Here is a 72,089-nt window from a genome sequence, read left to right as displayed (position 1 = left end):
TTAACATTGTGGGCTGAAGGGTCTGTTCATGTGCTGTACTTTTTAAAAGATTAGCTTAATTAGTCACAACTACACCGAAACATTAAAACACACAGCAAAATGTGGTATTTTTTATCAACCACCAACACAGTCCAAGGATGTGCTGGGGGCAGCCCACAAGTGTTGCTATGCTTCACAACGTAGCATGCCCGCAACTCTCTAACCCTAATCAGTGCATCTTTGGAATGTGGGAGGAAACTGGAACACAGTGATTAGAGAGAGCAATTTTAAAACAGAATCAGTTGCATGAGTTTGTGTACAAAAATCAGTGATTTTTGTCACAGATAGACAATTCAGAACAGTTTTGCTCACTGTGATTTCAAGCATTCAGACTTGGAGATGCCAGAAATGGTTGGGAGTGAAAATGAAATAATTTCACTACTTCAGCAAGTCAGCACAAAATTGTGGGCCAAATGGCCTGTTCCTGTGTTGTACTCTTCTATATTCCAATAAAGTGAACCTTAAATTTGGAAGTGAATTACTTTCACCATTGCATCATTCTGAAAGATGGATGTCCAGAGCTCTTGCTTTACTTGATAATGTTAAACATTTTGCGAGTTTGAAGATCAAAGGTTCTGTAGTCAAGTTATCTTTGAATAATCCATGTTGTCATTACATGAAGACCTTAGAATTAGATTTCCACTACTTGTTTTCTCCTCTTGGTAAAGGAGAATAAGAATAAATTGAAGGTATCATCAGCCACCTTGAGTATTGCAATGAAAGTAAAGAATTGGAAGATGCAATCATTGAAAGCATTATTTGAAGGCAGTCCTTTATCCGCACTGCGTGTTTGCACTGACTTTGTTTGCTTGCAGCCAATCAAAGGAATGTGGCAGTGTACATTGAATCAATTCTCTGTCGATAACTATTAGGAACCAAAGTTTTATACTGCTGTAGTAGTATTTGTAGGGTTCTAATTCTTTCTGTATGCCACTTAAATGCATGATTTCTTACTCAGTTAAACTGAAGCTTGTCTTTTTTTTAATACCTTTTCAGTTACTTCCATGAAATTTCAGCTAGTTAGGGCAGCTGCCTAATTGGGCCAAAATGTATTGGTCCCAATGTGTGCCAATTAACCTGAATTCAGAGTACAAACCAAGAAGTCTCTCTCCCATTAATGGCTAAGTAACTGTGAGTAAGATAAACTGCCATTCAGACACCTTTCACCTTCAGATCTGGGCATAAGACTGAGAAGTCTTTTGTGATTGGCAAAGAAAGCTAATTAGCTCGGCTTTTTCATCAGCTCTTTGACGGCATCTGTGGCTGTGCTTTTACTGACCAGCTAAAGTGAGCGGAGCTTCAGGACCTAAACCGGCATTTATTATTATTTCTTTCAACTTAGAGATAGAATACAGCAGCAGTTCCTTCTGGTCCAATGCCCAGTGCCCAGTTACACCCATGCGACCAATTAACCAATTAACCCATATGTTTTTGGAATATGGGAGGAAACCGGAGAACCAGGAGGAAACCCAGGCTGTCACGGGGAGAACATTCAGGCTCCTTACGGATAGTGGGGGGATATGAACCTGTTTTGCTGGCACTGTAATAGCATTACACTAGCCACTATACTGTCCTGGGATGTTCAGAGGCTACTTCAGAAGGGTGCAAGCTTTGCCACATTTCTGAGGAAGGCCATACACGGGTAATCAGCTTCTCTCCCACTCCATAAATTGCTATATGAGGTCATTCTTACCCTCAACCATTAGCCTCTATAATGAGCCAACCCTAAGGCTGGGAAAGTGATGACCCCTTCCTGTTAGACTTTTGAGGTAACTTATTTTTTATTCTTTCTTCCTTCTCTTCTAATATTTGTATATCCGTGCACTTCTAATGCTACTGTGACACTGTAATTTCCTTTGGAATTAATAAAGTATCTATCTAATTTACTAATTGCCCTAAAGTTCCTGGGCATCAGCATATCAGAGGATCTCTCCAGGGTCCAACACACTGATGCAGTCATGAAGAGGGCACGCCAGTGGGTCTACTTCATCAGGAGTTTGAAGAGAGTAGCTATGTCATCAAAGCTCCTTGAGAATATCTACAGATGTATGGTGGAGAGCATTCTGGCTGGCTGCATCACTGCCTAGTATGGAGTCTCCAATGCAAAGCGTTGCAACAGGCTGCCGAGGGCCCTAGACTCAGCCAGCTCCATCATGAGGACATCCCTTCCCAACATCAAGGACATCTTCAAGGGTTGGTGTCTCAAAAAGATAGCTCATTTGTTATGTGCCACGTTGAATGGTATAGCCAATCTTTCCATGACCATGATTGCTCCTGGCAAATCTTTCCACAGATGTTGTTTGCCCTTGCCTTCTTCTGGGAAGTGCTTTTACAAGAGAAAAAACAAAGGATAAAGCAGTGGCTTATTGGCAGGAGGCAAAGCGTAGCGTGGAAAAAATGGGAGACTTTTCTGGTTGGCTGCCAGCGACTAGTGGTGTTCTACAGAGGTCTGTGTTGGGACCAATTCTTTTTATATTATACGTTAATGATTTGGTGATGGAATTGATAGCTTTGTTGCAAAGTTTGTAGACAATATGAAAATAGGTGGAGGGACTGGTAGCTTTTTGAAAGTAGAGAGGCTACAGAAGAACAGACAAATTATGAGAATGGGCAAGGAAATGGCAGATGGAATACAGTGTCAAGAAAGTATACGGTCATGCGCTTCAGTAGAAGAAATGAAACTGTTGACTGTTTTCAAAATGAAGAGAAAATACAAAAAACTGAGGTGTAAAGACTCTTGGGAGTGCTTGTGCAGGATTCCCTAAAGATTAATTTTCAGATTGAGTCTGTGGTGAGGAAGGCAAAAGCAATGTTAACATTCATTTCAAGAGGACTAGAATATAAAAGCAAGGATGTAATGTTGACGCTTTATAAAGCACTGGTGAGGCCTCACTTGGAGTATTCTGAGCAGGTTTGGGCCCCTTATGTTAGAAAGGATGTACTTAAACTGAAGAGGTGTCAAAGGAGGCTCACGAAAATGATTCCAGGATTGAATGGTTTATCATATGAAGATCATTTGATGGCTCTGGGCCTGTATTCCCTAGATTTCAGAAGAATGAAGGATGATTTCATTGAAATCTATCGAATCGTGAAAGAGATTGGTGAAGTGGATGTGGAGAGGATGTTTCCTATGGTGGGAGAGTCTAACCAGAGAGTGCAGTCTCAGAACAGAGGGATGTTTTCTTACAACGAGATGAGGAACATCTTCTTTAGCTAGAAGGTGGTGAACCTGTGGAATTCTTTGTCACAGGCAGCTGTGAAGGCCAAATATTTATGTTTATATTTATTTCAGAGGCTGATAGATTCTTGACTGGTCAGGGCATTGAAGGGATACGGGGAGAAGGCAGGATATTGGGGCTGAGAGGAGATTTGGATCTGCCATGATGAGGTGGGGGAACAGACTCAATGGGCCAAATGGCCTAATACTGCTCCTGTGTCTTACGGTTTTATGATATGAAGAAGGGTGACCCCAGCCATTATCAATAATCTTCAGAGATTATCTGCCTGGCGTCAGTGGTCGCATAACCAGGACTTGTGATATGCACTAGTCGCTCATTTAACCATCCACCACCTGCTCCCATGGCTTCACGTGTCCTGATAGGGTGAGGTGGGGTGCTAAGCAGGTGCTACACCTTGACCAAGGGCGACCTGTAAGCCAGCAGAGGAAAGGAGCTCCTTACACTTCCTTTGGTAGAGACCCATCTCCACCCTGCCACCCTAAGAAGGTGATAGCCATCATCAAAAACACATCAGCTGGGACATGCCCTCTTCACGTTACTACCATAGACAATGAGATACAGGAGCCTGAAGACAGACAATCAATGTTTACAGGAACAGCTTCTTCCACACTGCCATCAGATTTCTGCAAGGTCCATGAGCCATGTTGCCTTCCACTTCTTATTTACTTATTCTTGTAACTTTATTTTATTTATCACATGAGCATCGAAACTTACAGTGAAGTGTGTTGTTTCTAATAGGGTTAGTTAATCGAATGACCACAATTGAAGTGTAAATAAAAGGAACGATTTCTTTATTACCGCCTCCGCAGCAAAAGTCATTACACTTTAATATCATTTATTTTCCTTGAAGCATCTTTAAACAGTAGAATAAGGCATCATCTTGATTCTGGAGAACTCTGATTGTACAGTACTTAAGGTCATTAATATCTCCAGCTTGTCAGTAGCTACACATATTTGAGCTGTGAATTAATGATCGCCATTTTCACCCTGAAAATGTTAATCTTATCACTGTTTACCCAATAAACCAGCTTGACAACGTACTATTTATTGAATGTGTCACTTTCAGTCAATCAAAATGTCATTCAGCTGCACGAACTGTCCATATTAAAAGGGCTTTGACTTCATAAAAGGGAGGAACTTTCAAGCTAGCCCTTTTATTTTTCACAAGTGTGACAACACGAGCTGTAGCAAAAGAATACAGACCTACACTCAGTGGCCACTTCATTGGATACCTCCTGTACATAATAAGGTGACCATTAGTGCATGGTTGTGGTCTTCTGCTGCTGTAACCCATCCACTTCGAGGTTTGACAAGTTGTGCATTCAAAGCTGCTCTTCCACACGCCACTGTTGTAATGCATGGTTACTTGAGTTACTGTCACCTTCTTGTCAGCGACTGGCCATTCTCCTCTGACCCCTCTCATCCACAGAGTTGCCACTTACTGGATTTTTTTCCTTGTTTTTTACACCATTCTTTGCACCGCGTATAGATAGGAAAATGGGCTCTCTGCTCCACCATGTCGATGTCTGCCGCAGTAACGTATTGCTACTAATCTCCAAGAAGATGCCTACTGATGGCAGTGAATCTGTAGAATTCATTGCTACAGACAGCTGTGGTGGACAAGCAGAGGCTGATAGATTCTGGAATAGTAAGACTGTCAAAGGTTATCGGGGAAGGCAGGGAATGGAGTTGAGAGGGAAAATACAGTAAATCAGCTATCATTAAAATGCAGAGCAGACTTAATGGGCTGAAATGCCTAATTCTGATCTTCTTCCTTATGGTGTCATGGCCAAGAAACTTCACCAGCATCTCTACTTCCTCAGAGACTAAAGAAATTTAGAATGACCCCCTTTGACTCTCACCAATTTTAATGTTTTACATCGAGATGCATCCTATCTGGATGCATCATGACTTGGTATAGCAGCTAGATGGTCTGAAGTTGCAAGGAACTACAGAGAGTTGTGGACTCAGCTCAGCACTCTGCTCCACAGACTCACTGCACTGCCCCCAAGACCATCGCTAGGAATGTAAAAAAACAATTCAGTTGGACATTGCAACGCAGGGCCATTTTGATTTGAGGTTCAAAGTCATCATATTCAAACTTGAGATGAATTTTCTTGCAGGCCTACTCAATAAATTCAATAATGATTATAGAATCAAAGACCGCACCAACAGGACGGACAACCAGTGTGCACAAGACAACAAACTGTGCAAATGCAAAATGAAAGGAAAAAAAATACATGATAATAATATATAAATAATAAATATCAAGAACATGAGATCTTTGAAAGTGAGTCCATAGGCTGCAGGAACTGTTCAATGATGGGGCAAGTGAAGTTGAGTGAAGTTATCTCCTCTGGTTCAGTGCCTGATTTTTGGAGTTGTTTACATGGTGGGTGATGGGAGTGCTGATGCTTTCTGCTAAAGTAAGTAGGGGGAGTTGGAGGGGGGAAGGGTTGATGCTGCTTGTGTGTGGGAGGAGCGCAGGAGGCTTTAAGGTTCTTATATTTTTTTCCGTGATTCATTCTTTGGCATTTTACTTCTGTTTTGTAGATGTCCACAGAGAGTAGGAATTTCAGGTTGTATATTGTATCCATTCTCTGGTATTAAATGGAACCATTGAACCATTGATGGATGAGAGATAATAACTGTTCCTGAACCTGGTGGTGTGGATCCTGAGGCTCCTGTACCTCTTTCCTGACGGCAGCAGTGAGAAGAGAGCATGACCTGTTTGGTGAGGGTCCCTGACGATGCATGCTGCTTTCCTGCGAAAACACAACTCAAATGATGCATTTCACTATATGTTTCAATGTACACATAATAATGAAACAAATCCTAATCTGAATCTTGCTGCCTCAGTAAAGCAGCCAGTATAATCAAAGACCCTACTGACTTCTTTTCTCCATTGTGTAGAGGATACAAAAGCCTTAAAGCACACACCACCAGACTGCTTCTCTCCTCTATTGAAACTATTGAACAGTCAGTCTGCTAATATGATAAAATGAGCTCTTGACTTAATAATCTATACCTCCCTATGATGTTGTACTTTATTGTCTACTATGCTGCACTTTCTCTATAAATGTAACACTTTATTCTGCACTCTATCAGACTTTGACACACTGTTGTGATGAAATTATCTATATGGACGTCATGCTGAGTAAAATTTTTTCACTGTTCCTTCATACGTGTGACAACAGTTACAAACCAATTTACTAGTTGTAAACAAGAAGGCATTTTGACAGTGCCTCAATCCCTCAGTGTTGCACCAAAGTGTCTACCAAGATGTTATTACTCCTTAAGTGCCTGGTGTGAGATTTGAACAGGGATCCAGATTGTTGTAGAGCACCACAAACAAGAGAAAATCTGCAGATGCTGGAAATCTGAAAAAACACACACATAATGCTGGAGGAACACAGCAGACCAGGCAGCATCTATGGACAAAAGTACAGTCACACGTTTCTTGCTGAAATGTTCACTGTACTTTTTTTCCACAGAAGCTGCCTAGTCTGCTGAGTTCCTCCAGCATCTTGCTGTGTGTATTGTGGAACACCTATGGGTTCATCGGTGTTCTTCAGGGAAGGAGGGCTTGGCACGAAAACCGAGCAAAATCCTCCGTCCAGATTTGGTCAGTGATCAGTGTACAATTTCCACCGCTGTCTGTCAGACTCAGTAGAAAGCAGCTGATTGGGCAATCAAGGTCAGGTGACCAAGCAGTTTGAAAAGCTCAAACAAATAAATAGAGGGTTACCTCAAGCGGAGCGGCCTGTGGAAAGTGGCCAGTGAGTGAGTGGGCCAGTGAAGGAGTGGAGATTTGAGGCTTTGACTTGAGAGGCTTCGACGAGAAGAGGCGGAGAATGAGCTTCACTCCAAGTGAGGTAAGGCTGGGTAAGTTCCTTTCAAAGGAGAAAGTTTCAAAAGTTCAGGCAAGTATTGGGTAGGTTATGGCAGCTGAGATCGGTCCTATGGTTTGTTCATCCTGCAGCATGTGGGAAATCAGGGATACTTCCAGTGTCCCGGACGACTATGTGTGCAGGAAGTGTGTCCAACTGCAGCTTCTGGCAGATCACATTGAGCGTCTGGAGCTGCGATTGGATTCATACTGGAGCATCCGCGATGCTGAGAAAGTCGTGAATGGCACGTTCAGTGAGTTGGCCACACCGCAGGTAAAGGCTACACAGGCAGAAAGGGAAGGGGTGGCCACTAGACAGCGTAGCAGTAGGCAGGTAGCGCAGGAGTCCCCTGAGGTCATCTCCCTCCTAAAAAGATATATTAAAGGCAGATAAATCCCCAGGGCCAGATGGTCTGCATCCCAGAGTGCTTAAGGAAGTAGCCTAAGAAATAGTGGATGCATTAGTGATAATTTTTCAAAACTCCTTAGATTCTGGATTAGTTCCTGAGGATTGGAGGGTGGCTAATATAACCCCACTTTTTAAAAAAGGAGGGAGAGAGAAACCGGGGAATTATAGGCCGGAGAGTCTGACATCGGTGGTGGGGAAAATGCTAGAGTCGGTTATCAATGATGTGATGACAACACATTTGGAAAGAGATGAAATCATTGGACAAAGTCAGCATGGATTTGTGAAAGGAAAATCATGTCTGACGAATCTTATAGAATTTTTTGAAGATGTAACTAGTAGAGTGGATAGGGGAGAGCCAGTGGATGTGGTATATTTAGATTTTCAAAAGGCTTTTGACAAGGTCCCACACAGGAGATTAGTGTGCGAACTTAAAGCACACGGTATTGGGGGTATGGTATTGATGTGGATAGAGAATTGGTTGGCAGACAGGAAACAAAGAGTGGGAGCAAATGGGACCTTTTCAGAATGGCAGGCAGTGACTAGTGGGGTACCGCAAGGCTCAGTGCTGGGACCCCAGTTGTTTACAATATATATTAATGATTTAAACAAGGGAACTAAATGCAGCATCTCCAAGTTTGTGGATGACACGAAGCTGGGCGGCGGTGTTAGCTGTGAGGAGGATGCTAAGCAGATGCAGGGTGACTTGGATAGGTTAGGTGAGTGGGCAAATTCATGGCAGATGCAAATGTGAGGTTACCCTCTTTGGTTGCAAGAACAGGAAAACAGATTATTATCTGAACGGTGGCTGATTAGGAAAAGGGGAGGTGCAACGAGACCTGGGTGTCATTGTACACCAGTCATTGAAGGTGGGCATGCAGGTACAGCAGGCGGTGAAAAAGGCAAATGGTATGTTGGCATTCATAGCAAAAGGATTTGAGTACAGGAGCAGGGAGGTTCTACTACAGTTGTACAAGGCCTTGGTGAGACCGCACCTAGAATATTGTGTGCAGTTTTGGTCCCCTAATCTGAGGAAAGACATTCTTGCCATAGAGGGAGTACAGAGAAGGTTCACCAGATTGATTCCTGGGATGGTAGGCCTTTCATATGAAGAAAGACTGGATCGACTAGGCTTATACTCACTGGAGTTTAGAAGATTGAGGGGGGATCTTATTGAAACGTATTGTTACGGATTCAGGCAACAATAAATATATGAGTTAGGCAGGGGGTTTTATAGCAAATAACACGTTTATTAAACACTGAAAACAAACCCCCCCTAAAAGTAAACAAATCACCAACGTAACCGGAAATCAGCTGCTGTGCGGCAGCTTAAACAGTTCTTAAAGCGATGTTGCAAAAACAGTTCTTTAAAGTAGTATTGCCAAAAGTTCAAAATGCTCACAGTCCATTTAAGGGAGAGACTTCTTAAGACGATTTAAATTCTCTTTCACGTTGTGTTGTTTCGGTTCCCAAGATCGAACTTTTTCCCAGGAAGAATTTACGAAATGAAACGGCTTAAAGGCACTGACCTTTCCTTTACAGAACTATTCCCAATCCTTTCTGGTATTTCACAGGGATTAACACAAGAACAGTCAACCAATTCCTTCCGAATGAGGATCAAACAAGGTCGAACCTGTTTCACCATCGAAATCGATTCTCCTCGATTTTTAACTCCCCAACTCTGATCTTCACTCTCCACTGATTCTCAACTAGCAGTATTGTAAAGAAACTGCTGGCAATGCCCTTTTAAACTTTAGGCATTAGATAAAAACTTCATCCTTCAACTAAACTGCGTCATCACATTAAATAACGCAGTGGCATGAAGTCAACATGGCAAGTCCAGCCACGAACTGCCCCTCCTCACAGGGAGGGGTGCTCCTTTCATACCCTGTTAAAAAAACCTGTCACATGACCTCTACTGGTGGGAAAATGACGTCACCCCACCATCACAAGACCATCACCTCAAGTCCAGTATAGCTTCAACACCTGTCACGTGTCATGGGTACGTAACAGTATAAAGTTCTAAAGGGATTGGACAGGCTAGATGCAGGAGGATTGTTTCCAATGTTGGGAAAGTCCAGAACAAGGGGTCACAGTTTAAGGATAAAGGGGAAGCCTTTTAGGACTGAGATGAGGAAAAACTACTTCGCACAGAGAGTGGTGAATCTGTGGAATTCTCTGCCACAGGAAACAGTTGAGGCCGGTTCATTGGCTATATTTAAGAGGAAGTTAGATATGGCTCTTGTGGCTAAAGGGATCAGGGGGTATGGAGAGAAAGCAGCTACAGGGTTCTGAGTTGGATGATCAGCCATGATCATACTGAATGGTGGTACAGGCTCGAAGGGCCAAATGGCCTACTCCTGCACCTATTTTCTATGTTTCTATGTTGGTGCAGGAAGCATAGTTCCCTGCACGTTCTCAGACAGCGTTGGCCATTGAGGCAAAATGACGCATTTCATTGCGTGTTTCGATATCTCGACGTTTATGTGAGAAATAAAGCTAATCTTTATAAGATGTAGTGTATTAATATTTGAGTAGTATATCATTTGATTAAGCATTCTTTGCTTGTTCACATAATTCATTGTGGGTTTTATGTAAAAAGGTTGGTTCTTTAAGGCTGTTATAGTCAGGGGTGGTAGTGGGGAGAAGAACCCACTACCTATTAAATGCTCCCAATGGTGTGCACCTAAAAGAGAAGTAAGAAAAAAGAAGTTACCCCAAACAGTGCAACAAGAGGTACTCTCCACTTCCCTGGCTATAGGTTAACCTCATGGCAGAGTGTAAGAACGATCTCTTTGGAGTAGTGGAGTTGTCTTGGTCTATTACTAAAAGTGCTTCTCTGCTCAGTGAAGGTGGCATGGAGAGGGTGAGAAACATTGTCCAGAATTGCCAGGGTTTTCCATGAAGTCTTTTGTTCTACCACAGCCTCCGGTGTGCCTAGTTCAGGCATGGGCAAACTATGGCCCGGGGGCCATATGCGGCCCATTAAGCTTTTTAATCCGGCCTGCAGAACTTGATGAAATTATATTAATAAACCTTGTTAACGTTTTTTCCCTGCAATTCTGGCATTTTCCCAATAGATGATGCATTCTATATACAATGACCTTTGTTGAGGTGCAGCGTATTACTCCACATTTGCGCTTTACTCTTTGTTCGGCTCAACCTATTTGTGTGAACAGGTGTTCAGCGTCATGAACATCAACAAAGCCAGCCACAGATCCAAGTTAACTGACCAACACCTCAGATCCATCCTGAGAATCGCCACAACAAAACTAAATCCAGACTTTGATGCGCTGGCTAAAAAGGGAGACCAACAACACTGTTCCCACTGAAATTAAAAATAAGTTTCTTCGTTGTGTTATGTAAAAAATGCATTTGAAAATATTTTTTTCAATAAGCCTTACATGTTACATGTCATTTCTGTTATGTGATGGACATGAGTAGTGCGCAGGTGCACGTACGTTCTCAAAATAAAAAATGCGCTCCAGATCAAATAACGCGCTCCGCATACTGGCGCGCTGACACTGTTCTGTCATTGTGCGGGTCGTTGTTGAGTTTTGGCACAGGGGACAATTGAATAAGAAGGAGCAGGACAAGTAGACCTGCATCTCCTACCGTATTTGAAATAAAGACAGTCAGGAGGAGAGTGATGATGATAGTATCTTGAAGGATAACAGAATTTTCAGTGCTTTAAAATAATAACTGTTACTATTAAAAAAAGCTGTATTTTATTTATTTAATTTTCAGTGTTTTAAAAGTCATTTCAATAAATAGCTAAATACCATGGGACTTCAAAGACAGATATTTTGTTGTAATGCATTTGTTCATTTTCAATTGAAATTAAAGCACATGTTTTCTACATATCCCATGATATTTTATTTTCTCTTATGAGGTGTCTTACCAAAACACTCCGTCCATCTGCCCCTGGTCCGGCCCCCCTGTCAAATTTTAGAACCCTTTGTGGCCTACAAGTCAAAAAGTTTGCCCACCCCTGGGCTAGTTTGACCCCTATAACAGAGCCAGACTTTCTAATCAGTTTACTGAGCCTGCTGGCATTACCTGTGTTGATGCCGTTGCCCCAGCACACCGCCACATAGAAGATCGTACTGGCGACAACAGATTTGTAGAACATGTGAAGGAAAGGCCTACATACTCCAAAGGACCTCAGACCTCTCAGGAACTAGAGGCAACTCCGGCCCTTCTTGTACACAGCATCTGGTCCCAAAGCTTTGCCATGTCTGAATTTCCCCAGATCCTTCTCACATGTCCTCCCCATATGGTTCACAAAGCACATATCCATGTAACTGCCCATGATGACTGGGGAGCTGGTAGAAAGTGAGCGCTGGTTGAGGTGAAGATCACAGTTGGTATGTGGAGATGTGGATGGTAGGTGCAGGGCGAGGAGGGGATGTAGACAGTGGTAGACTGTGTGTTCATCCACATGTTGAACTGGAAGGGGGAGGAGGGGAGGCGTTGGTGTTGAGGGAGCATTGGATGCCCCAGTACCTGGATGGTGTGCTGAGGGGAATGTGAACAGAAGGCCAGCTGTCAAACCTATTGAAGAATTGGTTTAACTCATTCATGGTTGCATTCCAAGACCCGACAGCTAGGCTGACTGAAGCCAGTGATGTACTTCGCGCCTCTCCATAGCTCCCACGTGCTACTCTGCCCAAGCTTGTTCTCCAGCTCTCTCCTGTATTCCTCTTTAGCCACCTTGAGCTTCTCCTTCAGCTCACTCTTCACATGTTTCAAATCCTCCCCATCTCCTGATCTGTTGTTTTGTGATTCAGAAGAGCCTTTTGATCACGGGTGACCCATGGTTTGTTCTTAAGGAAGCAGTGAACAGCCCTTGATGGCATCACAGTGTCCACGCTAAAATTGATGTAGCCAGTGATGCCATCAGTAAGTCTGTAAATGTCCTCCCCCATATGGTTCACAAAGCACATATCCATGTAACTACCCATTTCTCTTCTGACTATCTGACTTGCTGAGCTCCTTTCACACTTTGTTGATTGCTTCATTTCAAGGGTAATTGGAGATGGTTCCTAGGCAGCGGTCCATCTTTTGAGTGAATTACTTGGGAATGAATGTCTGAATGCCGGGTATAATTTATCTCAATGGCTTGCAACCAGTGACTATCAGGCCTCTGACCTTATCAAGTAGAATATGTAGATTAATCAAAGCAATTTTATCATCTAACCCTCAGCATTTTCCATAAAACTAACACATAAAGGGAGCATGCTTTCAACAAGACATACTTTATGTTTCTGGGTGACTTACTGCAAAGTTCAAAGTTCAAAGTAAATTTTATTAACAGAGTCCATTTACGTCACCATGTACAGCCCTGAGGTTCATTTTTCTGGGGGCATTCTCAGCAAATACACAGAGTCAGAACTATAGAAATAATAACAGGATCTTTAACTGATCAACTGGAGTGCAGAAGTCAACAAATTGTCCAAATGTAGATATAAGTAAATAGTAATTAATAATGAGAACAGGAAATAACAAGGAAAAGAGCCCTTAAAGTGAGATCCTTGGTTTTGGGAACCTCTCAGTGGATGGGCAAATAAGTGCAGTTATTTTCTATTGTTCAAGAGCCTGACGGTTGAGGGGTAGTAACTGTTCTGAATCTAGTGGTGTGGGTCCTGATGCTCTTGTACATTCTACCTAATGGCAACAGCGAGAAAAGAGCACGGCCTGGGTGGTGAGGATCTCTGATGATGGATGCTGTTTTCCTATGGTATAAGATTAAAGCTTAGCTTAATTTGTCACAATTACATGGAAACACCAAAGCTTACAGTGAAGTACGGTCACTTGCCTCATCACTTGCGACGTGCTGGGGGCAGCTCGCAAACGTCGCCATGCTTCCTGTGCCGATATAGCATGTCCTAATCCCGACCTGCGGAATGCAGGAGGACACCGGAGCACCCGGAGGAAACCCGCTCAGTCATGGGGAGAACACACAAACCCCTTACAGACAGCAGTGAGAATGGAACCTCGATCAGTGATTGCTGGCACTGTAAATCGTTATACTAGCCACTATGCTACCGTGTCACTCCTGAATCTGCTGGATGGAAATTATGTCCATTGAATCCACTGCACTCGCTTGGGAAGGAAATGAAGTCCAGTTGGATACTTACTTTGAATCAAGAGATACGTAGTAATTAGTTCTTCCTCTGTACTTGCAATTAACACAGTGTCATCCGCATATCTGAAATTATTGATGTTTACACCGCCAATTTTGATTCCCAAGATGTCTCTTTTTTTTTGTTGAAGAAAGTGCGAAAATGGGTCTACCTATCAATTGCAAAAAGACAGAATGTATGGTGATATCCAAAAAGAAGGAGAATCCTATCTGCAGGCTGAGAATAAATGAGGAAGACATAAAACAAGTACAGAAATTTTGCTACTTAGGAAGCTGGGTGACATCAGATGGCAGGTGCGACATGGAAATCAAAAGAAGAATAGGGATGGCAAAAGACACCTTTACGAGAATGAAGTGTCTAGTAACCAATACTAAACTAGGCATGACAACCCGCCTCAGAGTACTGAAATATTACATTTATCCAGTTATGTTATATGGATAATATCTAGTAACATGAGGAAACGAATTAAAGCAGCAGAGATGTGGTTTTTGAGGAGGATGCAAAGAATATCATGGACGATATGAATATCCAACGAGGATGTCATGAACAGAGCAAACACAAAAAGAGTAATAATGTATGAGATCATGAAAAGGCAACGTGGCTTCATTGGACATGTGATTAGGAAAGAGGAGATAGAATGCACGGTAATTATGGGAAAGATTGAAGGGAAGAAAGCAAGAGGAAGGCAAAGACAAATAATGTTGGAGACAGCAGCCAGAGAACTGGAAATGAATACCAATGAGTTGATCCACTTGACCCGAAACAGGAGTGTGTGGGCCATGGCAGTCAAAGCTCAAACTGGGCACGGCACCTGATGACGATGATGATGTAGTAATTAGCCTTCAGGCTTAAGTGACTCTGACAAACATGGCACATTTTTAACTGTTTTCTTCCACTCCAAGATAGCTTCAGAACTTACTGATCAGTGTGGAAAGAAAGAGCTGTCACAATCTCTGGAATGCATCAGCCTGCTCAGGAGAGAAAACAGTGAGACTGTACGCAACAAGTTTCCATGAACAGGAAGACCAATCTGCTGAAGGAACTCAGCAGCTTGAGCAGCATCTTTGGCGGAAAAGGAACTATCAATGTTTCAAGGTGAAATTTGGCATCAGGTCTACTACTTCCTGTCAAAAGATAATGATTAGACACTATGTTATTAATTCAAGTATCAAGTTCCTGGCAGCGGTGGGGGGGGGGGGGGGCGGTCAACATCTCTGAAGATCTATCCTGGGGCCAAAATATTGATGCGATTACAAAGAAGGCACACCAGCAGCGATACCATTCAGATTTTGAGGAGAACGGGTATGTCACCAAAAAGTGGGAAATTTTGACAGGTGTACTGCAGAAAGCATTCTGACTGGTGGCATCTCCATCTGGAATGGAGAGGCCACTGCACTGCATCAGAGCCGTGTACGTATTTTCTCTCTGCATTTTGTCTTGCATGGTTGTTATGGTTGCTCGTTATGTGGGTTGGAGCATGGTAGAAGCAAAGAGTTTAGTTACATATTTATGCTTTGTCTTTACTCAGTCTACAGCTAGGAGCATGAGCTAAGGGGTGATATCATTTTTGTTGACTGTTTAATTACATTTAAAATCATTTAACTTAGTTTAATCATGTTTATGTTCACTTAAACCTCTTAATCACATTGAAGAGTGCTGAAGTACTTTTCATACGCTAAGACTGTTTATTTTGTTATATCACTAGTTGTAGTTTTATTAGCATTATCTCTTCAAGATTGTTTGTTTTGCTAGTTTCTTAATAAAGGATTGATCATATTTTTCAGCTTTAGGGCCTTGTGTAGCCCCCCTCACTGGGTTTGTTAGCCAGCTCTACTAGCAGTCACGGGACTCACCGATGAGAAGGTCGCCCTTTGTAAGCAATATATGTCAAAGTATGATTTGGGGTTCAACCAAACAGAAATGGTGTTCCAGTTAAAGAAACCTCAATTTGAGCGATTACTGCATAAATACTGCCCATATACAAGTACCAGTCATCAAGAAATAATAGGTCATACACTGCATAAAATTATAAAGAAATTACGTTTACTATTTTCAGCTTTATCAAACAGTTAAAAAGAGAAAGAAAAGAAAGTAAAACAGGACCTATTTAAACCAGTCTAAATGTGCACATGACCGTTGCACCTCTTATCTTCCAAAAGCTGGTTATAACTGTTATTTACGGGGCTGAATTCTCACCACCAGTCACCGGTAGAGCTCCCCATCTTGGATTCCTTTATCTCGCAAAGCAGTCCTTGCAGTTGTGTCTACTCATCAGATCAATGGCTGTCTCTGCTGATCTTCTCTTCTCCTGCCACAGACCATGAACTCCACCAGTGTCCATCACAAATCCTTCTCAAGTGTCTCCTGAGATACTTCTCCCAATTCCACCATCTTGACTGGCTGACACGTATTCCTAAATTGAACACCACAGCCCTTTATCTTTAGCCGAAACCGAAACTCGAATGACACACCAGCAGGTCACACTGCCTTTACAGAAAGCCACTAAATGAAATACTCTATAGCATTAACAGAAGAAATCTTAACCAGGGCATTACACTTGCAATTAGATTGGACTGGAAAATACGTTATACAGGATCAACCCTCCCCCATCCCCCCACCCCTGCTTAGTCTCTCAGTGGTGTTGGCTTGTTTGAGTAGCACTACAGCACTGTATCTGAAAAAGTTGTAAAGGCTTCAAAGTTCAAAGTTCATTTATTATCAAAGTATGTAAACATTATACAACCTTGAAATCTGTCTCCTTACAGGCAGCCACAAAACAAAGAAACCCAAAAGAACCCTTAAAAAAAAGTCCATCAAACACCCTAATGAGCAGAGAAAGGAAGAAAACAGACTAGGCAAATGACAACCACAAGCAAATAGCATTCTGAACGGAAATACACAAAGAGACTCCGTGACTCATAGCTCAGTGCACAGCCAACTAAAAGTTACGAGGCAGTGGACTGAACGGGCCCCCGCATCGCCTCAGTCCCTGAATTTTTCAATCTGGCCCGGCACCCGAATCATTGTCCAAACATCGGGTTCAGTTGCTTTGATACACTTTGGACCCCACCGCTTTGATTCGGCATGTACCCGACCTTTCCGTGCTTAAATTATATAAGGCCCTTGTGGCTAAAGGGATCAGGGGGTATGGAGAGAAAGCAGGTACAGGGTTCTGAGTTGGATGATTAGCCGTGATCATACTGAATGGCGGTGCAGGCTCAAAGGGCCGAATGGCCTACTCCTGCACCTATTTTCTGTGTTTCTATTAAACCGTCATCCGAGCATTGGGTTCAGTGGCTCAGCCTGTCCATCATCGGCATTAGCCTCCTCACCGCCGAGGACATAATCAATAGGTTATGTCTGAAGAAGGAGACTTCCATCAGTAAGACTATTGAACATAGTTTAATCTAGTACCATGGGATGGACTCTTGACCTTGACCTCGTTACGACCTTGCTCCTTACTGCCTAGCTGCGCTGCAATTTGTCTGTAACTGTACTATTTTACTCTGCACTTTGTTATTGTTTTTGTAAGATAGATTTTTCACTGTATCTCAGTACGTGAGAACAATAATCCACATTATCAACTGGTCTGCTTACTGGTTCAGAGACATTCACTACAGAAACAAACTCCTTAGCCCACTGAGTCTATGCAGACCCTCAAGCATCCATTAACATCATGCAGAAATCTTTCAAGAAGCTTCAGAGTCATTTTGAAACTCAGAGTTATAGACGTTAGATATTTAGTGCTGAGATCGACCAACACCTGGATTAGTGGGAAACTGACAGTTTTGAGCTTTGGGCTGGAGAATGGAGATCAGAGCAGCTGGAGGCCTAATGAACTATAGATCAGATTTGAGGGGCTGAATGGCCTATACCTGCTCTTATTTATTAAATGTTCTCTGAATGGCTCTCTGTTTGTAGAATACTGCAGGAGGGATTGGAAAGGAATTTGAGGACATAATGTGGACTTAGAGAAAAGGCTGGGTTCGCAAGGCTATACAGCAGTTCATAAATGAGTGTATCCCCCCTCCTCACCCTTCTTTTTTCCCCATTCTAACTCCCCCCTCATCCTTACCTGCCTACCTCCTCCTCCTAGTGCCCCTCCTCCTTCCATTTCTCCCATGTTCCATGTACCACTCCTATCAGATTGCCTTTTGCCTCTTCCACCTATCACTCCCAGCTTCACTTCATTCCCCCTCCCCACAACCCATCTTCCCCCTTACCTTGGTCTCACCTATCACCTGCACACACAAAATGCCAGAGGAACTCAATAGATCAGGCAGCATCTATGGAAAAGAGTACACAGTCGACGTTTCGGACTGAGACCCTTCATCAGACCACTTCATAATTTTCTCTCTCCCACAGATGCTCTCTGACCTGTTGAGCTCCTCCAGCATTTTATGTGCATTGCTTGGGATTTCCAGCATCTGCAGATTTTCTTGTGTTTGTCATCTATCACCTGCCAGCTTGTATTCCTCTCTCTTTACCCACCCCTCCAACTTCTTATTCTGAATTCTGACCCCTTCATTTGCAGTACTGATGAATACACTTGGGCCAAATCATTGATTGCGTGCTCCCCTCCATAGATGCTGCCTAACCTGCTGAGTTCTTCCAGCATTCTGTGTGTGTGTGTGAGTTGATCTGCACGTTGAGTGTCTGGTGGGGACCAAAGGTGAGTGAGCTGCCCCAGAGTGGACATGACAAGCCCCTTCACCAGAGATCGTCCCCTCGTTGGATACCCCATGCACCCTACTCCCATGTTTGGCTCCAAGCAGCTGTTTGCATGCAACTGTGGCCACATCCTGGTACCACCCTTCGAAACACAGCTAAACCAGCTGAGGATAGCTGGCGGCATCATACCCCAGTGAGACAGGGACATGCCTGTCCCTGTATGCAAAGTCAGCTCTGGCAGACTGTGAGATCCAACAGCCAGGAAGACCTCAGCTTGTGGTGCTTGTTCGTACCACAGCACCCAGACTTCTGAGCTTAGGAGGGTGGAACTGACCCAGTGCAATGGCTTTTCTACTTTAAAAACTCTCCCGCACAGATTTCCTGCCATTGTTGGACACAATGTACAACCACCACATTGGAATACATTTGAATACAATTTGAATCCGAATACAATACTTGTGTCTTCAGAAACTATTAGATAGTCATTGAGGCCAGGAACGGCAGGATATCTTTTTATATTGATTTGTGCAATTCTTTCTGTTTTGAAGTCAAAGTCAAATCTATTGCCATCTGCACAAGTACTGTATATGTATCATAAAAGCAAATTAAAACATACAGCAGCATTACAGGATACAGCAGCATTACAGGTGCATAACATCAGACAAGTAGCATTCACAGAAAAAAAAACATATATTGTATTCTGCATATTCTTTTGCAAGGAAGAATGCAACTGGAGAGAGAAAAAAAAACAACAAATCCATCATGCAACATGCTGAGTTTGAAAGGAGTCATAGTGTTGCCAAAATGTAGTGATTACGTTTGTGCAGCTGGGTTCGAGAGGAGGCATACATCAAGTGAACAGCCAGAGAATTCACCCCAGGGAGAAAAGTCTAATAGCAGGGGACATAAGTGATTGGAGGAAAGTATAGAGGGGATGTCAGAAGTAGGTTTTTTTCTCATAGAGAGTGGTGGGTGCATGGAATGCACTGCCAGGGGTGGTGTTAGACCCTGATACATTAGGGACATTTAAGAGACTCTTGTAGACGCATGGACGATCGCTGCTGCCTTCAGGAAAGGAGGTACAGAAATCTTAGGTCCCACACCACTAGGTTCAAGAACAGTTACTACACTTCAGGCATCAGGCTACCGAACTAGCGTGGATAACTTCACTCCCCTCAACACCGAACTGATCCCACAACCTATGGGCTCACTTTCAAGCAGCCTGCCAACTCAGGTACTCAATGCTATTTACTTATTTTTGTATTTGCACAGTTTGTCTTCTTTTGCATATTGGTTGTTTGTCTGTTTTTGCTGGTGTGTAGTTTTTCACTGATCCTGTCTAAACGCCTGTAAGAAAGTGAATCTCAGGGTTGAATATGGATGCAGAAAAGATTAGACCATAAGAACATAAGACATGGGAGCAGAATTAGGCCATTTGGCCCATTGAGCCTGCTCTGCCATTTCATCATGGCTGATCCATTTTTTTTCCCTCTCAGTCCCAATCTCCTGTCTTCCCCCCATATCCCTTCATGCCCTGACCAATCAAGACCACTGCATTAAATATACCCAATGACTTGGCCTCGACAGCCGCCTGTGACAACAATTTGCACAGATTCACCACTCTCTGGCTAATAAAATTCCTCCTCATCTCTGTTCTAAATGGACATCCCTCTATTTGGCGACTCCTACCAGCATCTTTTCACCCTTGCAGTTTCTTTGCTCTACCCACAGTGATTCAATACCTTCTGACCCTATGCCACCTCCTTCTCATGATTTGATTTCATTTTTTACCAACAGAGCCACGCCACCCCCTCTACCTACCTACCCGCCCTTTCGATACAACGTGCATCCTTGTATGTTAAGCTCCCAGCTATAACCTTCTTTCAGCCACAATTGATGGGAATCTTGCCTGGATTGGTGGGTGATGCACCATCAATAACTCACTCTGAGACATAAAGGCGAGATATCGGCTTTTATTGACTGGAAGAAGGAACAAGCAGTGGTTGACCACCATACTACATCCTGGAGACTGAGAGGCCGGGCTCAGGCCTCAGTCGCCTTTATACCGGGGTCCGTGGGAGGAGCCACAGGAGCAGTCAGCAGGGGGCGTGTCCAGACAGGTATATGTAGTTCACCACAGTGGGTTTGTGTAATAAGGAGAGGTTGGATTAGCAGAGATTGTTTTCTCTAAAGCTGAGAGGTGATCTGACAGAGATGTAGAAAATTATGGGAGGCATAGATAGGGTAGAGATTCGGAGATCTTTTCCCAAGTGCAACACACCTAAAACTCAGTGTGATGTTTAAAGTGAAAGGGCAAGAGGTTTAAACGGGATCTAGGACACTCACGGTGGTGCAGTGGTTAGCACAAAACTATTACAGCTCAAAGTGTTGGAGTTTGGAGATCAACCCCAACATCCTTTGTAAGGATTTTGTACCCCCCCCCCCCCGTGGGATACATTAATTTCCTCTGGGTGCTCTTCCCACAGTCCAAAGACATACTGGTTAGTAGGGGAATTGGTCATTGTAAATTGTCCCATGATTAGCCTTAGGTTAAATCAGTGGTAATTATTAGTAGTTTGGCTCAAAGGGCTGGTGGGGCCTACTCCACTCTTTATTTGTAGATAAATAAATAAATTTTTTCTCACAAATCTGGAATGAGCTGCCAGAGTCTGTAGTGTTGGCCGGGACTGTGATGATAACCAGAGGCTCAATAGCATCAGAATGACCAAAAGTGAACAGAATATTCTGAAATATAAACACAAGAGGTCTGCACTTGACAGAAGTCCAAGCAGCACACACAAAATGTTGGAGGAACTCAGCAGGTCAGGCAGCATCCATGGAGAGAAATTAACCTGCGATGTTTTGGGCCAAGACCTTTTCTCGGGACTGAAAGAAAAGGATGTAGAAGCCTGAATAAGAAGGCAAGGGGGAGAGGAAGGAGGGCAATCTGGCAAGTGATAGGTGCAGCTAGCTGTGGGTGAAGGTGGATGGGTGGGGTGGGGGGGGGGGTGGATGAAGTAAGAAGCTGGGAGATGATAAGTGGAAAAGATAAGACTGAAGAAGAAGTAATCTGATAGGAAATGAGAGTGGACATTGGAGAAAAGGAAGGAGGAGATGCACTGGAAGCGAACTCACAAACATCACAAGCTTCAAGTTCAAAGTTCAAAGTAAATTTATTAACAAAGTGCTTATATGTTAACAATACTACCTTGAGATTCATTTTTTGCAGGCATTTACAGGGAAATAAATACAATTGAATTTACATGAGGTCATATATAAACAGACAAAGACGGACAAACAACCAATGTGCAAAAGAAGACAATTGTGCAAATAAAGTAATACGAAGAACATGTTCTAAGGTCCTTGAAAGTGAGTCTGTAGGTCATAGAATCAGTCCAGGGTAGCGGAGGTTGAAGTTATCCATGCCGGTTCAGCAGTCTGATGGCTGCAGGGTAATAACTGTTCCTGAACCTGTCGGTGTGGACCTAAGGCTTCTGTGCCTCCTGTCCAATGGCAGTAGTGAGAAGAAAGCTTGGCCTAGATGGCGAGAGTCCTTGTTCATGGATGCTGCTTTCTTCTGGCAGTGCTCCACATCTTGTATAACAGCAAAGTAACCTCCCAACTCTAATAACTCACTGTCCTGACTGATGAAGGCCAACGTGCCAGAGTGTCTCCTTCACTGCCTTCAGTGCACCATGAACTGATATGAACTTTGAACCTGTCTGACCTCATTAACATTCTGACCTCCCAGGCACAACATTACCCTTTGATCGTACATTCTGTGAGCATTTCTGACATTTTTAAAAGTTTAATTGATTGGTTGTAAAGCACATTGGGTCTTATAATTGCCACCTCCTTCCCTCATCTTCTATTTCCCACTCTGGCCTCTGACCTCTTCTCACCTGCCTATTCTCCCATGGTCCATTCCCCTCTCCTATCACATCCCTTTTTCTCTAGCCCTTTGCCTTTCCCACCCACCTGGTTTCACCTATCACCTTCTAGCTATCTTCTTTCTCATCCCCCACCTTTTTTATTTTGGCATCATTCCCTGGCCTTCCAGTACCTGAGACCTTCTTGTTTTTGTGGTATAGATGCAAGCTCTTTCTTCTGAATTCAGTTTGAAAACAGTTGTTGCAATTGGGACTGGGAGAAATGAATCTGTGGAGGGGAGCGTCAGATGCTGTGCTTTGTATGAAATATATTTCTATTAAGATTCTGAAGTAAAGCTCAGCAGCACTTTCCCTTCATCTACCACTGAGGACCGACTACAACGGCTGTAAGGGAAATCTACATTATTCAAAATGTAAGTAACCCAAAATCCATGATGTGCCCAATTCAGAGAGCACACCTTTCGAGGATAGGTCAAACAAGCTAAGGTTTTTCTATTTGGAGTGAAGGAGGATGTAAGGTGACTTGATCGTGACTTTGACAAATTTCTATTGATGTGTGGTAGAGAGTAATATTAACTGATTACATTGCAGCCTGGTATAGAAACACAAATGCCGTTGAATGGAAAATCTTACAAAAGGTAGTGTCTACGGCCCTGTCAATCTCAGGTAAAGCACTGCCCACCATTGAATACATCTACATGAAATGCTGTCACAGGAAAGCAGCAGCCAACATCAGGGACCGAACCACCCAGGACATGTTCTGTCCTCGCTGCTGCCATCAGGAAGAAGGCGAGGAGCCTCACACTACCAGGTTCAGAAACAGTTACTACCCCACAACCAAAAAGCTCTTGAACCAAAGGGGATAACTTCACTCAACCTCACTCAGCCCTTCACTGAGATGTTTCCACAACCTATGGACTCACTTTCAAGGACTCTCCATCTCATGTTCTCGATATTTATTATTTATTAAATAGTGTCACTTAATTATTTTTGTATTTGCAGAGTTTGTTGAAATTCGCACACTGATTGAACACCCAAGTGATGTGGTTTTTCCTTGATCCTGTTATGGATATTATTCGATAGATTTATTGAGTACGTCCATGAGAAAATGAATCTCAGGGTCATATATGGTGACATATATTTACTTTGATAATAAACTTACTTTGAACTTTGAAAAAAATGATAAGATAGCCAGAGATTTTTTTCTCCAGGGCAGAAATGGCTTATTTGATGAGGTATAGTTTTAAGGAGATTGGAGGAAAGTATAGGGACATGTAAGAGGTTAGTTTTTTACAGACAGAATGGTGAGTGTAGGGAACGTCCCTACCAGGTGTGATGGTAGAAGTTGATATATCACAGGCGTTTAATACATTCTTAGATAAGCACATGGATGAAAGAAAAATGGAGGGCTATACAGAAGGGAAGTAGCAGATTCATCTTAGAATAGGTTGAAAGGTCGGATAACACTGTGGGCTGAAGCGCCTGTGCTGTAACGTTCTATGTTCTGAAAGCGACAATGTGAGCGGAAAGGTCTAAAGAATTCAGGCTTCACTGTAGATGGGAGGTGCAAGTGTTTATCCCAGTAGAACAGGCTGCAACTAATAGGCACAAGAGGGAACTATTTGTCTGGCAGTATTCTGTGGGGCAGAGGGGCTGCAGGAAATGGAAAAGGAACAAACTGTCAGAGGAAGAGGTCGAAGTGGATACAATCAGGAGAAAATCTGCAGATGCTGGAAATCCGAGCAACACACAAAGTGCTGGAGGAACTCAGCAGGCCAGGCAGAGGGGATATAGATCAAACACAGGGTTATTGGGAAGGTTTTGATGAATATGGGTCAACCACTGGGAATATTTGGGAATCTTTGTAGGCCTAGACAGGTTGGGCTGAATGGCCTGTTCCTATGCTGTATGACTCCATGACTCTACAAAGATGTTTATCTTTTGTTGTGGGCATGTTATGTTGGCACTGGAAGTGAGAATGCTTGCAGGCTGCCCCCAGTACAACCCTCTGAATGTGTGAGCTGCCGATGCAAAGTTGACACTTCCACTGTATGTTTCAATGCATCTGTGACATTTGAAGCCGATCTTTCTTTCTGTCTCACCTGTGACACAAGGGCGATGGATTCAAGCTAATTCCAGGGACCTCAGCTCATAATAAATCTTGACATTCCAATGCAGTATTTTCTGGCACCTCATCTTTTAAAGGAGTTGATAAGGTCAAGCTGAAAGTCAAGGTCAAGGTTATTGCCAAATGTACAAATATATTTACATTTCACAGGTGCAATGGAAATCTTACTTGCAGTAGCATCACAGGCACATAGCTCAAAGGTTTAAAGATATATTTATTCTAAAATATGTATACAGTATACAACTCTGAGATTAGTCTTCTCTAGATAGTCATGAAACAAACAAGACAATAGAAGCTGTTCAAAGAATTGAACTCCAACGTCCCAAGTTGTAATAGCATCATGTTGACCACTAAGCTACTGTGGCACCCTGTTAGAAAGTAATGGGTAGCAAGGTGGAGATACATCTCCACTAAAAGAGGTGTAATGGTGGTCCTTCCCTCCACTCACCTGCCGGTCACACTTGGGCAAGTAGTAGCACCTGCATAGACCCCACCCTCAATCAAGGTCATGGGAAGCCCTGGGAGCAAGGTCGTACGAGAGGCTGGTGCATATCACAAGTCCTGGTTATATAACCACTGACGCCAGGCAGACAATCTCTGAAGAGTAGTGAAAATGGCTAAGAACTTCTGTAGAAGAATTTGCCAAGAACAATCATGGCAATTCATGGCAAATCATGGCAATATGACATGGCAAACAATCATATCATAGACCATGATTGTCCACGTCATACAGCACGGCACATATTGATGATGATGATGATCACTCAAAGTTCAAAGTAAAATTTATTCACAGAGTACATACATGTCACCACATACAACCCTGAGATGCTTGTTCCTGTGGGCAAACTTAGCAAATCTATAGAATAGTAACTGTAAACAGGATCAACGAACAACAAACTGTGCAAAGGCAAATATATGTAAATAAATAGCAATAAATAATGAGCATGAAATAACAAGACAAAAGTGTCCTTAAAGAGAGACCATTGGTTGTGGGAACACCAGAAACAGGAAGAGTGTAGCTATCCCCTTTTGTTCAAGAGCCTGATGGCTGATGGGTAGTAACTATTCTTGAACCTTGTGGTACAAGTCCTAAGGTACTTATGTCTTCTACCTGATGGCAGCAACAAGTAAAGAGCATGGCCTGGATGGTGAGGATCATTGATGATGGATGCTGTTTTCTTACGGCAGTGTTTCATATTGGTATTCTCAATGGTTGGGATTATTGAAGACATTGCAGGGCACTTAGAAAAAGTTTAAGGTAATCAGATAAAGTCACCATGGTTCTGTGAAGTGGATTTGATGTTTGATCAGCTTTTTGGTATTCTTTGATGAAGGATCATGTTCTGCAGATAAAAGGAAACTACTGGATATTCTATTTTTAGATTTCAAGGAGGTTCTGGAGAAGATGTTTCATTAAAGGTTATTTAAGAAGATAAGATTCATGCAGCAGGAAGAACTATATTGCAAGGGTTGGCTACATAACAGAAAGTAGAGAGTAGGCGTTAATGATTCATTATTTTTGGCTGGCAAATTGTAACGAGTGGAATGCCAAGAGATGAAAGCCAAGGCTTTAACAATTTAGATAAATGAGTTGGATAAATGCACTGAAGATATGGTTGCCAAGTTTATGAATGATACAAAGATACGTGGGGAAGTAAGTTGTGATAAGACACAATAATTCAAGTTCAAGTTTATTGTCATCTGACTGTACATTAATCTAACCAAATGAAACAATGTTTCTTTAGATGGCAAAACATATATCACACACAGCACATAAAACTAAACATTACCACAAATAACTGAGTAAAATATAATTCACAATTCATGTAGTTTGCAACACAGGTAAACAGCTTGCTGCCCTAGTGACAAGAACTCAGTGGTGACAGGGTATTCATTAGCCTCACAATCTGAGGGAAGAAGCTGTTACCCAGACTGACAGTCCTAGTCCTGATGTTACTCTAACTCCTTCCAGACGGTAGTGGGTCAAAGAGATTGTGGGATGGGTGGTAGGGATCCTCAACAATGCTTCAGACCCTTCATCTACAGAGCTCCAAATAAGCCACAGACATGTGGGGAGGGAGAAGATCCAGTGATCCTCATGATGGTTGCTGGAATCTGGAGCAATAATTCATCCCTGAGTTGAACAGCATTGGTGGAAATGAAAGGATTGTCAACACAACAAATTGAAACCCTGAGTCAGGACTGAGAGTACCGAGGCGAGATGGCCAATATAAAGAGGAGACGGGGAGCAGTGATACAGGAGTCCAAGGTGAATGGTGGACTGAAGCAGTTTCAACCTGAAACAATGGCAATCCTAATACTGTTCCCCTCTCTCATTGTACCACCCTTACTTGGTTCCAAGCTCCACCTTCCTCTCCTATCAGAGTCCATCATCTTCAGCCCCTTTTCACCTCTACCTATAGCCTCCCAGCCACTACTGCTATTGCTCCTCTCCCTTCCTCCATCTACCTATTACCCCTCCACACCTAGAACTACCTATTGTTTGCCAGCTCTTGCTCCTCCCCTTCTGCTCACCTCTCTGGACTTGCTGCTCTATCTCTGTCCAGATGAAAAATCTCAATCTGAAATATCAACTGTCCATTTTCCTCGACAGCTAATGCTAATGCTCCAGCAGATTGTTGGTATGGATCATAGCATCTCTGATTGTTTGGGTCTCCAAGATCTAACTGAATGCTGGAGCAACATTGACAGTTTAAAGGACCTCTTCCTCTCTCAGTGCCCCTGCAGACATGACCACAGTATCGTTAAACAAAAAGTCTGTCACTGATTTACCTTTCCCACCAGATGAGATATTTCACTGGAACTTTTTCCCAGAGCAGAAATGTCTAATACGAGGGGGCATAATTTTAAAGTTAGCTTGATCTTGAAGTTTTTGAAAGTCTGGCTATGTAGGTGTCAAGATTTAAATTGATCTTGAAGTAGGTTAAAGAGTTGGCACACTACAGGCCGTCTGGCTCACAATGTTGCTCTGGCACTTTAATGTACTTCATGATCGATCTAAATCTTCTTTCCTAAATAGCACTCCATTTTTCTTTCATCCACGACCCTGTCTTTTAAATGTTCTAATATATCTGCCTGTACCACCTCCACTGGCAGAACATTCCACTCAACAACCACTCTCTGTGTGAAAAACTTAACTCTGTCATCCCCCTATACTTTCCTTCATTCACCTTGAAATTATTCCCTTTCATTTTATCTATTTCCACCCTGGGAAAAAGGCACTTTGTCCATACCTCTTATCATCTTATATACCTCTGTCAAGTCACCTCTCATCCTCCTTTCCATCAAAGAGAAAAGCCCTAGCTCACTCAACCTATTCTCATAAAGACATGCTTTTTAATCCAGACAGCATCCTGGTAAATCTCTGCACCCTCATTAAAGCTCCCACATCCTTCCTTTTATGAGATGTCCGAAATTGAATACAATACTCCAAGAGCAATCTATCCAGGACTTCTTTGGGCCGCAACACTACCTCACAGCTCTTGAACTCTGTCCCCTGTAATGAAGGCCAATACACCATGCACTTCCTTAACCACCTGTTACAGCTGCATGGGGAAAGAGTGACAATGATTAAAGCTTTAATTGAGTCATGTCAGTAGCGGTACACCCTGGGACTAAAGAGGACTGCCACCTGTGTGTAAGAGGTCCAGTCGATTTACCGCTCGATCGATCGGGGAGCCACTGGGTCAATGGGCCAATGGACACTTCATCAAGAACAGAGCCCACAACCTACTGCCCTCAACATGCGAGAATACCTACGCTGAAAACAGGTTGACCACCCTATCAACTTGTATTACAACTTTGAGGGATTGATGGACACTTCCTACCTTCCATCTATTCACACACATTCTGTTTCATGCCCTCCTTCCCTTGTCCTTTCCCTCTGTTCTCATTGTAGCTGTTCCCAGTTATGTACATGCTGTACACCTGTGTAACAGAGCTGTTGATTTCCCCTCACTTACCACCTTAGGAGATCATGTCACATTGGTAACTCTCATGACACTAGTCTGCGCTGTCAGCTCAGTTGCAGACAAATTACTGCAAGTAAAGATCGTGTTTCTCAATGTTCCTTGTCTAAATGAGAGAATTAATGGGTGAAAGCATTCAGGGAGGTTAGGAAAGGAGAAGTCTCTAAATATCTCATGTTGCTCTTGGTTCTGGTGTCTAATAAAGTGACCACTGAGTGTACGTTCATGATCTTCTGCTGCTGCAGCCCATCCACCTCAAGGTCCAATGTGTTGTATATTCAGAGAGGATCCTCTGCACACTACTGTTGTAACACATGGTTATTTCAGTAACTGTTCTGTTCCCATCAGCTTGAACCAGTCTGGCCAGTCTTCTCTGACCTCCCTCATTAACAAGGTGTTTTCCCTCACTGAACTGCCACTCACTGGATCTCCTTTTTGTTGTTTTTTGCACCATTCTCTGTAAATCCCAGAAACAGGAGTGTGTAAGGATCCCAGATCAGCAGTTTCTGAGATACTCAAACCACCCCATCTGGCACCAGCAATCATTCCAGGGACAAAGTCACTCAGATCACATTTCTTTCCCATTCTGATGTTTGATCCAAACAGCAACTGAAGCTTTTGACAACGTCTAATGTTTTTATACATTGAGTTGCTGCCACATGATTAGCTGATCAGATATTTCCATCAATGAGCAGGTGCACAGGTGTACCTAATAAAGTGGACACTGTGTGTATGTGAAAAACCACTGATCCCGGAGGCACACCATACCACTTCCTGTGAGAGAAACACCTCCTAACATTACCTTCTGCCTCCTGTCACCAAGCCAATTTTGGATCCAATTTGCCAACATACAATGGACCCTAAACTTCTGAGCAACCAGCTATCTGAGATTTTGTCAGAAGTCTCACTAAAGCCCATGTAAATCACATCCACCACCCTGCCTTTATCAACACTGTGAGTTCAGTCAGATTTATGCGACAGGATTTCACCTGCCCCAAACCTAACTGGTTCCTGAGGGTGTCTAAGACCAAAATAACTGTCTGGATATAACATTACAGGATAAACAAGTAAGGACAACTTACTTAATAGATATGACCATTCCAAACACACACAACATTCAGAAATTTATAAGTGAAAAACACCAGAAATGTGCTGAATTTAAAGAGGAAATTGAAAATCTATGTAACTTGAACAGGGTAAACATTGTCTCTATAACTGCTATTACTGCAAAGCCACTACACAATAGCATTAAACAATTAGGCCCACACAGCAATATTTATATAAATCTTCAGAAAGCTACAATACTGAAAACCTCTAGAATTGTCTAAAATTGAGAAATGCGTGTGCTTGGCTATGCCTGTACCTCAGGTTTTACCGGCTTGAGCTGAGAAAAAAATAAAAATTTAATAATAAATAATAAACAAACATCACGGACTTGAGATGAAGAGTCCTTGAAAGTAAGTCCATAGGTTGTGGAAGTGAATGAAGTTCATTGAGGTGACCCCATCTTGCTCAGGAGCCTGTGGTTAATAAATGTTTCTGAACCCGGTTGTGAGGGTCCTGAGGCTCTATACCTTGTTTCTGATAGCAGCAGTGAAAAGAGAGCATGACCTGCATGCAGGGGGTCCTCGATGATGGATGCAACACTCCTTTACAACACTCCTTGTAGATGTGCTCAGTGGTGGGGAGGGCTTTACCTATGATGGACTGGCTGCATCCACTAATTTTGGTCCAATTTTCTGTTAGTATCTAATATGAGTACCAGAGGAGATGGTGGAGACAAAAGCAGTAACGACATTGAGGAGGCACCTGGTCAGGTACTTGAATGAGCAGGGGATGGAGGGATATGAAATTAATGCAGGTGAGTAGGAAAAATATAGATAGGCTTGGAACGTAGACCAATACAACACAGGAACAGGCCCTTCATCACACAATGCTGTGCTGAACTAACTAAGTTAGTTGACAATTGCCCATTTCTCCCTTCTGCCTACACTCTGTCCACATTCTTCCATTTCTTGTACACGCATGTGCCTTCCTTTGAGCCTCTTGAACTCTTCTTTTAGACTTGCCTCCACCACCAACCAAAAACTTGCCCCACACATTTCCTTTCATCCTTATCTCAGGTAAGATACATCATAGGTAAGAATGGAAACACTTAGCGTGCAGTCCTGATGGAAATCATCAAATTTTTCCATTTGGACAACTACATCTTAAATCCACAGCCACAGCCACGGGTACTTCATTAAGCAGCATCATTTTGGGACATTTAAAGAATCTGCTGATACCCAAATTTGGCGAATGTTGGACGGCAGAACTGGGTTGTGACTGCAGTTCCTTGTTAAAGAAATTGAATAGGAACGATGTGCCAATCTACATGTATGATTGAAATGAAGAGTCCCTAAACTTCCACTCCCAACTATCCTGCTGGCAAATGTAAATTAAAATTGAAGATCTCAGAGCAAGGTTGCAGTACCAGAGGGATATCAGGAACTGCTGTGTACTCTGCTTTATGGAACCATGGCTCACACTGGCAATTTCTGACACAGCACTGCAGCCCAATGGCATCAACGTACTCTGGAAAGACAGGACAGCTCAGTCTTTTAAAGGCAGAGGAGGTGAAGTATGTTTTATGATTAACTCATGGTGTACAAGTGTGGCAGTTCTGTCTCAGTCATGCTCACCTGACCTGGAACATCTAGCAGTCAAATCTTGTCCATTTTATCTGCCCAGGGAGTTTTCCACCATCACCCTGGTAGCAATACCCATTCCACCTCAGGCCAACATTGGACAGGCACTGCAGGAGCTGAACAACATAAACAGCAGTCACAAAACTGTGCACATGATGCCTTCCCTGTCATTGCAGGAGATTTGTACCAGACCAGCTTGAACAAGTCTCTGAACAACTATCACCAACATATCACCTGTGGGACCAGAGGAGCCAAGATGCTTGACCACTGTTAGACAAACATGAAGAACACTTACCGAGCCATCCCACACCCACATAATGAAAAGTCCAATCACCTGGCTGTACTTCAGCTTGCAGGGTATAGGCAGAGACTATAGATCGCAGCACCAGTGGGGAGGACCGGGAAGGCATAGTCAGGGAGGTGGAGGAGTGCTAATAGGACTGGATTCAGTCAATGGACTGGACAATATTCAGGCAATCATCTTCACATCTGAATGAATATGCCACAGTTGTCACCAATTTCATCAGGACCTGTGTAGATGAGCTTTTGCCTTTGAGAACCCATTGGACATACCCAAACCAAAAGCCGTGAATGAACCAGAAGATTTGTAGTCTTTTGAGGACTAGGTCTGTGGCATTCAAGACCAGTTCGTGAGCTATACAAGTTGTCTCCATGTCCACTCCATCTAGGCCTGTCAATATTCAATATAGTACTGTGCAAAAGTCTTCGGCACCCTAGATATCTATATCGTTTTCATCGAGATCTTCATTCTTCTAAACTCCAGTTGAAGGATCTTTTCTTATTTTTGTCAATGCTATGACTCCATGCCTTTCTAAGTGAACATAGGCTTAGCTCTAAGAAATGTATTCCCCAGTAGTGTGGTGGTTAATTGACACTATTATAGCTTGGGGGATTGGAGTTCAGAGTTCAATTCTGGCTTCTTCTGTAAGGAGTCTCTCTATGTCCTCCCCATGGAATGCATGGATTTTCTCCAGGTTCAACCCACAGTTCAAAAACATACCAAGTAGGTTAATTGATCATTCTAAATTGTCCTCTGATTAGATTAAGATTAAATTGGGTTTGTCAGGGGTTGCTGGAAAAGCATGGCTTGAAGGCCTAGAGGGCCTATTCTGCACTGTATTGCTAAATATTTTGTAATAATTTCCCACCAGGGTTACAGTTAGGGTTCTTGCTAACCAATCAATCAGTTTGCATCATCATTAACCTTACCTCTGGGTAACCCAACCTTTTCCATTCATTCAGAGATATTCCCTTTATTCTATCCACTTCTTTCCTCTTCCCTCTGCAAACTGAACCCAATTTGTTTTCATTAATTCATAGCTTTGGCAGCCCAAAATCATTAATTCAGTTTACGACCTCCCACTGGCACTACCAGCCTTGTTGAGGGTTTCCAGCATTTTTTTTCCTTTTACTTCAGATTTCCTCGATATGTTTTTTTAAATGATTTTGTTCAGGGCAATTTCAAACCTTTTGAATGCACTTTAAATAGTTTTATTGCCAGGAGGTTGATCATTGCAACCCAGATAACTGGAATAATGAGTCTGTATTTTGTCTCAAAAGTTAATAGAGATTGTCAAGTCCCCATAGATGGTCATTCAATGACTGTATTTGAATTGCTTTCTTTGTATGTAGAAACCAATTTCAACTATATTAATTAAAATACACCAAGTCACCTTCTCAACAGAAATTAAGTTCTATTATAAAATCAGTGGCAGATTTTGTGTTTCAGGTGAGTTTGAGAGGAAACTTTTATACTAAAATCTCTGTACACAAATTGGAATCCACCACTGTGCATTTCCTTCTCATTGACTTCCTTTCAATCAAATATAGTAAGGCCTAGATAGAGTGGATATAGAGAGGATGTTTCCTACAGGGGTGGGGAAACTGGGACCAGAGGGCACAGCCTCAGAATAAGACAAAATTCCCTTGGAACAGAGATGAGGAGGAATTTCCTTAGCCAGAGGGTGATGAATCTGTGGTGTTCATTGCCACAGACAGCTGTGGAAGCCAAGTTATTGGGTATATTTAAAGTGAAGGTTGATTAGACAAGGCATGGAAGGCTACGGGAAGAATGAGGTTGAAAGGGCTAATAAACCAGCCATGATGGAATGGTGGAGCAGACTCAATGGACCAAATGGTCTAATTTTTCTCCTATGTCATATGGTCTTATGCCAAAATCTTTCTTCACCACCTTGTTAATATGTGACCCTACTTTCTGGGAGGCATACAGTTGTACCTTAGATCTCATGGTTCCTGCTTTTAAGGGTTAAGAAAATCATATTCCTCTCTCTGGGAATGCTACCTCAGAGCTTCATTGACCCGGTTCATGCCAATGGTTAGTGTTGTTAGACAAACAATGTCACACTCTATGGACACGCACTTCACACTATTATACCAGCTATTCAGAAATGGCTGTCATCCAGAATATATTAATCACGGGTCCATTTTACTCTGCAGCCCCATTTTATTCTCTGCCACTCAGGCCACTGGAACCCTTTAGAGAGGGCGGTCACTTGGGTGAAGCCAGCGGGAGAAGCGTGTGGATGAGATGCTAAGAATAAGGCAATGCATCTTTCTGTCAAAGCCATCTGTGAAGCAATTTTCTAGCAAAACAACTGTTAAATGCAGCAGAGAAATAACTGTCTGCTGCTTTTTTTTTACATTTCTGTTATTGGAGCATTTGGAATTATTGCTTCCCTCTGGACACCATCCATAATACAAGTCATCTCACTGTGTAAACATCTCATCCTTCCAATGTTAACTATTCTGATCCACATGCGGTAAGTATTCAGCCATGCTATTTCCTAGTATTTTGGACTGGAATTAATTTATTATTGTCACTTACAGTGAAAAGCTTGTCTTGCATACTGTTCATACAGATCAAATCATTACACACTGCATCGAGGTAGTACAAGGGAAAACAAAAGTAGAATTGCAGAATAGAGTGTTACAGTTAAAGAGAAAGGACAGTGGAGGCAGGCAATAAGCTGCAAGGTCATAATAGTTCAGTAGTTCCATTTAATAGCAGAGAATGTACACAATGTACACCCTGAAATTCTTGTTCTTCGCAGACGTCCATGAAAACGGAAAAGTGCCCCAAAGAATGAGTGACAGTAAAAATGCTAGAATCCCAAAGCCCCCCTACACCTCTTCTCTTGCACAAGCAGCAGCACAGCATTTACTTCAGCAAAAAGCATCAGCACCCTCCACCCACCAAGCAATAGCAAAGCCCCCAATAAAGACCAAGATCTGCAGTACAACAATAGCTAATCGTTCACCTGACAATTCGACATACCACAGCCTCTCTCTCTCCCTAGTAAAGGGACAGAGGGATGCCACTCAGCAAGGGGGAGATAGAAAACAAACAACTCGCTGACTTACGGTTTTTAAGTCCGCTGCGTCACTTTTTTCCAAGTTCTCTGACTCGAGGATCAGCAATGAACTTTCCCCCACTCTCTAATGAGAGAAGGAGGAAGAGAGTGATCTGAGTACAGAGCTCTCGAAAGCTGATCCGCTGTTCCTGATATTGTGTTTTCTCCAGTGATGCTTCAGCGTCGACTTGGAATCAGCTCGTCCCCAGGGCCGCGTCCTTGAGATATCGAAAAATGGCTGGTCGGTGAGCCCCAAGTGCAGGAACCAGCATCGTAAAGAACTGAAGCTTGAGAGCAGCTGTTGGTCAAGGTCTTTGACAGAACTCCACCCTCCTTGAAAAGGGAAAAGAGAGACATTAAATGTAGAAATTAAGCTGTTTCCACAGATGAGCCCAAAGAAGTCGCTGTCTAGCATCATCGTAGCTCCACCCATGAGGTAGATTGTGAGGTTAGGAGTCCATCTTATTGTACTATGGAATGTATTGCATTCAAAGGGAAAATGGCTGGAGTTGCTTGGCACTTCAGCACTAGTGTTTATTAGGTGTGTAATAATCAAGCTTACAGAAATTGCTGAAAATAGTGAAAAGGAAAATGCCAATATTTACAAAAAGACATCTACAGAAGGTATAATAATATTGGCATACTCATTCAGTGTGAACACCTGACAGCCCTAATCTCTCTCTCCCATTGAGAGTGATAATCCCCGTTTATTAGGCACCAAGACATACCAAATTTAATTTTGCACCAAGTTATCTTTAGACTACACATCAATCAGAATTTGATGCACCCCACATATAGTTACAATCATATTACACAATGACCAGAAGTATCTACCTTAATTACAGTATAGCAGGAGAGGTACCATAAAGCCAGGCCGAGCACATTGGCTCGTCTTAGGACCATTATGAGAATATACCAGGGAAGACATTGAAGTGCACACACTCAGCACAATGACAACAAAATGACAAGGCAATGTGTGTGTAAGGAGTGCATTTACCGTGTGCTCTTCATCACAGAACGATTCAATAGTCATAAAAGAGCAGGACAGAAGCTGTCCTTGTGCCTGGTGGAATGTGCTTTCAATTTGTCGCTGAATTGTTTTCAGATGATACAGGCTGTTGAATTGTATCTCCCTCTTTCTGAGTAGCAGGTTAAATGCCTCAAGGAGACACAAGAGATTCTGCAGCTGCTTGGAATTTTGGTTGTTTAGATTAGAGATACAGCCCTATAACAGGCCCTCCCGGCCTGATGAGACTGCCACCCGACTAACTGGTATGAATCTGGAATGTGGGAGAAAACCAGAGCACCCGGAGGAAACTCACGACGTCATGGTGAGAATGTGCAAACTCCTAATGGATATCAGTGGAAATTGAGCCCTGGTGCCGGTACTGTAAAGGGATGTGCTTACCAATATGCTACCATGCCACCCATCTTGAGCAACACACACAGAGGGACTCATCAGGTCAGGAAACAACAATGGGGAGAAATAAATATTTGATGTGCCAAACCCTGATGAAGATTCTAGACTTGAATAATAGAAATTAAATGTCTCTCCTGTATCGAACACCCAACCTGACTCAAAGTAACCTAACTGGCAGATGGACTTCAATCCAGCAAAGTATGAAGTGAGACGCCTTGGATGATCGAACTTGAAAGAAGGACACGAGGCTAATGGTAGGATTCTTAGCTGTGTGGATGACCAGGGTGATCTCAGAATGAGAATCAGGTTTAATATCACTGGCATATGTTGTGAAATATGTTAACTTAGTGGCAGCAATGTAATACATGATAATATATTATATTAATGTATAATATAATTTATTATATATTATATGATAATAGATTTGTGAGAGTAAGCGTTCGGCATGGACTAAAAGGGCCGAGATGGCCTGTTTCTGTGCTGTAATTGTTATATGGTTATATACGTAACGATCTGGGAAAGGTTTCCCTGGTAATGTAACGGTTTCTCTGTAATGCAGTGTTTGGGTTGTGTGCTGGCCAATGAAGGGAGTTGTTTTTCTTTCTTGTGTGCCCGAAGGAAGGTTTTGTGGGCCTTTGTTCAATGGAAGATGGAGAGAGAAAATGCCAGAATGGGGAAATCGTAGACTGCAGGACGGAATGGACTTGGAATGGGGTTGGGAATGGATGCCCGGGGGGAAATCGATGGCGAACGAACAGACAGGAAAACAATGAGCTCCAATGTGCGCATTAGACTGTTTCATAAAAAAGGGCCCTTTTTCTTTTTGTTTTCTTTACTAACCCTACAGTCAAGTTAAGAATTATAATGCTCAATCATTTAACTGCATATTGTGTACTGTTTGTTATTCCATGGTAATGGTTTGTAACGGGAACACATCACGCAGCCCCTACCCAAACGAGATTTCTTAAGCTTGGCCAGGCAGGGGTCTGTCTTTGCCTAGATTAACGCTGCTAGCCAAACCTAGAGTTACTTATAGAAAACATAAATAAGTATATTAATTACAGTAAATATATATGTATTAAGTAGTTGAATTAAAATAGTGCAAAAACAGAAATAATATAAAAAATGTGAGGTAGTGTTCACAGGTTCAATGGCCATTCAGAAATCTGATGACAGAGAAGAAGAAGCTGTTCCTGAATCATTCAGGCTCCTGCACCTTCTTCCTGGCAGTAACAGTGAGAACAAGGCATGTCCTGGGTGATGGGGGTCCTTAATAATGGACACTGCTGTTCTGAGGCACTGCTCCTTGAAGATGTCTTGAATACTACAGAGGCTAGTACCCAAGACAGAGCCGACTAACTTTACAACTTCCTGTAACTTCTTTCGATCCCGTGTGATAATACCACCACCCCCCCCCCATACTAGAGAGAGATACAGCCTATCAGAATGCTGTCCATGGCACACAAGTAGAAGACGTTTTTGAGCGTTTCGAGGATCTTGAGTCCATATCCATAGATTTTTAAAATTTTTCAAGTGGATGCAAAGGAGATTTACCAGGATGCTGCCTGAGATAGAGAACTTGTCTTATGAGGATAGGTTGAGTGAGCTAGGGCTTTTCACTCTGAGGTGAAGGGGGGTGAGTGGCCCTACAAGTCAGTGCCTTCTCCCCAGGCTGGAAATAGCTAGCATGAAAGGGCATCATTTTAGCGAGGAAAGTATAGCGGGGATATCAGAGGTTGGTTTTTCACACAGAGAGTGATGGGTGCATGGAGTGTGCTTCCAGGGTGTGTGGTAGAGGCTGTTACATTAGGACATTTATGAAACATGGTTGAAAGAAAAATGGAGGGCTATGTGGGAGGGAAGGGTGAGGCTGATGGTAGAGTAGGTTAAAAGGACGGCACAACATCATGAGGTAAGTGGCCTGGAATGTGTTGTACTGCTCTATGTTCTATGCTCAGTAAGTGAAGTAAACAGCCCTGAAAGTTGCTGAGAATGGGAGAAGTTATGTTGTGTCCCAGAGAAGGTGCACATTGGGAACATTGCATCAACCACTGAGCTAGGAATGGAAACTAACAGGCAGCAGCTGGATTTGAAGTTAGATTCTGGTTTATGAAGAAGGTATCCAAAGGGGCAGTTTTTGAGATTAAATAAATGAGCAAAGATGGAATACCAATGTAAACTAGTCAATACTATTAAAGAGGCTACCAAAAGTTTCTTCAGAAACATAAAAGTGTAAAAGGGAGATGACAGTGGTTATCGAGCCTTTGGAAAATGATGATGAAGAGATAGTAATGGAGGACAAGAAATGGCAGATGAACGGAATAAAAATTTGGCGTCAGCGTTCACTGCGGAAGAGACTAGCTGTATGGAAGTTCCAGGTGTCAGGGACCATGAAGTGTGTGAAGTTACCATTATTATGAAGGAAACTCTTGGGAAACCGAAAGGTCTGATGGTAGATAAGTCACAAGGACCAGATGGTGTACACCCTAGGGTTCTGAAAGAGGTGGTTGAAGAGGTTGTGGAGGCATTAGTAATAATCTTTCAAGAATCACTAGATTCTGGAATGGTTCCAGAAAACTGGAATATTGCAAATGTCACTCCACTCTTCAAGAAGGGAGAGAGGCAGAAGAAAGAAAGCTATAGGCCAGTTAGACTGATCTCAGTGGTTGGGAAGATGTTGGAGTCAATTGTTAAGGAGGCGGCTTTGGGGTTCTTGGAAGTACATGATAAAATAGGCCATGGTCAGCATGGTTTCTTTAAGGGGAAATCTTATCTGACAAATCTGTTGGCATTCTTTGAAGAAATAACAAGCAGGATAGTCAACGGAACATTGGTTGATGTTGGGTACTTGGATTTTCAGGAGGCTTTTGACAAGGTGCCACATGTGAGGCTGCTTAACAAGCTGCAAGCCCATTGTATTACAGGAAAGATTCCAGTATGGATAAAGCAGTGGCTGATTGGTAGGAGGCAAAGAGTGGGAATAAAGGGAGTCTTTTCTGGTTGAATACTGGTGACTAGTGGTGTTCCACAGGGGTCTGTGTTGGGACCGATTATTTTTAAGTTATATGTTAATGCTTTGGATGATGGAATTGATGGCTTGGTTGCAAAGTTTGCAGATGATAGTTGGGGATGCAGGTAGTCTTGAGAAAGTAGAGAGGCTACAGAATGACTTAAGTCAGATTAAGAGAATGGGGAAAAAAGTGGCAGATGGAATGCAGTCTTGGGAAGTGTATGGTCATGCACTTTGGTAGAAGAAAAGAAGTAGACTATTTTCTAAATGGAAAGAAAATACAAAAAGTGAGGCACAAAGAGACTTGGGAGTCCTTGTGCAAGATTTCCTAAAGGTTAATTTATAGGTTGAGTCTGCGTTAAGGAAGGCAAATGCAATGATAACATTCATCTCAAGAGGACAAGAATATAAAAGCCAGGATGTAATGCTGAGATTTTATAAAGCTCTGGTGAGGCCTCACTTGGAGTATTCTGAGCAGTTTTGTGCCTCTTATCTTAGACAGGACGTGCTGAAACTGCAGTGGGTTCAAAGGAAGTCCACAAAAATAATTCCAGGATTGAATGGCTTGTCATATGAGGATTCTTTGATGGCTCTGGGCCTGTTTTCACTCAAATTCTGAAGAATAAGGGCTGACCTAATTGAAACCTATCAAATAGTGAAAGGCCTTGGTGGAGTGTAAGCGGAGAGGAGGTTTCCTATGGTGGGAGAGTCTAAGACCAGAGGACGCAGCCTCAGAATACTGGGGTGTACTATGAGCACCTATGTGAGGAGGGATTTCTTTAGCCAGGGAGTGGTGAATCTGTGGAATCCTTTGCCACAGGCAGCTATGAAGGTCAGGTTTTTATGCATATTTAAGGCAGAGGTTGATGGATTCTTGATTGGTCGGGGCATGAGGGATACAGTGATACAGGAGATTGGGGCTGAGGGGAAAAATGGATCCGTCATGAAGAAATGGTGGGCCAAATGGCTTAATTCTTCTCCTGTATCTTACAGTCTTATGGTATATGGCCAGGACCTCAAGGCTGTTACAGCCAAGGGAGGAGACACCTGAGGTGGTTTGGCATGGTGGATGTCCATGCCGTGTTTGGGGCTGCCCCCCCGCCCCCATTGGTGTAGAAATGTGACAATGTCTTTGGTGACACACCAAATCTCTTCTAACTCCCAATGAAATACTGCCACTGTTGTGCCTTCTTTGTAACTGCATTGATATGTTGGGTCCAGGAGAGATCCTCAGAGATGTTGACACCCAGGAACTTGAAATTGCTCACTCTTTCCACTTCTGATCCCTTTATGAGGATTGGTGTGTTCTCTTGTCTTACCCTTTCTGAAGTCCACAATCAATTCTTCTGATGTTAAAAGCAAGGTCGTTGTTGCGACACCACTCAACTAGCTGGTCTATGTCACCTCTGTATGCCTACTCACCACCTTCTGAATTTCTGCCAACAATAGTTGTGTCATCAGCAAATGGCATTTGAGTTGTGCGAGGCCACATTGTCATGGCTGTAAACGGAGTTGATTATCAGCAAGGTGGAGATGTTATTTCTGATCCGCACAGACTGTGCTTCTAAGAGTTTTCTCTTTGGAGCAAAGGAGCATGAGAGCTGATTTGATAGAAATGTTTAAGATGATAAGAGACATAGACAGAGTGGACAGCCAGAGTCTTCTCCCCAGCATGGAAATGACTAATACAACTTTAAGAGGATTGGGGAAAGCATAGGAGGGAATGTCAGAGGTAGTTTTTTTTACACAGAGTGGTAAGTGCATGGAATTCACAGCCAGGAACTGTGGTGGAGGCTCATATGTTCAGGACATTCAACAGAGCCATGTAGATGAAAGGGAAATGGAAGGCTCTGGAGGAGTGAAGGGTTAGATTGATCTTGGAATGAGTTAAAAGGTCAGCCCAATATTGTGGGCCGGAGCACCTGCACTGTGCTCCATGTTCTTCCTGAAGTAAGGACAGAATTTTCTGGAAATACTTATGACAGTTAGTGTAATGCTGCACAGCACCAGTGACCCCTGTTCAATTCCTGTCGTTGTCTGTATGGAATTTGTATGTTCTCCCCATTGACCATGTGGGTTTCCTCTGGGTGCTCCAGTTTACTCCCAAATTCCAAAGATGAATGGGTTAACAGGTTAATTGGTTACTTGGGTGTAATTGGGCACCACAGGCTCATTGGGCTAGAAAAGGCCTGTTACCGTGCAGCATCTCTAACTAAAATAAATAAATATAAGGATAGGCAGCTTCTATGGAGAGAGAAGCTGAGTTAATGTTTTAGGTTGATGACCATTCAAATAAACTCAATTGACATCTTTTACTGATTTTATTTCCCTAACCCCCTCAAAGTCTCTGAAATGAAGGGATTATATCTTAATATAAGGGGTCAGAATAGAGAGGAGGAGAATCTCTTCACCCAGAATCTTTGGAATTGTCTCCCCACATGGACCGAGTTACTGATTTTTATTTTGGACAGTGAGGGAACCAATCAATATAGTGCACAATACTGATGCAGAGGAAAAAGATCAGCCATTGACTGGGGAAGCAGGAATGAGGGGATGAATGGTCTGTAGCTCAACACAAACAAAATTTCTTCTGGGTGCTCCACTTTCCACCCACAGTCCAAAGAGGTACTGGTTAGTAGGTTAATTGTTTATTGTAAATTTCAGAAACAGTTACTACCCCTCAACCACCAGGCTCTTGAACCAAAGGGGATAACTTCAGTTACCTCATCATTAAAATGTTCTCACAACCAATGGCCTCATTTTCAAGGACTCTTTATCTCATGTTCTTGATATTTATTGCTTATCTACTCATTATTATTTCTTCATTTGTATTTGCACAGTTTGTTTTCATCTGTGCTCAGGTTGAATAGCCTGGTTGGGTAGCCTTTCATTCATTCTGTTTTAGTTATTACGCTAAAGATTTATTGAGTATGCCCACAAGAAAATGAATCTCAGGATTATGTATGGTGACATATACATACTTTGATAATAAAATTTACTTTGAACTTTAAATTGTCAAGTGTTTAAGCTGGGGTGATTAAGGTGGGTGTTGGGTGGTGCAGCTCACTGGGCCGAAAGGACCTGGACCTCTTCCGTGCTGCATCTCTAAATAATTAAAATAAAAATGCTGGAGGAGCTCAGCAGGCCAAGCAGCAATAAACAGCAGATGTTTTGGATCGAGTCCCTTCATCAAGACTGGAATAAGTTAAAGGGATGGAAATGAGTACAAGTTGGTAGGTGATAGGTGAGACCAAGTGGGGGGGGGGGAAGAAGGTGAATGGTGGGGGAGGAGGTAAAGTAGTAAGAAGGTTCTTTTTGATCCTACCTTTGTATTGCAAATATATCAAGGTCAAGTTTATTGTCATCTGACTGTACATATATACAACCAAATATAACCATATATACAAAGTAAGTTAATAAAATATAGTTCAAAATGTATGCAGTGTGACAAGAGCTCGGTGGTGGCAGGGTATTCATTAGTCTCACAGCCTGAGGGAAGAAACTGTTCCCCAGTCTGACAGTCCTCGTCCTGATGCTCCTGAACTGCCTTCCGGATGGTAGAGAGTCAGAGAGATTGTGGGATGGGTGGTAGGGATCCTCATCAATGCTCTGGGAACTTTGTGTACAACACGCCTAGTAAATATCACATATAGGGGGGATGGAAACCCAGGTGATCCATTTGGTGCTTTTTATTATCCTCTGTAGGGTCTTCCTTGGCTGGAGATTCAGGAGCATCAAGTTTCTTGATGAGCACATTGCTGGCCATCTCACCTGGTCCCTCCCCACCTCTTCAGCCAAGACAGAACAGCAGCATCTTGGTGTGCTGAGGAGACTGAGGCAAGCGAGGCTCCCCCTCCCTCCCCATTCTCACTACATTCTATCGGAGGTGCCATTGGGAGCGTCCTGACCAGCTGCATCACTGCCTGGTATTGGAGTTGCAATGCATCAGATCTCAAGACCCAGAATGGATGATGAGGACTGCTGAAACCATCATCAGGGTCTGCCCCCACTCGTATATTCAGGACATACATCAGGAGTGCTGTAAATGCAGTACCTACAGTATTGTCAAAGACCACTCCCTTCCCTCCCACAATCACATTGACTTCCTGCCACCAGGCAGAAAGTACACAAGCACAAGAAACGAACTGTCAGGCTGGGTAATAGCTTTCCTCCCCCCCCCCCCCCCAGACTGTTAGATTTCTTAGTGCCCTGATAACACCCAGCAAACATGTCTGAAGGCCACCTCCACCTTTCCACTCACCAGCTCACAGACACACACTCATCCTGCACTGGTCACTTTCCATCTTCTGCTGGCTGCTGTCTCAGATATCTATACGACTGCTTTTTTTAATTGTGATAGTGTCAGTAACATTATACCATCTTACACTGTCATTGTGGTGGCGCGTGGCCAAGTGGTTAAGACGTTTGTCTGAAGGTCGCTAGTTTGAGCCTTGGCTGAGGCTGCATGTGGCGTCCTTGAGCAAGGCACTTAACCACACATTGTTTTGCAATGACACCGGTGCCAAGCTGTATCAGTCCTAATGTCCTTCCCTTGGACAACATCAGTGGTGTAGAGAGGTGTGGAGGGGGAGACTTGCAGCTTGGGCAAGTCTCTTCCAAAAAAACCCTGCCCAGGCTCGCGCTCTGGAAACTTTCCAAGGCGCAAATCCATGGTCTATCGAGACAAACGGAGGCCTACACTATCTTACACATACATGTACATTATGTCCACCAGTCAATCTTCGGGCCATGCCACTTAGGGACTATGTGGAGTAGTAGGCCTCTGTTGGTTGAAGTCAACCGTGGATGTTGCATCCCACTCAAGTCAGTACACAAGCAAACCTGGGCAGTATAATATAGAGAGCAAGCTGTTGCCCACGTAGCCGGCTTCCCTTTTCCATGCAGCTGATGAATCCGAAGACTGATACTGACTGGCACCAGCATAGGAGTTGCCAGGAAGCATTGAACTCAAAGTAGTTCTGCCTTAGGGACTCCAGCTCCAGATCTTTCCCCTAGGGGCTTACTCCAGAAGCCTTCCACATGGGTGGGTATAGTCTCAAGGCAGTGCAGGTTTGAGATGACAGTTTTCGTTCTCCTAAATGAGCTGCCAACCACGACGAGCCCCATCTACCCAAAGCGACCAGTTTTAAGGTACCACTAACCCGCTTCTGCCCCTTGTCCTGTCGGCAGAAATGGTTCCGCTGGCTTAGTAGCTACGCCGCACGTGAAGGCCAGGAGTTGGTTTTGGTTGTCAGGGACTATTTGTGGTGTATGGCATCGGCAGCATTTAAAAGATAGTGGGAGCTTATCCCTTCTACCTCCCCCCGCTATGACAACCTTCGACCTTCATCATGTGTACTGTGCCTACAATAAATGGTTAGTACAGCCCAGTCCTTCATGGGCAAAACCCTTCTGACCATTGGGCACATCGACATGAAACACTGTCACAGGAAAATGGGATCCACCCTCAAGGACCCCAGATCATCCAGGCTATTCAAGATGCCATCAGGAAGAAGGTACAGGAGCTTCAGAACTCACATCACCAGCTTCAGAAACAGTATTATCCCTCAACCATCAGGCTCTTGAACCAGAGGGGATAACACCACTCACCTTCCCACTCTAACACTGGACTGTTCCCACAGCCTATTGACTCACTTTCAGGGACTCTTCATCTCACGTTCTTGATGTTCATTGCTTATTTAGTTTTCTTTTGCTTCTTTGTATTTACTGTGAATGCCCACGGGAAAATGAATCTCAGAGTTTGTATGTGGAGACATACATGTACTTTGATAATAAACTTGCTTTGAATTTTCTGGGGGAACAATGCTTCATTTAGTCATACCTGTGTATGACTGAATGACAATAAACTTGAACTTGAAAATACAGCTTTGGTAACCGCTTGAAGCATGTAGCAGGAACTCGTGGGTCTTTGATGATGCTATTTAACAGAACATTACTTGGAGCTTATTGGCAGGCAGTGAGCAAGCCCTTCAGTCTGAGTTTAACCTTGAAGATGTAGGACGCTGCTGGAAGAGGAATATTTAGTAGGGTGTCTGCAAAGCAGTTTTCCCAGTTTCAAAATGGTAGTCCGCAATGCTAATTTGCAGTGAAAATGCAAGAGAGACAGCGAGAGAAAGACAGATCTCAAAGCTACAAAAAATGGCAAGGCTCATAAAAGCCTCATTCAGTGACTGAAATGAAAATTGCCAAGAAACTATAATTTCTGTCTAAAAGATTATCGTCCTTCGGGGCAGGCAACAGATTGCACAGATGAGCATCGCAATTCCAAGCAATGTCAAAGATGTGCTGACTGGTTTACCAATTTCACAGAATGGAATGACTCATTTCCTTTTGTGTTGCTTTCACTCAATTTAACAATAAAAGCAGCATTCCTCTTCACTGGCAACCCGGCTTAAATATAAGAAACCTAAATCGTGGCACTGTTCTAGGTAAAAAAAAATACCGCTTAGACTGTGAGACTATAAGATAAAGTTAGGCCATTCGGTCCGTAGATTCTGCTTTGCCATTCCATCATGGCTGACTTATCTCCCTCTCAACCTCATTTTCTTGCCTTCTCCCTGTAAAATTTGAAACCCTGACTAATGAAGACCTATTATCAACCTCTGCTTTATACATACCCAATGACTTGCCCTCCACAGCCATCTGGGACAATGAATTTCAGATTCATCACCCTCTGGCTAAAGAAATTCTTCCTCATCTCTGTATTAAAGGGACATCCTTCAATTCTAAGACTGTGCTCTCTGACCTCCCACTACAAGAAATATCTGGGCCTTTCAATATTCGATAGGTTTCAATGAGATCTCCCCCTATTCTTCTAAGTTCCAGTGAATACAGGCCCAGAGCCATCAAACTCTCTCATAAGTTAACTTTTTCATTTCTGGAAACATTCTTGTCAACCTTCTCTGGACCCTCTCCAATGCCTTCACATCCTTCCTTAAATGAAGGGCTCAAAACTGTTCACAATACTCTTTGTGGGGTCTGACCAATAAAACCTCAATGAAGAATTGTACCATTAATTTATTCCATCTTGTTCTACTTCCTGAAACTAGACAGAAAAGATATGAGGGTACTGAGAGAAATAAAGATGTTTCATGATTTACAGTATGCGGACAGCCTGCCAAAAAGTGCTTGCAGGTGAAGTCAGGGCACATCAGGGCTTGCAGAGGCAGCTGGGTGAACTCTCAAACAATCTACGCATGGGCTTCATGCCAGGCTAAAGCATCGAAACCCAAGAGCAGTTCAGCCCCTCTGCTCTGTGCCAGCCAAGATCCCCCACCTGAGCCTGCCCCATGTGACCTGTCTCCCTCTCTTATCGCTACTACCATTGGGCGGGAGGGGCAGGGGTCTTGGGTCTTACGTAGCTAAATTCGGAAGCTGATGTTGCCCTGAAGCCGTCGATCTCCCGGACCAGCTTTGCTCTCCTCCGTGGTGAACTGACTCCGCAGCCTGGGGATTCACTTTCAGGGGCTCTGCAGCTCATGTTCAATGTATTGTTCTTTTTTACTTATTTGCATGATTTGTCTTCTTTTGCACATTGGATGTTTGTCAGTCTTTGCTATGCGTGGTTTCTCATGGATTCTATTGTTTTTTTTTTGTTTTCCTGTGGGTCCCTCTAAGAAAATGAATCTGAAGGTTGTAATCATATACACCTTTTGATAATAAATTTACTTTGAACATTGGGAGAAAGTCACTTTAAGGGTGAGACAAGATGCAGGAGATGGGACTGATAGATTGGATGGGCCAAACAGCTCCTTTTTAAGTACAGTACAGGGCTTTCAGCCCAAGATATTGTACTTAGCCATTTCTTTCTATTAGCCCTCCATTTTTTCTGTCAACCACGGGCCTATCTAAGAACTTCTTAAATTTCCCTAATATATCTGTCTCCACCCCCACCACAGCAGAGAAATTCCACACACCCTCCATTCTCTGTGAAAAGAACATACCTCTGATATTCCCACCTATATTTTCTTCCAATCATCTTAAAATTTTTCCCTCTTGTATTAGTCATTTCTGCCCCAAGAAAAAAATCTGGGTTACTTGTAAAAATGCCATCCCCTTTTCTCAATTCCTCCGTCTCCACTGCATCTGCTCTCAGGATGAGGCCTTTCATTCTAGAATGACGAGTCATTTACTGCGTTCGGTGCTCCTGATGATGCCTCCTGTATACCGGTGAGACACAACATAGACTGGGAGACCGCTTTGCCAAGCATCTACACGCCGTCTGCCAGAACGTGGGATCTCCCAGTGACCACCCATTTTCAAGTCAAGTCACTTTTATTGTCATTTTGACCATAACTGCTGGTACAGTACATAGTAAAAACCAGACAACATTTTTCAGGGCCATGGTGCTACATGAAACAATACAAAAACTACACTGAACTACGTAAAAACAACACAAAAACTACTCTAGACTACAGACCTACCCAGGACTGTATAAAGCACACAGAACTGTTCAGGCATTACAATAAATAATAAACAAGACAATAGGCACAGCAGAGGGCAGTAGGTTGGTAGTCCGATAGCTTGGGGGAAAATCTGTTACATAAATAAACAGCTGAATGGCGGTGCCCAGGATTCCGTCCGTTTCTCTACTCCCGCTGAGTATTTCGTTGCCACAGATGTAGTCCAATTTAATGTCCACTTGAGAGCAGAATGGACGGGAGAGCCGGCCGGCTGGGGCTTGCTTTTACCTGGCACGGACTCCTGCCCGCTCACCTCGCTTCAGCTTCCTCGCACACCGCTTACGAAGTCCCCACCTCTGGCCACCGGCCTCAGGCGACTCTGAGGACTGCAGGCCCGATTCCCTCAGCAGGCCGAGGTCATGCAATCTAACCAGAAGATTTTCATGAAGATTTGTTTTTGGGCGATCTCTGTGCTGTAGCAGTATCTGGTGATGGTAGACAGTCACTCTGTTATCCATTGCCCTGAACCCTAACTGTGCCTTAAAATTAAATTTAAAAAAAATTATAGCACCAGATGTGAAAGGCCGCTGCTGCTGTGTGCCAGCGCTGCCGACACTTCCTATTCCCATTCCGTTATGTCCATCCACGGCCCCCTTCACTGTCGTGATGAGGCCACACTCACGTTGGAGGAACAACACCTTATATTCTGTTTGGGTAACCTCCAACCTGATGGCATGAACATTGATTTCTCAAATTTCCAGTAATGCCCCCCACCCCCCCTCCTTCAACATTTCCCATCCTCTTATCCCTTCCTCACCTTATCTCTTTGCCTGCCCATCGCCTCCCTCTGGTGTTCCTCCCCCCTTTTTTCTTTCTTCCATGGCCTTCTGTCTCCTTCACCAATCAACTTCCCAGCTCTTTGCTTCATCCCTTCCCCTCCAGGTTTCACCTAGCGCCTGGCGTTTCACTCTCCCTCCCCCTACCTTTCAAATCTACTCCTCAGCTTTTCTTCTCTAGTCCTGCCGAAGGGCTTCGGCCTGAAACGTTAGCTGTACTTTTTTCCATTCACGCTGCCTGGCCTGCTGAGTTCCTCCAGCATTTTGGGAGTGTTGCTCGGATTTCCAGCATCTGCAGATTTTCTCTTGTTTGTGAGCTAGCAATGTCTCTTATCATTTTGTACACCTCTATCAAGTCACCTCTTACTCCTTCATTCCAAAGAGAAAAGCCCTAGCTTGATCAACCTGTCTTCAGAAGACATACCGTCTAGGCCAGGCAGCAACTGGTAATTGCTTTCTCGAAAGCTTCCACATTTTTCCTATAATGAGGCAATCAGAGCTGCACATAATATTCCAAGTGTGGTCTACCCAGGGTTTTATAGATCTGCAACATAACATCACGGATCTTGAACTCAGTCTGGTGAAGGTCACCTTCATAACCACAGTATCAACTTGTGTGGCAACTTTGAAGGATGGACCCCAAGACCTTAGTTAGACCCCACTTGGAGTATTGTGTTCATTTCGGGTCACCTCATTACAGAGGGTGCAGAGGAGATCTGCAAGGACGTTGCCTGGATTGGAGAGCATGCCTTGTGAGAATTGGTTATGGCCTTTTCTCCTTGGAGCAACGAAGGGGTGACCTGCTAGAGGTGTATTAGATGATGAGAGACATTGATTGTGTGAATAGCCGGATGCTTTTTCCCAGGGCTGAAATGGCAAACAGGAAGGGGCAGAGTTTTAAGGTGCTTGGAAGTAGGTACAAGGGGGATGTCAGAGGTAAGTTTTTCATACAGAGAGTGGTGGGTGTATGGAATCCACTGCCGGTGGTGGAAGCGGATACAATAGGGTCTTTGCTCTTAAGATGGGTACACGGAGCTTAGAGAAATAGAGGGCTATGCGGTAGGGAAATTCTTGTCACTTCTCAGCCCAGCTCTGCATTCTATTAATGTCTCGCTGCAACCTACAACCCTGCACACTATCCACAACTTCACCAAGTTTTGTTTATTCATTAACAAAACACTGTACAATAATCAGGGTTTCATAAACTACATACAGATTTAAATTAAAATGCTGCTATTACTATCTACAACACATTTGAGCTGCCGCGGGGCCCACCATTCTTGGAAGCCCCTCATTGTGCTATTAGAGACCACGCATTCCTTCTCATGGACACCCGGGAATGGACATAACCCCGGAAGAGGGGTAAGCAGTCGACTCGGGCAGGACGTCTGAATGCCCAGCTCCAGGAGCGAACCTTTTCCCAGAGACCTCCGTTGATACCCCTGCCCCCCCTTACCCCATCCCTATCTATAACTTTAGTCTGGTTCTCTTTCTCTCTCTTTCCCCCCCTCACTATAATCTCCCCCCAGCCCTACCTTTCTTTCTCTTTTATTTCCCATAATTCTCCACCTTCCCCCCCCCCCACCGCCTATTTCCCTCCAGCCTATCACTTCTACTTAATCCCTCCTCCCACTTCTTATCCCCCCTCGACCATCCCATGTGACTTCACTCCTGATGAAGGGTTTCGGCCCAAAACGTCATCACTACCTCCTCCCATAGATGCTGTCTTACCTACTGAGTTCTGCCAGCATTTTCTGTTTTTATTCTTTTCCCAGAGAGTCCCTTTCCCCTTAGCAGCGGCATTGGTCGTGGTGCTTACGTGTAATTAAAACTTTACGAGCAGCCACTTCAGATGTTCAAATGTAAACCGCCATCTCTGAATTTCCGTATTCACACAGTGCACTACCTCCTGCCGGCCACAGAAGGAATACGGCAGACAGAACCAGTTTAAAAAATCTGTTACACAGCTCTGCTCTCTCTATGCAAAAACACTTTCCACCCATGTCCCCAATGTACAGGGCATGGCCTCGCTGCATAAAGAGACTTCGCCCCGGGGTGTCTGGACGGCAGACGAGGGCAAGGAAATGAAAAGTATGCAGGTACAAGAACCGCCTCGTCGCATCGCGACCAAATGCCCCTCCCCCCCACTGTTTCACAAACATACTGAAGTTTATTAGCCCACTAAGGCATCTACAATAATCAGGGCTTCACAGAGCTATCAACAACCTCAAATTAAAGATACGATTACTGTTATCTACAAAATATTCAAGACTTCTGTGGGGCGCACCGTTCTCAGATCTCCCCCACCGTGCGTACTCCTCCAGGGACACCCGGGCACAGAAATAACCCCGCAGCAGAGGCAGGCAGTCGGCAGGAACCCCTGGACTACCTGCCGCCTAGATCTGAGAATGGCCAGCAGCGAAGCGGCCAGGACATTCCCCGAGCGACCCACTCACCCCTCCGTACCGGGTGGCCCTAGATCGGAAGCGAGACATTGAAACGTACCCAAAAATTAAGGAGCATCCTTTCAGGTGTTTTAATAGGGGCGGCAACCTCTCCCGTGGGACACTGCCTCCTCCCGGGCAGAAAAAGGACAGGTGGCTGGGCAAACAATGAACCCTCTCAAAAATCTGTTACACGACACGACTCTATGCAAATATTCCCCATCTCTGCACACGGTAAAATAGACACCTCGGCGTCTCCGGATGGTAGATAAGGTCAAAGAAGTGAATAGTATGCCAGGAGCGGCCAGTGCATCGCAACCAAACGGCCCCTTAGAGCAATTCCCCGATGAGCGTTCATTGTTTGAATAGCTATGCCAGAATCAAAATTCAAAGTAAATGCATTATCAGAGTACATACATGTCACCATGTACAACGCTGACATCCTTTTTCTAAGGGGATACTTAGCAAATCTACAGAACAGTAACTCTAGACAAGATCTGTTAACTGTAACCAAAATGTGCAAATGCAGATAATAAATAAATAACGCGCGTGAAATAACAAGATAAAAGAGTCCTTGAATGAATGTAGTTAACCCCTTTTGTTCAAGAGCCTGATGGTCGAGGGGTAGTAACTATTCTTGAACCTGGTGGTGCGAGTCCCGAGGCTCTTGTACTCTGGCAGCAGCGAGAAAGGAGCACGGGCTGGGTGGTGAGGATCTCTGATGATGGATGCTGCTTTCCCATGGCAAAGTTTCATGTAGATGTGCTCAATGGTTGGGAGGGTTTTACCTGTGATCGACTGGGCCAAATCCACTGCCTTTTGTAAGATTTTCCGACATATACCGTGAAATTCATTAACTTTACGGCAGCAGTACAATGAAAGACATGATAAATATAGAGAAAAACTGAATTACCCTTACTATATATACACACACACACACAAACGTTTGTATATATGTGTGTGTGTGTGTGTGTGTGTGCGTCCATTAAATAGTTTAGTTAAAATACGTTGTGCAAAATAACCAAGTTTAAAAACAGTAGTGAGGTAGTGTTCAGGAATCAATGTCCATTCAGAAATCGGAGCTTTTCCGGAATCGCTGAGCGTGTGCCTCCCTGGATTGGATACTACCCTCCTAAGGCACCGCTCTTCGAAGATGCCTTGAACACTACGGAGACTAGTATCCATGATGGAGCTGACTAATTTTACAGGCTTCTACGATTTACTTTTTGAACTTCAACCGCCATACCAGATGGTATAATACAATTCATTCGAGCGCATGAACTGGTAGTTCGGCACACCATGGCCGCGCTGAACACCAATTAAACTAAATCTGCCTGCATGTGATCTACATTCCTGCATTCTCTGCATTTATTTTATTTAGAGATGCAGCATGATAACAGGCCCAAAGAGCGTGCACTTGCCCAATTACACCCCTGTGACCAAGTAACCTACTAAAACTCTACTTTGCAGAGGCCAGGCACAGTTCTCAGACACTTCCTTATACCTATTTCTTCTCTTTCAATATTTTTATTAGTTTCTGCATAAAGGAGTACACAGTACCAGAAGATTTATATTGTAAGTCAAAAGAAAAAAAAGTACCAAATACGTACCTATTTCTTGAAGAGGACCAGCTCTGGGTCATCAGAAAACTGTCTCTGACAGCATAACTATCATTTCTGGAGAACTCCCATCCTCTGCCATCAGACTCAGAGTTCCCTTACTTTACACTGCTTGCTTCTACCTCATACCCAAGATCCAAAGACTGGACTGTCCCGTAGGCCCATTGTCTCTGCTTGGTCTTGCCTCACTGAACTCATGTACTCATACCTCGACTGCTCTCTATCCCCCTTGGTTCAGCCCTTTCCCATGTCTGTGACACTTCACTTGCCCTCAATCTCCTCAGTAATTTTCAAATCCCGAGCCCTTAATTTCCTGACACTGTAATTTCCTGTGCAACCAATAAATTACCAAGGATGTCCAATCTCTATACGCTTCTCTCCTTTTCTTTATTAACAAAAGAACCAATCAACTCCCCTCCACCTCTGCCTGGCAGAACTGGTCGTCAACCTCTACAATGTCTTCTTTGGCTCCTCCCACTTTTTTCAGACTTGAGGGGTAACCACAGACACCTGCATGGGTCCCAGCTATGCCTGCCTTTTTGTTGGCTGTGTAAAACAGTCTATGCTCCAAGCCTTCCCTGGTAATACTCCCCAGTTCTTCATCCACTCTATTGATGACTGCATTGGTGCTGCACCATGCACCCATGCTGAGCTCATCAATTTCATCAACTTTGGATCCAACTTCTACACTGCCTTTAAATTCACTCGGTCTATTTCTGACACCTCCCTTCCCTTTCTCAATCTCTCTGTCTCCGGTTCTGGAGACAAATTGTCATCCAAAGTCTTTTCTAAACCTACCCATTCCCACAACTATCTCAATTATATCTCTTCCCAGCCTGTTTTCTGTAAAAATGCTACTCCCTTTTCTCAGTTCTTCTATCTCTGCTGCATCTATTCCCAGGAAGATACTTTCCCACACCTTAACAATTCCTTGTGTCCTTACTTACCACCCCATCTCCTACATCCAACACATCATTCTCCGCAACTTCCAACATCTCCACAGGGATCCAACCACTAAACACATCTTTGCCTCCCCCCTTCACTCCACTTTCCACAGGGATTGCTCCCTCTGTGATTCCCTTGTCCATTCATCCTCCACACTAACGTCCCTCCCAGCACTTACGTCTGCAAGCAGCTAAAGTGCTACGCCTGCCCATTCACCTCCGCCATCACCCGTATTCATGGCCCCAAACAGTCCTTCCAGGTGAGGCAACACTTCAGCTGCAAATCCACTGAGGTCATCTATTGTATCCGGTGCTCCTGTACATTGGTGAAACCCACCAATCACCTCTGCCAAAGGTGGAACATTTAACATTAACATTTTAACAAGGATGTAATGTTGAGGCTTTAAAAGGCACTGCAGAGGCCTCTTCTGGAGTATTGTAAGAAGTTTTGGGCCTCTTATCTAAGAAAGGGTATGCTGACATTGGAGAGGGTTCAAAGGAAATTCTCAAAAATGATTCCAGTATTGAAATTATTTATCATATGAGGAGCATTTAATGGCTCTGGGCCTGTACTCACTACAATTCAGAAGACTGAGAGGTGACCTAATTGAAACCTATCAAATGGTGAAAGGCCTTTATTAGAGTAGATTTGGAGAGGATCCCATAGTGGTGGAGTCTAAGACCAGAGATCACAGCCTCTGAATAGAGGGGTGTCCACTTAGAACGAAGATGAGGAGGAATTTCTTCAGCCAAAGGGTGGTGAATCTGTGAAATTCATTGCCATAAGCAGCAGTGGAGGCCAATTCATCCGGTATATTTAAGGCAGAGGTTGATAGATTCTTGATTAGTCAGAGCATGAAGGGAAATGGGGAGAAGGTGAGAAATTGGTCAGCAATTGAATTGGTGGAGCAGACTCAGTGGGCCAAATGGCCTAATTCTTCTCCTATATCTTACCTTCTTATGGTCTAACTTCCTGGTGGCCTATCAGTTTAATTCCGGTTCCCATTCACCTTGCGAAGTGTGGGTCCATGGTGTCCTCTCATGCCACGATTAAGTCACTCTTAGGGTGGAGGAGCAACACCTATATTCCATCTGGGTAGCCTCCAACCTCAATGCATGAATATCAATTTCTCCTTCCAGTAAGAAACAATGATCTTTCCCTCCCCTCTTCTATTCCCCCACTCTGGCCTCTCACCTCTTCACACCTGCCAATCACATTCTCCTGGAGTCCCCTTCTCCTTCGCTTTCGCCGATATGGCCCTCTCCTATCAAATATTCATCTCCAGCCCTTTACCTTTCCCACCCACCTGGCTTCACTCTCTTCACTCGTCTTCCCCTCTTCTCACCGTCCTCCTCCTTTTCCCGCCCGGAAGAAGCGTCTCGGCCCAAAACATTTACTCTTCGTTCATTTCCATGGATGCTGCCTGACCCGCTGAAGTTCTCCCGTATTTTGTGTATGTCACCTACGTCTTTAAAATGTGGAACTGGAGCCTGCATTTCCACGGAGGGGACTTGTCGGGAAATGGTGCGGCATGTTTCTATGAGCGCAAAGGAAACATCTCGTTGCTAAATTGAGATATTTGAGAGACGCCGTTTAACATGGAACGTTTGTTAGGATATCACTGCCATCGTAATGTATACAAATGCGTGTTTTACTTTCTGAAAAGCACTGGACTTTTTGATGTTGAGTTTGTTTCTACGGAGGAGCAATTTAGTGGCTCTACTTCCTGTCTCTTTGCTCCACACTCCAACTCAGTAGGCGGCGGTACTACACCTTATGTTGGTCTGCTAAAAGCCATTGGATTTTCACAAGAAGAAAGAATATTAGTTCTCGGAGGAAACGCAGGCGACAACGGGGAGAAAGTAGAAACTCTGCAGAGATAGCGGCGGATTTGATCTATATCGCCGGTATAGAAAAGATTTGATCCTCCCCGGCGGGGAATTGAACCCCGGTCTCCCGCGTGACAGGCGGGGATACTAACCACTATACTACCGAGGACTTGATGCAGAGTTTGCAGTTAATCTTTATATGCGATACAGTAACATTGTATATCGTACTATTAACTTCTGTCATTATGTGCTGTGTCGTATCACACAAGTGATCATGGTTGTTTTTTGACTGGATTTTTCAACAGAAGTAGTTTGCCATTGCCTTCTTTTGGGCAGCGTCCTTACAAGACCGCTGAGCCCAGTCATTATCAGTACTCTTCAGAGATTGTCTGAAGTGTCAGTGGGTCGCTTAAACAGGAGTTGTGATATGCACCACCTGCTGCCATTGGGGTTCACTGACCCTGATCGGGGGCGGGGGGTGTGCTAAGCAGGTGCGACGCCTTGCCCAAGGGTGACCTGCAGGCCAGCAGAGGGAAGGGGCACCTTACACCTCCTTTGGCAGAGTGTGTTGTTTTACGTAGTCCAGTGTAGCCTTGAGTTGTCTCACTTGTGTAGTTTAGTGTTGTTTCATGTAGCACCAGGGTCCTGGAGGAACGTTGTTTCACTTTTACTGTGTATTGCACCAGCATTTTATGGTCGAAATGACAATAAAGAGCGATTTGACTTGATCTCCACCCCACCACCCTAGACCAAATCTCAAGACAGCTTTCTCCAGGCAACCACCCCTTTCTATGGTAAAACGCTTGCCCCGCACATTTCCTTTAAACTTCTACCCCTCTTAACTTCAACTTATGTTCTCTCGCTTGAGATATTTCTATTCTGGGGGAAAAAGACTCTGACTATCTACCCTATCTATGCCTTTTATAATTGTTATACATTTCTATTCAGGTCTCCTCTCGGCCGCCGCTGCTCCAGACGAAACAATGCACGTTTGCTCAACCCCTCCTTGTAACACGTCCCTCAATCCAGCAACATTCTGGTAAACGTCTGTATATCTAGCTGATTTTAACAAACTGGAGAGGGATTTGAATTTCAGCATGGCAAATAGGGAATTTTAATCCAGTGAAATAAAAAAAATATGCACGAGAAAGTCTGCAGATGCTGGAAATCCAAAGCAATAAAATACTGGAAGAACTTAGTAGGTCAACTAACTACAAGTAACACACACAAAATGCTGGTGGAACGCAGCAGGCCAGGCAACATCTATAGGAAGAAACACGGTCGATGTTTCGGACCGAGACCCTTCGTCAGGACTAACTGGAAGAAGATATAGTAAGAGATTTGAAAGTGGGAGGGGAAGTGGGAGGGGGAGATCCGAAATGATAGGGGAATACAGGAGGGGGAGGGATGAAGCTAGGAGCTGGAAAGCTGATTGGGAAAAGGGATACAGAGCTGGAGAAGGGAAAGGATCATGGGACTGGAGGCCTAGGGAGAAAGAAAGAGGGAGAGGAGAACCAGAGGGAGATGGGGAACAGGCAAGGAGTGATTGTGAGAGGGAGAGAGAGAGAAAAAAGAGAGAAATAAAGGGGAATAAATAAATAAATAGATTAATAAGGGATGGGGTAAGAAGGGGAGGAGGGGCATTAGTGGAAGTTAGAGAAATCAATGTTCATGCCATCAAGTTGGAGGCTACCCAGACGGAATGTAACAAATACGGATTGAAGAGATAGTGTCATTACCAAAATTACAAGATTGTTGAAAACAGCGTTGTGGAGTTATATGCGGCGATTGCTGGAGCAGCATGGCCCAAATGGCTGGAAGGACCTACTCCTCGCAGTGTCATTAAATAAATAAAATTAAACAAATAAATAGTAAATACCTATCTTGTCCAACGTGTCCCTATCACACAGGCCTTCAAGTCCAGGCAACATTCTTGTAAAGTAATTATAGTAACTGAAAAAGGATCTAGCGCTTTCCCGGCATATAAGACGTATAAAGTTCTCGAGCTGGTGTCCGTTTGAACTGGCATCTTAGGAAGACAGCCAAGGAACAAAGAAGCCTTGCCTTTTCCTCGGGCAATCAGTCAATAAATTCATACATTATATATGCTGGGGAAGCTAATAGATCCTTTTTCACTCATCTCTGAGGGGAGGAAGTTCACCGCGATGTTTGTCACTTTGAGTAACTGCGTAAGGAGCAGGCAAGGCTTCTTTGTTGTTTGGCCTTCCTTCTGAGACACTGGTTAAAACTGACACCTGTGCCCTCTGGAAACCGGAGAAGAGTTTGTCTGGTATTATAGCAACATCTGATTTGTTTTAAACCACAGATGATAGGGTGGTTAAGATATTTGGTGCATTGGCCTTCATAGTAAGGGAATTGAATTCAAGAGCTGCAAGACAATGGTGCACCTTTATAAAACACTGGCTAAGCTACACTGGGCATATGATATTCAGTTCTGGTCTCCTCATTATAGGAAGGTTTTGGAAGCTTTTGAGAGGGTGCAGAGGAGAATTATTTATTTAATTTTATTTAGAGATACAGCACGAAACAAGCCCTTTTAAAAATTTATTCATTTACGGGATGTGGGTTTTGCCATCTAAGCCAGCATTTATTGCCCATCTGATGCACCATCAATAACTCTCTCTGAGACGTAAAGGCGAGATATCGGCTTTTATTGACTGGCAGAAGGAACAAGCAGTGAGTGACCACCATACTGCATCCTGGAGACTGAGAGGCCGGGCTCAGGCCTCAATTGCCTTTATACCGGGGTCTGTGGGAGGAGCCACAGGAGCAGTCAGCAGGGGGCGTGTCCAGACAGATATATGCAGTTCACCACACCATCCCTGGATGATTTTGAGAAGGTGGTGATGCGCTGCCTTCTTGAACCTCTGCAATCCCTGATAGACCTGATAGGTAGACCCACGGTGCTGTCAGGGAGGGAATTCCATGATTTTGACCCAGTGACGAAGGAACAGCGATATGTTTCCAAGTCAGGATTTGAGTGACTGGGAGGGGGATTTCCAAGTGGTGGCATTTCCAGGCATCTGCTGTTCTCGTCCTTGTAGATGGTAGTGGTTGTGGATCTGGAAAGTGCTGCCTTGGGAGCTTTGTTGTGTTGTTGCAGTGCATCTTGTAGATAGTACACACTGCTGCCACTGTTCGTCGATGGTGGGGTGATTGGATGCTTGTGGAAGGGGTAACAATCAAGTGGGCTTCCTTGTACTGGATGGTGTCAAGCTTCTTGAATGTTGATGGAGCTGCACTCATCCAGGTGAGTGATGAATATTCCAATATACCTTGTAGATAGTGGACAGGCTCTGGGGAGTCAGGAGGTGAGTTACAGACTGCAGGATTCCTAGCCTTTGATCTGCTCTGGTATAGCCATGAATAGACCAGTTCAGCTTCCTGTCAATTGTAATGGCCAGGATGTTGATAGTAGAGGATTCAGTGACGGTGATGCCTCTGAATGTCAAAGGACGATGGTTAGAGCCTCTCTTGTTGGAGATGGTCATTGTCTGGCATTTGCCTGTCTCGAATGTTATGTGCCACTTGTTGGCCCAAGCCTGGATATTGTCCAAATCCTGCTGCATTTGGGTATGAACAGCTTCACTATCTGAGAAGTCACGAGCAGTGCAGAACATTATGCAGTCATCTGCAAGCATCCCCACTTCTGACCTTACGATGGAGGGAAGGTGAAAAAGCGCCCCAAAAGAAGTTCGGTATGAGCCCCCAAATCCTAAGGACTTTCTACAGGGGCACAATTGAGAGCGTCCTGACTGGCTGCATCACTGCCTGGTATGGGAACTGCACTTCCCTCAATCACAGGACTCTGCAGAGAGTGGTGCAGTCAGCCCAACACATCTGTAGATGTGAACTTCCCACTATTCAGGATGTTTACAATGACAGGTGTGTAAAAGGGTCCAAAGGATCACTGGGGACCCGAGTCACCCCAACCACAAACTATTCCAGCTGCTACCATCCGGGAAACGGTACCACAGCATAAAAGCCAGGACCAACAGGCTCTGGGACAGCTTCTTCCACCAGACCATCAGACTGCTTAATTCATGCTGACGCTACTGTATTTCTATGTATTTTGACTATCCTGTTGTCCATAATATTTATTATAAATTACTATAATAGCACATTGCATATTTTAATGTATACGTAATACAAACATTTTTACTCCTCATGTATTTGAAGGATGTAAGTAATAAAGTCAATTCAATTCAATTCATTGATGAAGCAGCTGAAGATGGTTGGTTCTAGGACACTTTCCTGAGGAACTCCTGCAGTGATGTTCTGAGGATGAGATGATTGACCTCCAACCACCACAACCATCTTCCTTTGTCCTAACGAAGGGTCTCGGCCTGAAACATCGACAGTGCTTCTCCCTATAGATGCTGCCTGGCCTGCTGTGTTCCACCGGCATTTTGTGTGTGTTGTTCATCTTCCTCTGTGTCAGGTATGATTCCAACCAGCGGAGGCTTTTCCTCCTAATTCCCATTAACTCCATTTTAGCTAGGGCACCTTGATGCCATACTTGGTCAAATGCTGTCTTGATGTCGAGGGTTATCACTCTCACCTCACCTCTGGTATTTAGCTCTTTGATCCATGGAGGTGATGAGGTCAGGAGCTGAGTGGCGTCAACAGAACCCAAACTGGGCATCCGTAAACAGGTTATTGCTGAGTAGATGTTGCATGATAGCACTGTTATTGTCCCCTTCCATTACTTTACTGATGATTGAGAGTAGGCTGATAGGGTGGTAATTATCTGGGTTGGACTTGTCCTGTTTCTTGCATACAGGACATACCTGGGCAATTTTTATCATTGCTGAGTAGATGTCAGTGTCGTAGCTGTACTTGAACAGCTTGGCTAGTGTTGGGGCAAGTTCTGGAGCACAAGTCTTTGGGACTATTGCCAGGATTTTGGTTGGGCCCATAACCTTCGCAGTATCCAGTGGTTTCAGCCATTTCTTGATGCCATGTGGAGTGAATCGGATTGGCTGCATATTGACATCTGGGACGCTAGGGACCTCTGGAGGAGGCTGAGCTGATCATCTACTTGGTACTTCGACTGAAGACGGTTGCAAGTGCTTCAGCCTTATCTTTTGCAGGTGTGCTGGGCTCCTCAATTGTTGAGGATGAGGATATTTGTGGAGCCTCCTCTTCCAGTGTGTTGTCCACCACCATTCACAGCTGGATGTGGCAGGACTACAGAGCTTAGATCTGATCTGCTGGTTGTGGGACCACTTAGCTTTGACTATTACTTGCTGTTTATGGTGTTTGACATGCAAGTAGTCCTGTGTTGTGACTTCATCAGGGTGACGCCTCATATTGAGGTATGTCTAGTGTTGTTCTTGGCTTACCCTCCCGCACTCTTCATTGAACTAGGGTTGATCCCCTGGCTGGTGGTAATGTTAGAGTGGGGGATACACTGGGCCATGAGGTTACAGACTGTAGTTGAGTACAGTTCTGTTGCTGCTGATGGTCCACAGTGCCTTATAGATGCCCAGTCTTGGGCTGCTAAACCTGTTCAAAGTCTATCCCATTTAGCACGGTGGTAGTGCCACGCAACACGATGGAGGGTTTCTTCAATGTGGAGATGGGATTTAGTCTCCACAAATACTGTGTGGTGGTCACTTACGTCTACCAATGCTGCCCTGGACAGATGCTTCCACGGCAGGCAGGTTGGTGAGAATGAGACGAAGAGTGCTTTTCCCTCTTGTTGGTTCCCTCACCACCTGCTGGAGTTCCAGTCTAGTAGCTCTGTCCAGTAGGACCTGACTAGCTCGGTCTGTGGAGGTACAACCATGCCACTCCAGGTGATGTACATTGAAGACCCCCCACCCAGAGTACATTCTGTCCCCTTGCCACACTCAATGCCTCCTCCAAGTGCTGGTCAACATGGAAAAGTACTGATTCGTCAGCCGAAGGAGAACGGTAAGTAGTAATCAGCAGGAGGTTTGCTTGCCCATGTTTAACCTGGCGCCATGAGACTTTATGGGGTCCAGAGTCAAAGTTGGGAGTTGCCAGGGCAACTCCCTCTCTATTGTATACTGCTGTGTCACCACCTCTACTACGCCTGTTCTGCCAGTGAGACAATACACCCAGGAATGGAGATGGTGGAGTCGGGAATGTTAACGATAAGGTATGATTCTCTCAGTACAACTATGTCACGCTGGTACTTGACTAGACTGTGAGACAGCTCTCCCAACTTTGGCACAAGTCCCCAGATGTTAGTAAGGAAAACTCTTCAGGGTTGACAGGGCTGGTTTTGCTGTTGTCATTTCCAGTGCCGAGGTTGTTGCCAGGTTGTCTGACTGGGTTCATTCATTATTTTTAGTAGTTGTATACAACTGAATGGCTCGCTAGGCCATTTCAGAGGGCATAGAAGAGTCAACCACTTTGCTGTGGGTCTGGAGTCACATATGCAAGGCGTGATTGATAAGTTCGTGGCCTAAGGTAGAAGGAGTCCATTTTAGAAAACCTAGCACATTTATTTTTCACCCTCCCCTAGTGTTGCCACCATGTCCTCTTGGACCTCCTTGGGTGATAAGCCCTTGAGACCAAGGTAACAGATGACTGCACATAGGCTGATGTTGTCCATTTTCTCAGACAGTGCTTACTTGCAATTTTCAATTATCTGAAACAAAAATACTACAGAAGTTATTAACTTCAAACTTTCTGTATAATCACTCAAAGAGTTGAACTGCACATGCACATAACGAGAGGTGTAAAACTCATCTCCTACCTCAGGCCATGAACTTATCAATCACCCCTGCTGTGGACACTTTCTGGAGGTCCACGATCCGTATGCTCCACGACCACTGGACTAAGTGTGTAAATGTAGGAGGGGACTATGTTGAAAAATAAATGTGCTAGGTTTTCTAAAATTGACTCCTTCTACCTTAGGCCACAAACTTATCAATCACCCCTCATATGTCCAATCAGGTAAGAGCGACAGGATTCTTCCCCTAAAGGACATTAGTGAACCAGATGGGTTTTTACGATGATCGATGTGGTTTCATGGTCATCAGATTTTTTTTAAACTGAATTCAAATTCACTACCTGCCATGATGGGATTTGAACTCACATCCCCAGCGTATAACTGGGTCTCTGGATTACTTATCCAGTAGTAATTACCACCACGCCAAATCTCCCCTTCTGGCCCAACAAGCTGCACCACCCAGAAACCCAATTATTTAACCTTTGCCTAATCACAGGATAATTTACAATGAACAATTAGCCTACTAACCAGTACATTTTTCGGACTATGGGAGGAAAACAGAGTACCCAAAAGAAACTCATGTGGCCACAGGGAGAACATAAAACTTGTTACAGATGCCACTGCAGCTGAACACCAAACTTGGATAACCCAAGCTATAATAGTGCTAACCGCTGGGCTACCATGGCACCAGGACTAGATAGCATGTGCTATGAGGATAAGTTGAGCAAGCTTGAGCTTTTCTCTCTGGAACAAAGGAGAAAGAGAAATGATTTGATAGCGGGGTTCAAGGTGATAAGACCATAAGATATAGGAGCAGAATTAGGCCATTTGGCCCATTGCGTCTGTTCCGCCATTTCATCATGTCTGATCCAATTTTCCTCTCTGTCTCAATCTGCTACCTTCTCCCCATATTCCTTCATGCCCTGACCAATCAAGAATCTATCAACCTCTGATTCAAATATGCAAAAAGACTTGGCCTCCACAGGTGCCTGTTGCAAAGAATTCCACAAATTCACTACTCTCTGGCAAAAGGAATTCCTCCTCATGTACATTCTAAAAGGACACCCCTCGCTTCTGAGGTTGAGTGCCCTGGTCATAGACCTCCCACCATAGGAAGTAGATTGTCCACATCCGTTCTATCAACTTCTTCACCTTTTGACAGGTTTCAGTGAGGTCACTACTTATTCTTCTGAATTCTAGTGAGTACAGACTCAAAGCAATCAAATGCTCTTCATATGACAAACCATTCAATCCTGGAATCATTTTCGTGAACCTCTTTTGAACCCTCTCCAATTTCAGCACATCCTTTCTAAGATAAAGGGCCCAAAACTGCTCACAATACTCCAAGTGAGGCCTCACCAGTGCTTTATAAAGTCTCAACATTATATCATTGCTTTTATGTTCTAGTCCTTTACAAGGCAAGTGACCTCAGCCTTTATCAAAACTCTTCAGAGACTGACTGCCTGGCATTAGTGGTCACATAACCAGGATATGTGCTAGCTGCTCATACAACCATCCACCACCTGCTCCCAATGCTTCACCTGACCCTGATTGGGGGCTAAGCAGGGGTTACATCTTCCCCAAGGGTAGTGGAGGGGAGGAGCGCCTTACTCCTCCTTTGGTAGAGATGAATCTCCACCCTGCCACCTTCCCTGGGTATAGGTTGAAGGTGAAAGGGGAAAGATCTGAAGGAAACCTGTCTCACAGATATATAAGCAACCCAGTAGCATAGTGATTTGTGCAATGCTTTATAGCCACCATGATTATGGCGACATTTGCAAGCTGTCCCAGCACACTCCTCGGACTGTGTTGGTCGTTGATGCAAAAATGACACATGTCACAGTACATGCGACAAATAGATTTAATCTTTACATCCAAGTTCAAAGTAAATTTTATTAACAAAGTACATATATGTCACCATATACAACCCTGAGATTCATTTTCCTGCTGGCATACTCAGCAAAACTATAGAACAGTATCTATAACAGGATCAATGAAAGATCAGCTGGAGTTCAGAAGACAACAGGCTATGCAAATGCAAATATGAATAAATAGTAATAAATATTGAGAACATGAGGGAATGAGGTAAAAAGTCCTTAAAGTGAGATCATTGGTTGTGGGAACCAATCACTGTGGGTTATCGCCTTCTGTTCATGAGTCTGATGGTTGAGGGGTAGTAACTGGTCTTGAACCTGGTGGTTTGAGTCCTGAGTCGCTTTACCTTCAACCTGATGACTGCAGCGAGAAAAGGGCATGGGCCGGGTGGTGAGGAGCTCTAATGGTAGATGCTGATTTCCTATGATAGCATTTCACGTAGATGTGCTCAACGATGGGTAGAGCTTTACCCATGATGTACTGGGCTGAACCATTACTTTTAGCAGGATTTTGTAGGATTTCTTTCATAGCTGCAGGGAATGATTCTATATGAAGTGCTGACAAACCTGTTGACCTGCTCCAAATGTATTTGGCTTCTAACAATGCTTTACAAGAAACGCATTAAGCTTGGCTAGTTGAGTGGGTGTGTGATTTGGACCCAGATTATCTGCCACTTTAACTCATATTTAATCAGTAGCCCAGTAACTGATGATAATGAGTCACGTCAACTGGTATGATTTCTTTGCAATTAAGTATAATTTCTTTAATCATCTGACAGTGATTTAAATTCCAACCATCAATGTTACAGTGTGGATCACTGAATTTCACTAAACAGAGAAGATTTTTCTGTTGACAGATTGAAGAACCCAATAGTCTCTACTGAATGGCGTACACAGCAGAATATTGAACATAGAACAGTACGACAGAGTATCAAGCCCTTTGGCCCACGATGTCTGCACCAACCCTAATGCCAATATAAACTGAGACTGAAGAAAACGCTGGAGGAACTCAGCAGGTCTGGCAGCATCTATTGCGGACAATGAGCAGTCGACGTTTCTGGCCGAGACTCTTCATCAGGCCTGGAAAGGGAAGGGGCAGAAGCCAGAATTAGAAGGTGGTGGGGATGGGGGAAGGTCAGAGATGTTCAAACTGGCAAGTGATAGTGGGGGTGAGACCAGGTGAGGGGAAAGGTGGGTGGGTTGGAGAAAGAATCAAAAAGGGAATAACGGGGTGGGGGGGCAGGGGGGTGGCATGATAGCATAGTGGTCAGCGTAATGCTACCATAGCACTGGTGACTGCGTTCAATTCCGCCATTGTCTATAAGGAGTTTGTGCGACCTCCTCGTGACCATGTGGATTTTGTTTGGGTGCTCCACTTTTCTCGCACGCTCAGAATACCAGCAGGTTGGTGGGTTATCTGCCCACGTAGGTGTAATTGGGCCGTGTGGGCCATTGTGTTTGAAAGGCCTGTATCTTTAAATAAACTAACATAATGTGAGAAGTTGGGAGATGTTAGACAGGAAAGACATGGGGCTGAAGAATAAAAGGTCTGATAAGAGATGACAGTAGACCCTGGAATAAAGGGAAGCAAGTGGGGAACCAGAGGGAGGAAGGTGAAGATGATGGGCAGGTTGTGAGGGCTAGGAAGGGGAAAGAGAAGGGGTAATGGGGCCATGGGGATAAGGAATGCAGAGAGTGATCATCTTAGGCACTTTTCTTGTGATCACAAGACTCTGTTGGACATTGTTAATGTGGAATGCTGCAAGTCCGGTTCACTGATTTATTGGTGGAAGGTGGGGGTTGTGTGACCTCAAGCCGTCGTCTTGCCTGTTTACAGCTGCCCAGGAGGCGGTGTGATGCAGCGTCCGAGCTGGAGTCAGTGCTGCCCCCCAGTGGTTGCTCGGCAGAAGACAAACCGTATTGTGTTCGACCTCAGATTTCTGCAACGTTCATGGACTCGGGGTCTTGGACGATATATTTTTTTGTGTGACTACATTTTACTGGCATCTTATATGTGCTTGCTATCTTATGTGCTGTATGTGCTGTTTCATTTGGCTGTTTTGTTTCATGGGTATTTGTTTCATGTATAGTTGAATGACAATTCAACTTGAACTTGAACTAACAGTGGTGGAGAAGAGGACCAGACAGGAGTGGTTACCAGTAATTAGAGAAATTACTGTTCATGCCATCAAGTTAGGTATGCTAACATGGGATATGAGAGAAGAATCTTGGCTCGAAATGTCGACTGTTCACCTTCCTCTATAGTTGCTGCCTGACCTGCCGATTTCCTCCAGCATTTTGTGTGTTGCTTTCAATTTAAACTAATCCCATCTCCCTCTATTCCCTGTAAATTCATATGCCTTTTCAAACACTTCATAAATACCACTGTTGTATCTGTTTTCACAGCCCTCCCCACCCCCACCCCAGCAGCGTACGCCAGGTGCCTACTGCTTTCTGTGTAAAAGATTGCCTCATAAATCTCCCTTATCCTTTCCCCCTCTCAACTTCAACATGAGGCGGCCAGGACCCAGGGAATTGGAAGCTGTCAAAATGGTGGAGTGCATGAGAGCTATCCCGGATGTAGATGACAGGGACTGGAATGGACTTCCTGCCAAACATACCATTTGGACGAATGCCTCATCGCTCGCACTGACTGACAAACACCAAGGCCTGGCTTGGCTAGCAGTGAGAGGGCCCCCCACCCCCCGCCCAGTCGGATCCTTCCTGTCTGTTCAGGACATCATTCCCACCACCCGCTGGCCTCGAGAGGAATGTGGCAGGGGCGAGACAGTCCCTTAACTCTTTGTGACTCTGGATTTGCGATGAGGGTTTGGAGAGAGATGAAAAGGCCTGTGTCAAGGTTCACCCTGCTCAGTAGAGGATTCTGCAATCTCGCGGCTCTTCTCTGGGACACACGCAGAGGCGAACATCGAGTGCTGCTGGCGGATCGTCACCTCAGTGGATGATGCCCTTTGGTCTGCTCGCAAGTTGTGGGTCTGCCAGCACATCGAGATGTCCGCGGAGGAACACCGCCGACTAGCACATTCCAGGATGCAGGAGGAGATGCACTGCAGCTCGGTGCAGCCACTGGAAGGGCTTTGTGGGGGAGGCCCACCATATATGGGTCTTCTGCTTCTGGACAAGGAGAGGCCCCTCAATTATGGGAGTAGTATACCACCCCGGGGAGGGGGTGACATGTGGGGGCACAACAGCCCTATTGGTTTTAAACAATGTAATTTAGCACTGAACGCATTGCCTATGAATGTAAAAATAAAAAGATTCGAGATCGTTTAATGTCATTTTCTGTACTCAAGTATAAAGGAAAATTACATAATTGTTACTCCAAACCAGTGCAGCACAAAAAAACAGACACAATAAAGTAAGAAAAGGTGTTGCATGGCTTATTCTTGTAAATCCTTTTTATTTTGGAAAAAAAAAGTTTATTTCCATTAAAAAATGGACTTCCGACTGATCGATTCGAAGCAACACACACAAAGTGCAGTAGGAACTCAGCAGGACAGGCAGCAGCTCTGGAGAGGAATCAACATTTTCAGCCAAGAGCCTTCATCAGGACTGGAAAGGAAGGGGGCAGGAGCCCGAGTAAGAAGGTGGGGAGTGGGGGGAGGAGAGGAGTACAAACTAAAAGGTGATAGATGAGGGGGAAGGTAGGTGGCTGGGGGAGGGGGGGATATAGAGGAACAAAAGGCTGATATGTCGGAATGGGAATGGGAAGTAGATTTAAAATGAGTGGCCACTGGGGAAACCCACCTTTTGTGGCGGATGGAACAAATTTGCTAATCTGTACAACCTCCATTTTCTCACTCTGACTGTTCCATCTGGTGGGGGGGGGGGGGGGCAGCCTGTATTTTCTCCACCTGGGGAGGAAGGTAGGTGAAGGGGAAGGATAGGTGAAGTTGGAGGATAGGTGCTTCCTCTAGCGCTGAGAAAGCAATACAATTGTAGCAGGACTTAGACAAATAGGAAGACTGGGCAAAAAAGTGGCAGATGGAGTTTAGTGTTGGGAAATGTATGATAATGCATTTTGGTCAAATGAACAATAGTGTGGACTACTATCTAAATGGGGAGAAAGTTCAAACGTCAGAGGTGCAGAGGGACTTAGGAGTCCTTGTGCAAGACTCCCAGGAGGTTAATTTACAGGTTGAGCCTGTGGTAAAGAAGGCAAATGCAATGTTGGTATTTATTTCTAGAGAAATAGAATACAAAAGTAAAGGGATAATGCTGAGGCTTTATAAGAAACTAGTCAGGCCACACTTGGAGTACCTTTAGAACAGAGGTAAGGAGGATTTTTTTTTAGCCAGAGAATAGTGAATCTGTGGAATGTTCTGCCACAGACTATGGTGGAGGCTAAATCAGTGGGCATATTTAAGGCAATAGCCAGTAGACAGTAGGTGCAGGAGTAGGCCATTTGGCCCTTCTAGCCAGCACCACCATTCACTGTGATCATGGCTGATCATACACAATCAGTACCCCGTTCCTGCCCTCTCCCCATATCCCTTGACCCCATTCAGACCTTTGGATCTTGAACAGTAAAAATCTTTGTGTGGATTAGTGTCCTAGGCCTAACCAACAATGATAAAAGGGAGACATCTGCAGTCAGAAAGGAGGAGACATCCTTCTCAGGCTTTCTCCCTAGAATACTTTTCACCAACTCAGCTTCCAACCTTGAGATTGGTCCAAGTTGATTTGTTAGAAAAGATGGGAATATATCTCCATCAAAAATTCCTGCCAAAATAAAACTACTCTATAATCCTGCCAACAAAGCCAACACAGTAAACAGATGTTTACCCAGCATAGATCTCATAAATAATATGATGGTTTTAACAAAACAAAAATGGTGTTTGGTGGAAGTTGATATTTTCCTGATTGGTCAGGGAATCAAAGCATATGACAAGAAGGCAGGTGCATGGGTTTGAGTGGGATCTAGGATCAGCCATGATGGAATAGTGTAGTAGATGATGGGCTGAATGGCCTAATTCTGCTCCTATGTCTTTTGGTCTTATGGTTTAATAGAGCGGTGTTGATAGCAATGCTGGAAGATAAATGACAGGGAATATTAGTGGGATTTTGGATTGCTCTGCAAACTAATATAGATTCAATGGGCAGAATTACCTCCTTTCTTGTAAGGAGAAATAAAGAGAGCAGTAGTTAAATATACAGGGATTATATTCACAAAGTCAGGCCTAAATAAACAATAAATCAATTAAATCAGAAAGGAATGTTTCAATGGGGTTTGATTCTCCAGTGACAATATCAGTGAACCCCATCAAGAATGTGTTAATGAGGGAAATTTGTCCAACAGACCAGACTTTGTGATAGAAGGAAGATCAGAACACATTGACAAAAGACACATTGCAACTGGATCCAGGAGCGGTGATGAGAAATATCACAGATAAGAAATACCTCGGAATCTAAATCAAGAATTGGGGCTGAATTATTGAGAATCAAAAATGCTAAGGCATGGGACAGTGCTGTGATCAGGAGATTTAGATACTATGCAAGATCGAAGACAAAATGGAGTGTGTGAGAAAGAGAGGGGGGAGAGCAGAGAAGGAGATAGTGAATGAGGGAGGGGAGGGAGAGAGTGAGTAAGGGAGGAAGGGAGGCAGAGAGAAAGAGAGAGGAAGAATGAGAGAGAGAGAGGGAGAAGGGGAGAGAGAGGGAGGGAGAGAGTGAGGGAGGGAGGCAGAAAAAAGAGGGAGAGAGGGTGGGGAGGGAGGGGGAGAGATAATAGAGCTGTGTATTATCTTTTGTACAGTACTGTATTTATCAATGGGGAACAGAGAGTTAGTTTGTAAATCTGGTGGGAAAAATGGATGTTTGGAATGTTGAGGGTGGAGTGCCACAAGAGGGGTATGAGACAAGTGGCAGAGAAGGAGTGCCAGGGGCAGGGGGTGGCATGGGTGCGGGCACATGGCTGGGACACCGGGCAAGGTCTGCTTCTCATTTCAGTTAATCCATAGATTTGGTTTTAAAAGATTGCTAGAAACAGCAGCTGAGGAGCCACACACACAAAATGCAGGAGGGGCTCAGCAGATCAGGCAGCGTGTTTGGAAGTGAATACACAGTTGACGTTTCAGGCCGAGACCCTTCACAACCTGATGAGCCTGATGCCGTGTCGCTATTACAGCTCGGGCCATTGGAGTTAAATTTAATTTCTGACGTCCTCTGTAAGAAGTCTATCTGTCCTCCCCATGGAACATGTGGGTTTCCTCCGGGTGCTCTGGTTTCCTCCCACAGTCTAAAGGTGTACCAGTTAGTAGATAAATTATCACTACGGTTTGACCCGTGATTAGTTTAGGGTTAAATTGGGGTTGCTGGGCAGTATAGATTGCATGATAAATAAATCATCAGTATTTTAAAATTATTACTTTTATTGTTCCATCGTTCAATGTGAAACTTCATATGACTCAGCCCAGTGCGCTGGAGAAATATACTTGCAATGTCAACGGACTGATTAGAAATAGACTGAACTTCATCTCTTCTAGATGAAGTTCTAGATGGAGATGATTTAGATAGAGCTCTTATAGACAGCGGGGTCAAGGGATATGGGGAGAGGGCAGGAACGGGGTACTGATTGTGGATGATCAGCCATGATCACAGTGAATGGTGGTGCTGGCTAGAAGGGCCAAATGGCCTACTCCTGCACCTACTGTCTACTGTCTATTGTCTATTCTCTCAGTAGCTGCTGCAGTGATATTATTGTCTAAATACTAAAAGACTGTGGCACAAACATTTTGCATTTATCCAAGGTCCTCTTCTGCCGAGGAATAACTGAAAAAAGGTGTTATTGCTGTGATGCTGAGATACATCCTAGGATGTGCTGGGACACAACATCAGTGATGTAACCTGGGGTCATCAGGTGTCTCAGGTCTGTCAACATCAGACATCCTCGCCTATGAGACCCAGCCAGGGTTGATCAGGGCTTGGTCCGTGTCCCACGGCTCACACTTCTTGGTCCGTGGCCACCTGGAGGCTCGCTCAGCAGTCTCTGTAACGGTCCTGATGGTTCTTTCCATTGCGGCCCCCGTAATGCCAAGGAGAGAGCAGGTTCTGCAGAGTGAGCACCCCGCAAAACTTCCACACCCCACCTCTGTAGTCTGGCATTGTGCCCTCCACCCCAGGTCTCTGGCACGGCTCTGCCAGCTGCTGGTATTTGGCTTTATTACACTCAAATGCCTCCTCAATCTGGTCTTACCAAGGCACTGTCAATTCTACCATGACCACCTGCTCCAAGGTTTCTGACTAATGACCATGTCAGGCCTCAGGGACGATGATGCACTGAAGTCAGGGAACTTTAATTCCTTGCCAAGATCAACTCTCAGTTGGCAGTTGGATGCTATGGTGAGAAATCCTGCTGGTTCTCTGGTTGTCAGTCTAGCAAAGAAATATTGAACGCTGGAGAAGGAAATGTAACAGAAAATTCATGGGTTTGTGTGATGCTATTTTGTCCAGTAATATTAAACTGTCTTTTGAAATGAAATGCAATTGCAGAGGCTAATTTCCTGTCAAAATACAGAAAGTAGAATATTGAAATGAAACTTCTCCTTGTATGCCAAGGGCAGGTGCATTGAAAGAGATGACAGAGCAGCGTTTAATGATTCAGCAGTACCAGCTCGTCACTGCAGCCTGGTTGGGCAATATGATTATGGGCTGGCAAGTCCATTTGTCATTCTGTGCAATTGTACTAGAACTAACTGTTGCAGATAGGAGAGTCATTAACTGCACTACAATGGTCAAATAATGACTGAATTAATGTTTGGTTGTTCCCTGTGGCCATCAGAGTAAGGTTTATTATCACTGACATAGTTGTGAAATTTGTAGTTCTCTGGCAGAGTACAGTGCAAAGCATTAAAAAAGTCATGATAAGTTACAGTACAGGATAACTACTGTAAACTGTGCAAAAGAAGAAACATGAGGTAGTATTCATGAACCGTTCAGAAACCTGATGGCAGAAGGGAAAAAGCTGTTCCTAAAACATTGAGAGTGTGTCTTCAGTTCCTGTATCTCCTCCGTAATTTATAGTAATGAGAAGAGGGCATTTCCCAGATGTTGGGGGCCACGTTTTTGAGGCACTGCTTATGAAGATGTCCTTGGTGGTGGTGAGGATTGTGTCCATGAGGGATTTTGCTGATTCCACAGCTCTCTGCAGCCTACTGTGATCCTGTGCATTGGAACCTTCTTATCAGGCAATGATGCAACTAGTCAGAATGCACTGCACCGTACATCTTTAAAAATTTGCTAGAGTCTTTGATGACTGAATGAAGGTGTGCTTTAATGTGGTCAACCTATAAGTTCTCCCAATGTGATGGAGACCACAGTCTGCATCCGGTTGATTGGAAGATGTGTGGCTGAATTACAGCTTCAACCAGAATGAAAGTGGCTGGGCCGTAGATGGTGCGAGGAGCTGAGGCGAAAGCCCAACACGTGTGGTTGCATGGGAAGGTATAGAGAGAAAGGGAATGATT

General features: G+C 44.0%; 1 long non-coding RNA gene and 1 other non-coding gene across 2 annotated transcripts; both read right to left on the bottom strand.

Annotated features, from left to right (window-relative positions):
• Nucleotides 1-15,755: 15,755 nt before the first annotated feature.
• LOC132402624 (uncharacterized) lies at nucleotides 15,756-55,163 on the bottom strand. Its single transcript, XR_009514975.1, has 5 exons — nucleotides 54,127-55,163; nucleotides 34,487-34,809; nucleotides 31,079-31,200; nucleotides 24,383-24,502; nucleotides 15,756-16,132 (listed from the first exon to the last, which is right to left on the bottom strand). It is a non-coding gene; the product is annotated as an uncharacterized LOC132402624 (long non-coding RNA).
• trnad-guc (transfer RNA aspartic acid (anticodon GUC)) lies at nucleotides 55,100-55,171 on the bottom strand. Its single transcript has one exon. It is a non-coding gene; the product is annotated as a tRNA-Asp (tRNA).
• Between the last annotated feature and the right edge of the window lie 16,918 nt (nucleotides 55,172-72,089).

This window comes from Hypanus sabinus, chromosome 12 (assembly GCF_030144855.1).
Source record: "Hypanus sabinus isolate sHypSab1 chromosome 12, sHypSab1.hap1, whole genome shotgun sequence".
NCBI classification, from domain to species: Eukaryota; Metazoa; Chordata; class Chondrichthyes; order Myliobatiformes; family Dasyatidae; genus Hypanus; species Hypanus sabinus.
Note: the sequence above shows the minus strand (reverse complement) of the source record. Positions and strands in the feature narration are given on the sequence as shown.